We start from the raw sequence: 72,089 nt of genomic DNA on the forward strand, positions 1-72,089 counted from the left end.
GCACTGTTACCATGATCGGCACCCGCCTGGACCTCCATAAGAGATGCGCCCCGACCTCAGTAAGAGCTACGCCGCAAACCCCGACCCATGACCCGTGCCTTCAGGCCTCTGCCTGCCCTGACCAGGAACTGCGGGAGCTCTGCAACCCCACGTCCTCCCTCCTGTACCCTCCCTGCCTCCACACCGGTGTGCTCGTCTGGGCAGGAACTCTGGTAGCCCGGTACCCTCTGGAGCCCTCTCTCCCTCTGCGTGGAGTCCTTCTGCTGGCCAGAGACTGCTGGAGACTTGGGCTCTCTGTGCCAAAGTCACTGGGGGCCAGGCACCCCCAGAACCATTTTACACCACCCCCATCCTGTTGCTTGATCTGGGTGTGTCACACTCTGGAGCTGCTCCCACAACCAGAACTCCCTGGCTGGGGCAGCACTAGAGGAGCTATACAGGGTCACTCCCTACAAAGATCCAACAACAATAGAGTGATCCCGCTGGGGTCTAATCATGGAGAGACACCTCCCCAACTCTAAGGATGGCCAGAGGGAACGGTGAAAAACAATCATGAGGAGAAATCAAGAGAAAAACTCTGGCAATATGAATAATCAGAGTAGATCAACTCCCCCAAGGATCAATGGGGCAGACACAGCACAAGACACCATGCACAAACAAATAGCTGAGATTTCAGAAATCGAATTCAGAATCTGGATAGCAAATAAAATTGAATTAGAATTCCAAGCAGTAAACCATAAGATACCTCAAGAATTTAACGAATTCAAAGACCAAATGACCAAAGATTTTGACATATTGAGACAAGAAGTCACAGCCCTCAAAGATCTGAGAAACACAGTAGAATCCCTCAGTAACAGAATGGAGCAAGCAGAAGAAAGGATTTCTGACATTGAAGACAAAGCTTTTGAATGCTACCAAACTCTCAAAGAGGACGAGAAGTGGAGGGCAAAAACAGATCAATCTCTCAGAGAGCTCTGGAATAATTGGAAGAAAACTAATATTTGTCTTATAGGCATCCCCAAAACCGAGGAAGTGGCTTCAAAAGGCACAGAGTCTCTTCTCCATGAGATTATGAGGGAGAACTTTCGAGACATGCCAAGAGATTCTGAAATTCAGATAGCAGACAGTTCCAGTACTCCAGCATGACTCAACCCAAATAAGATATCCCCCAGACACATCATAATCAATTTCACTGAAGTTACTATGAAGGAGAAAATTCTGAAGGCAGCCAGATGAAAGAAAACCATCACCTACAAGGGCAAGAATATTAAATAACTGCAGATCTCTCTGCTGAAACCTTTCAAGCTAGAAGAGGATGGTCATCAACTTTTAATCTCCTAAAACAAAATAACTTTCAATCCAGGATCCTGTACCCAGCTAAACTGAGTTGCATTTATGATGGAGAAAGCAAATACTTCACTGACATTCACATGTTGAAGAAATTACCATAACTAAACCAACTCTCCAGGATATTCTCAGACCTATCCTCCATAAAGACCAACATAATCCTCCACCACAAAAGCAAACCCACCCAGAAAATTTTGATCAAATTCCAACTTTCACAGTCACAAAAGGATTAAAAATGTCCACTGGACTCTTGAAAGGCTTATGAATATTCTCAATTAATGTGAATGGTTTAAACTGTCCTCTAAAGAGGCGCAGGTTGGATAACTGGATAAAAAAACTCAAGCCAGATATCTGCTGAATACAAGAATCGCATCTTGCATTAAAAGACAAATATAGTGAGCTGGGTACATTTTTCAAAATTAAGAAACTGACATCAGTGTGTTACAATTCACTAAACCCTAGAGTTTATTTGTAGTCCACAAGTTTTTCCACTAATGTACTTCTTCTGTTCCAGGATCCATCCTGGACACCACACTGCATTTAGTTGCCATTTCTCCCAGTCTTCACTCTTGCCTTTTGATGATCCTTTTCTTTTCATTTTGACTGAGATGGTAGCTTCACAAGGGTGTTTTAAGAAGCTTCCTTAAACCTATAGGAACCAACTTTCTAATTTTATCTATATCTCCCCCCCCCAAAAAAAAAAAAAAAAAAGAAAAAGAAAACTGAAAAATTGAAAAAATTCACCAAAAACTTTTCTGGTTGCCATTTTTATCTACATAAAACTAATCATCATCCGTTTAACAAATTTATTTTCCATGATTGTGTCATTTATTCTGGCATAACTTAATACATAGCTGGATCTATTTCATGGGTCAATATAGGAAGTCATTGGCTATAGGGAGGATCAGACTAGGAGAAGCAAGGTCTTAGAAACTAGATTTTCAGCTTGAAAAAGACCAGAAGAGTGGATCAAGCCGAACTTAAATGTATGAGGGGATGCCCTCCAGGGAAATTTGGAGAATTTTTCTGTTATGAAGAAATCCTTCACAAAAGCTTGAGGACGTGTTGGCTTTTGTTATGTTTTGTTTTGAAGAGGATGTGATCCCAAGAGCACTTCTGTTTCCTCCCCTGTCCAGATGCCATCTCTTAAGTCAAGACTATGAGGAACCATATGGTTGGTCTGCACATTCTTCTTAGTTCAGAATGGTTTGAAACAGATGTTTCCACATAACCATTTGGGGACAGAATGGGTTTCCATGCTAAGAAACTCACACACACCCTCATGTGTATTTGTAAATTTCTTTCCAATACATCACTTCCTGTTGTAGCAATCTTCTCAAATGCATGAAGTCCTAGCCTCAGTGGCCGCACACAAGTGTAAATTTAAGAAGATGGAGAAAGATTTAAAAAAATAAAATAAAATAAAAGACAAATATAGATTCAAGGTGAAGGGATGGTCATCTATACTCCAGGCAAATGGAAAGCAGAAAAAAGTAGGCATGGCAATCCTATTTGCAGATGCAATAGGCTTTAAATCAACCAAAATAAGTAAGGATAAGGATGGACACTTCATATTTGTTAAAGGTAATACCCAATATGATGAGATTTCATTATTAATATTTATGCACCCAAACGAACACACCTCAATTTATAAGAGAAAATCTAAAAGACATGAGCAACTTGATTTCCTCCAGTTCCATATTAGTTGGAGATTTTAACACCACTTTAGCAGTGCTGGATAGCTCCTCCAAAAAGAAGATAAGCAATGAAATTTTAGATTTAAACTTAACCACTCTACATCTGGACTTAACAGACATCTACAGAACATTTCATCCCAACAAAACTGAATACACATTCTTCTAATCAGCCCACGGAACATACTCCAAAATAGACCACATCCTAGGCCACAAATCTAACCTCAGCAAATTTAAACAAATAGAAATTACTCCTTTCATCCCTCAGTCCACCATGGAATAAAATTTGAACTCAATAACAACAGGAATCTGCATACCCATACAAAAACATGGAAGCTAAACAACCTTATGCTGAAAGATAGATGGGTTATAGACTAGATTAAGAAGGAAATCACCAAATTTTTGGAACAAAACAACAATCAAGACACAAATTACCAGAACCTCTGGGTTAGTGCAAAGGCAGTCCTAAGAGGGAAATTATAGCACTGCAAGCCTTCCTCAAGAAAACGGAAAGAGAGGAAGTTAATAACTTAATTGGACATTGCAAGCAACTGGAGAAGGAAGAACACTCCAACCCCAAACCTAGCAGAAGAAAAGAAATAACCAAAATCAGAGCAGAATTAAATGAAATTGAAAACAAAAGAATTATACAACAGATCAATAAATCCAAAAGTTGGTTTTATGAAAAGATCAATAAAATAGATAAAACTTTGGCCAACCTAACCAGGAAAAAAAAGAGTAAAATCTCTAATTTCATCAATCAGATATGGTAACAATGAAATGACAAAAGCCCCCTCAGAAATTCAAAAAATCCTTAATGAATACTACAAGAAACTCTACTCTCAGAAATATGAAAATCTGAAAGAAATCGACCAATACCTGGAAGTATGCCACCTACAAAGACTTAGTCAGAACGAAGTGGAAATGTTGAACAGGCCTATATCAAGTTCTGAAATAGCATCAACTATACAAAATCTCCCTAAAAAGAAAAGCCCAGGACCAGATGGCTTTACATCAGAATTCTACCAAACCTTTAAATAAGAACTAGTACCTATATTACTAAACCTCTTCCAAAATATAGAAAAAGAAGGAATATTACCCAACACATTCTACGAAGCGAACATCAACTTGTTCCCCAACCTGGGGAAAGACCCAACAAAAAAAGAAAATTATAGACCAGTATCACTAATGAATATTGATGCCAAAATACTCAATAAGATCCTAACAAACAGAATCCAACAACACATCAAAAAAATTATACACCACGACCAAGTGTGATTTATCCCAGGGTCTCAAGGCTGGTTAAATATATGTAAATCTATAAATGTAATTCATCACATAAACAAAGTAAAAAATAACAACCATATGATTCTTTCAATTGATGCAGAAAAAGCTTTTGATAATATCCAGCATCCCTTCATGATCAGAACACTTAAGAAAATTGGTATAGAAGGGACATTTCTTGAACGAATAGAGGCTATCTATGGCAAACCCACAGCCAATATCGTACTAAATGGAGTTATGTTGAAATCATTTGCACTTAGATCAGAAACCAGGCATGGTTGCCCATTGTCTCCATTGCTCTTTATCATTGTAATGGAAGTTTTAGCCATTGCAATTAGGGAAGAAAAGGTGATCAAGGGTGTCCACATAGGGTCAGAAGAGATCAAACTTTCACTCTTCGCAGATGATATGATCATATATCTGGAAAACACTAGGGATTCAACTACAAAACTTTTAGAAGTGATCAAGGAATACAGCAATGTCTCAGGCTACAAAATCAACACCCAAAAATTTGTAGTATATATATATCAACAATAACCAACTGAAAAAACAGTCAATGACTCTATTCCTTTCACAGAAGTGCCAAAGGAGATGAAATATTTGGAAGTATACCTAACAAAGGATGTGAAAGATCTCTACAAAGAGAACTATGAAAGTTTAAGAAAAGTGGGCGGTGCCTGTGGCTCAGTGAGCAGGGCACCGGCCCCATATACTGAGGGTGGAGGGTTCAAACCCAGCCCTGGCCAAACTGCAACAAAAAAATAGCCGGGCATTGTGGCAGGCACCTGTAGTCCCAGCTACTCGGGAGGCTGAGTCAGGAGAATCGCCTAAGCCCAGGAGTGGGAGGTTGCTGTGAGCTGTGTGATGCCACGGCACTCTACCGAGGGCAATGAAGTGAAACTCTCTCTCTACAAAAAAAAAAAAAAAGAAACTTTAAGAAAGGAAATGGCTGAAGATGTTAACAAATGGAAAAACATACCATGCTCATGGCTGGGAAGAATCAACATTGTTAAATTGTCTATACTACCCAAAGCAATATATAATTTTAATGCAATTCCTAATAAAGCTCCATTGTCATACTTTAAAGATCTTGAAAAAATAATACTTCGTTTTATATGGAATCAGGAAAAACCTCGAATAGCCAAAACATTATTCAGCAATAAAAACAAAGCAGGAGGAATCACGCTACCAGACCTGAGACAGTACTATAAATCGATGGTGATCAAAACAGCATGGTACTGGCACAAAAACAGAGAAGTAGATGTCTGGAAAAGAATAGAGAACCAAGAGATGAATCCCGTGACTTACCGTTATTTGATCTTTGACAAACCAATTAAAAACATTAAGTGGGGAAAAGACTCCCTATTTAACAAATGATGCTGGGTGAACTGGCTGGCGATCTGTAGAAGATTGAAACTGGACCCACACCTTTCACCATTAACTAAGACAGACTCTCACTGGATAAAATATTTAAACTTAAGATATTAAGTTAAGATATAAACTTAAGATAGTAAGTGCAGGGAAAACTCTTGAAGGAATTGGCCTGGGTGAATATTTTATGAGGAGGACTCCCCAGACAATTGAAACAGTCTCAAAAATATACTACTGGGACCTGATCAAACTAAAAAGCTTCTGCACAGCCAAGAACATAGTAAGTAGAGCAAGCAGATAACCCTCAGAATGGGAGAAAATATTTGCAGGTTATACCTCTGAAAAAGGTCTAATAACAAGAATCCACAGAGAACTCAGACGTATTAGCAAGAAAAGAACAAGTGGTGGCCAAGGGACTTGAAGAGAAAATTCATCTCAGGGTGGGCAAGGGACTTGAAGAGAAAATTTTCTAAAGAAGACAGATGTGTGATCTACAAACACAGGAAAAAAAGGTCATCATCCTTAATCATCAGAGAAATGCAAATCAAAACTATTTTGAGATATCACCTAACCCCAGTAAGAGTAGCCCACATAACAAAATTCCCCAAACCAGAGATGTTGGCATGGATGTGGAAAAAAGGTCACACTTCTACACTGCTGGTGGGAATGCACACTAATATACTCCCTCTGGAAGGATGTTTGGAGAATACTTAGAGACCTAAAAATAGACCTGCCATTCAATCCTATAATTCCTTTACTAGGTTTATACCCAGAAGACCAAAAATCACAATATAACAAAGACATCTGTACCAGAATGTTTATTGCAGCCCAATTTATAATTGCTAAGTCATGGAAGAAGCCCAAGTGCCCTTCGACCCACGAATGGACTAACAAATTGTGGTACATGTATACCATGGAATATTATGCAGCCTTAAAGAAAGATGGAGACTTTACCTCTTTCATGTTTACATGATGGAGCTGGAGCATATTCTTCTTAGCAAAGTATCTCAGAAATGGAAGAAAAAGTATCCAATGTACTCAGCCCTACTATGAAGCTAATTTATAGCTTTCACATGAAGGCTATAACCCAACTATAGCACAAGACTATGGGGAAAGAGCCAAGGAAGCGGAAGGGAGGGGGGAGGTTAGGGTGGAGGGAGAGTAATGGGTGGGGCCACACCTATGGTGCATCTTAGAATGGGTACAGGTGAAACTTACTAAAGGCAGAATACAAATGTCTACATACAATAACTAAGAAAATGCCACGAAGGATATGTTGAACAGTTTGATGCGAATATTTCAGATTGTATATGAAACCAGCATATTGTACCCCTTGATTGCACTAATGTACATGGCTATGATTTAACAGTAAAAATAAATAAATAAATAAAAGGACCATACATAATGATGATGGATACACACATACATAGAAAAGTGAATCACGTACTAAAGGATATTATCAGGGATTGTTTGTAGGTAGACAACTGGAAATTGGGAACAAAATAGACCTGAATTTTATCCAAATATTAGATTCCTTTTCCTAAAAACACACAAAAAGTATATTGCAAAAAATGAAAGAGGTGTATTTAAGCTCTTGCTGCTGCTATGAAAGACCGTGACTGGCCTTCTCCTTGTCCTCTGACAACAGATCCTCAGAGCTCCAGGAGAGCAGGAGGAGAACCTCAAGGCCTAAAGGTACAACTGCAGTTGTAGAAAATGGAATGGGGTTTGAGCTTCAATGTCTTTTTTCTTTAGTTTATTTTTGTAGAGACAGGGTCTCACTATTCAGCCCAGACTGGTCTTGAACTCCTGGTCTCAAGCAATACTCCCCCCATGGCCTCTCACAGAGCTAAGTGTGAGCCAGCATGCCTGGCCTCAATTTCTATTTACAATAATGATACGCAGAAACCACGACTGATGCCCGCATGAACCTGGACGATGTCACTCCGAGAGTGCCCACTGTCACAGCCCATCTCACCTGCAGACACCATAAGATACTGTTAGTTTCGGAAATAGACCCCGATAGCATCAACACAACATACAACTCTCTGCCTGAGAAAAATTACATTGAGAGAAGGAGAAAATACTTTGAAGAAAAAGTCAGATTGGAGATAGGATTGGTCAAGTTTTCAGGGTCTGAAAATATCCCCCTAACTCAGTTTGTTTTTACTGTCATGACAAAATAGCAGACCTCGTACTTCATAAACAATAGAAATTGACTTCTTGTCAGTTCTTGTTGCAGGGAACTCTGACAGCAAGGCCCCAGTGTGTACGGTGTCTAGTCTGGGCCTGATCTTCTCTTCCAAGAGAGCGCCTTGTTACTGCATCCTCTGGACGGCATGAATGAATGCTGTGTGCTCACATGACAGAATGGACAGAAGGCAAAAGGGCCTCTGCTAGTGCCCTCTCGGCCTTTGTAAACACTAGTCTGTGTTTAGAGGAAAGCCCTCATGACTTAATCACATCCCAAAGGCCTCACCCTTAATACTGTCACAAATGGATTAAGTTCAAAGTGAATTCTAGAAGGGCACATTCAAATCATAGCACCTCTCAAAAGATAGCTTCTTTAAACATGCAAAGCACACAACCTCTCAGAAAGAGGAGATTTTCTAAACAGAATTTTTGAAGAGTTTTCTTTCATCTCTGCTTCTTTCTCTCCTGTTGGCCACTGGATTCGGGCTCTAAGTTCAGGTGTCTGACAGCCTCGATCAGTGCAAATGAAGAATTGAAATCTGACCTTGTTTACATTGTGGGGGCTGTCTACTAAAGACTGCGTGTTTTATTCTTTTTTTTTTTAATTAGTTAAGCAGGTGCTAAAAAACCAAGGTATAAACACAAACTCACAGCTGAATTTCTGCACTAAAATGTGTTTTCTTCTATAGGCTAATGACTTAAACTCTCAATAATGAGATAACAGTCCTCAGGTGGTTCATTTTCCAGCGAAGGCACTGCTCAGTAGGGCTTCTTTTTTTTTTTTTTTTTTTTTTTTTGTAGAGACAGAGTCTCATTTTATGGCCCTCGGTAGAGTGCCGTGGCCTCACACAGCTCACAGCAACCTCCAACTCCTGGGCTTAAGTGATTCTCTTGCCTCAGCCTCCCGAGTAGCTGGGACTACAGGCGCTCGCCACAACGCCCGGCTATTTTTTGGTTGCAGTTTGGCCGGGCCGGGTTTGAACCCGCCACCCTCGGTATATGGGGCCGGCGCCTTACCGACTGAGCCACAGGCGCCGCCCACAGTAGGGCTTCTTTACCAGATCAGGTTGCTGTATTGAACCATATCCTTTGTGCTGATCCACATGTTCCTAGAATTGGTTTTCACTTAAGCAAGGCTGTATCTGTGTTAAAGTCTAGAAACAGATCTTGCTCTTGCCACGTGCTGGCTATTGGAGGACCCTCCCTGCTTCAGATTTACCAACAGCATGAATCAAGAAAAGTTAGTCAAACTTCAGGCTCAGGTCTGGATAGGGGGCAAGGGTACAGCTTACAGAAAGAAGAAGGTGGTACATAGAGCAGCTACAGTTGATGACAAAAAGCTTCAGAGTTCTCGTTAAAAACTGGCTGTGAACAATATAGCTGGTATGGAAGGGGTATGATCACGTTGTGAACATGATTAAAGCTGATGGGACAGCTATTCATTTCAACAATCCCAAAGTCCAAGCTTCCCTCTCTGCTAACACCTTGGTAATTATCGGTCATGGAGAAGCTAAACCAATCACAGAAATCTTCCCAAAATATTAAGTCAGCTTGGTGCTGACAGCTTAACAAGCCTTCAGAAGTTAGCTGCGCGGTTCCCACTGCAAGTCTTGGATAGCAAAGCAGCAAACCTGGGAGACATTGATGGGGAGGATGATGATATTCCAGATTTTGTAGAAAACTTTGATGAGGCATCAAAGTATGAAGCTAACTAAAAATTTTTCCAGTTTTTGGAAGCTCTCATGGACTAGATTTAACAAATCAGCTATGTGATTCCAAAGTTTTACAGACATGGAGAACATCACCTGTCACTAGTTCAGTAATATAAATATTTTGTATATTACTAACGTTGTTTGGGCGGTGGCCACATACACCCAGGTTGGCGGGTTCAAAACCAGCCTGAGCCTGCTAAAACAACAATGACAACTGCAACAACAACAGCAAAAAATATAGCCGGGTGTTGTACCTGTAGTCCCAGCTACTTGGGAGGCTGAGGCAAGAGAATCACTTAAGCCCAAGAGTTTGAGGTTGCGGTGAACTGTGATGCCATGGTACTCTACCGAGGGCAACACAGTGAGACTCTGTCTCAAAAAACAAAACAAACAAAAAATAATGCTGTTTGTTAAGCATTTTTTTGGTCATTTGATTTTGCATTTTGCACTTCCTCCCAGGATCTGTTCTTTTTGTCAAAACATGAAGTATTAGTTCAGTTTGAGGGTGTGTTTGGTTTTGATTCTTGGTTTTTTTTGTTTTTTTCTTTGTTGGAGTATTTTTGGTGTATATATGTATACAGTGAAGAGCAAATTGGATAATAGTTCTATTTATCTTTCTCTCTTCCCCAGTAGAAATAAAACAAATCTTTACCAAAAAAATTATTAGAAATAGAAAAAAAGAATCTTTGCCAAATTCTTCAGTGATTATGATATCTGCATATAATTTTATTTATTCATTTATTTTAGGACAGAGTCTCACTTTGTCACCCTCAGTTGAGTGCTGTGGTGTCTAGCTCACAGCAACCTCAGACTCTTGGGCTCAAGTGATTCCCCTGCCTCAACTTCCCGAGTAGCTGGAACTACAGGCAGCTGCCACAAGAAAAAAAAAAAAAAATATATATATATATTTATATATTTAAAAATATATATATTTATATATTTAAATATATAAATGTATATTTATATTTATATATGCATTTTTATAAATATATATAATATTTTTTTTTAATTTTAGAAATGGGGTCTTGCTCTTGTTCAGGCTGGTCTTGAACTCATGAGCTGAAGCAATGAACTCGCCTTTGCTTCCCAAAGTGCTAGGATTACATGTGTGAGCCACAGTGCCCTGCCCCCATATCTGCATATATTTTAAAGCCAAACCTTATAAAAAGCTTTTTGATTAAACCAGGAATAAAGTAATTTACTTAAAAATAAACACGTGTACTTCCCATTGGTACCGGGGCCCTTGGAGCCAATTCTGGTAGCAGAAGTGACTCATATTTTGCTATTCAAGAGCAGGACAGCTTAGGAGGTCCAGAGGCCAAAGCAAGAGCATAGCCATCTCTTAGGACTTCTCTGGACCTTCCTTGGCAGAGGTGAGGTTTGTGGGATGACAAGTCAACCTCTAGCTTTGCTAAAGGAAACCAAGCTTTGTGTTGAATAATAGCTGTTAGTCACCATTTTATTCATCAATATTCTAAAAATTATGGGGAAGTCTGCATCATCAAAAAAAAATTGTCTGTCAACACAAAGATAGGGACAGCGGTTTTCTTTTGAGAAAAGTACAGCTTGACATTTTCTTCCTCTAGATTTCAATGTCAGTTTAAAGATATTTGATACAAACATCCGTAAATGCTGTCATTAAATAGCTACATTTCCCAGAAAACTGGCTGTGAACAACTTTCCCTAATTAACTTTTTAACAACTTTCCCTAATTAAATAACTTTCCCTAATTTCTAACAGGCCTAATACAAATTTAGCCTGATGTGTCTGAGTCTTGGAAATAGAACATTTAGCAAGTTCTGTGTATTAATTTACTACCCAGGGTGCCAAAAGCTACATACTGTCAGTACTATTTGGCAGTCCCCTGGTGCCAGGGCTGACACTCAGCAGATGTGGACGTACTGGCTAGTGTCCATCTTAACTGGTTAGTGCCTACCTGAGTTTCACCAGGGGTACTGTGCTGTGCATAACCCCCTGGCCCAGAGATCACCATTGCCCCAGATCTGTGGGTCTTGACATACTTTGTGCCTCAGCACTGACTTCTGGCTTCAAGCCCTTTCTAGTCTACTGCTTCTTCAGCTTTCTTCTCCTCATTCTTAGGCAATCTGATCCTCATCTTCACCCGTGAGCTCATCCTCTCTCTAGTAGAGCCAATCAGACCTTAGGCAGAAAGTATTTGAACCTTTCCACTCACCACCCTAGATGCAGGGCTAAGTCCCTAGCAGGAACACATGATATGACAACCCGAAGATCACTCCAGCTTGGTCTTAGATTCAGCTGTCTTTTGTTCCATTTTCCCAAGTACATGTGTTGTTTCTGTTCAGACCAGAGTCTCCTTAAGGACTGGGGCCTGCTTTGTACTAGCAGCTTATCATCAGAGAACAGACAGCTCCCTCTGACCCTGACTGATGCCCAAGTGTAGTGCCCAGCTGACAATGTTCCCTATCACTGTCTGGTTGCCTGGATATCCAACTATAACCTGAATTCACCCATCACTGTGCACTCCTGTCAAATACAGGCCCAGAGTCCTACAAACCTGATCCCAGGCCAACTGCTTATATAAACTAGGAGCGCCTGTTACACCCTTTGGCTACTTCCCTGGAGCCTAATTTTCTCTCTGTGCTGGCAGCCAGGTCTGAGCCTTCAGTTCACCTCAGCACCTTGAGCAAACTTTACAGGTCCCGCCCTCTCCCAGCCTTCTCCATTGGATCCCACACAGCCAGGTCTGAGCCTTCAGTTCACCTCAGCACCTTGAGCAAACTTTACAGGTCCCGCCCTCTCCCAGCCTTCTCCATTGGATCCCACACAGCCAGGTCAAGTCTCGTTCTTCTCTGCAGTGCTTAAACAAGGCAGTTTCAGCAGGACTAAGTCAACAAGACTGCAGCTTCAGTCTTCTACATTTGTCTGTCTGTTAACAAGCATCTTAGGTTGTTTCCCCATGAGCCAACTTCAAGATGAGGATTTGAGTCCCAGAAGTTTTGTTTGGAATTGACCTAAGGAAATGTTATTGAACGGATTACTCCATGAGCACACAGGGTTCAGTGCTACCAAGGGAACTACAGATGACAGCTAGAATTCATCTTAGAGTCATCCCACACAAGGAAGGCGAGGAAGCTTAGGGGCTTTCCCTCCCATTCCCATGGTCATTGGCTGAGAGCTGCACTTGCACTTCAGGGTGAAGCTGTCCAGTGGAAATTTGTGGGTGTTTGCAGTAGGGTGCCCTAGTATTTACTGGGATGGTGAGTACCCAGAGATTATAGCAGTGTCTTTCAACTTTTTTTTATCTCCCAGCACAGTTAAATTAAGTTGATCAAAAAAAAAAAAAAAAGAGTTAAAAAAAAAGAATATAGTTACTTTGCTATAAAAATCTTTCAAAAATAATTTAATTATGATTTTAAAAATCTCCTTGGCACACCTACGATCCTCTCCTGGCACACAAATGTGTCATGGCACACGGGTTGAAAATCACTGGGTTATATAGCACAGCACAGGGAACATCTGCTATAATCAGTAAAAATCAGTGAAAACAATGCTCAAACTTGTTGCTGTAGCGATTCTGAAAAGCTGCTGGAGGAAGTTTTACACAGTATCACCATGATTCTGTAGGATTCTTCTCAAGTTTCTTAGGATTGTCTCGTGAGTTGTGCATTAAAGCCTCATAAAAGACTGCTTGGCAGCTCCTCCCCATCCCATATCCATGAACATCCAGAATTCTCAGAGGTCTTTCCTGGGTCTTCTGCTGTCTTTTGAATCTGAGAATATAGTCCATCATTCACTGTTTAGCGAGCTTTCTCCCATCAGAAAGGGCATTCCCTAAGCCCAAGTATAAAATACTCTTCTACCTTCAAGGAACATGTAGTCTTAGTGGACAATTATAATATGCATTACTATTTCTTTCAGGTGGGATGTGGGGTGAAAACTAAAGGGATGGAGTTGCTCAAGAGACTTTCCAGCTGGAAAATCTACAGGAGCAGAAATCAAGATAATTTGAGAGAACATCAGCACTAGGCATGGTGGCTCATGCCTGTAATCCTAGCACTCTGGGAGGCCCAGGCGGGTGGATTGCCTGACCTCACAGGTTCCAGACCAGCCTGAGCCAGAGCAAGACCCCGCCTCTAAAAATAGCCAGGAGTTGTGGCAGGTGCCTGCAGTCCCAGCTACCCAGGAGACTAAGGCAAGAGAATTGATGGAGCCCAAGAGTTAGAGGTTGCTGTGAGCTATGATGCTATGGCACTCTCCTCAGGGTGAAATAAATAAATAAATAAATAAATAAATACTACATCAAGCTATAATTCCAGTTCTTTGAGAAGCTGAGGCTGTAAGATCACCTGAAGCCAGGAGTTCAACACCAGACTGGGTAACACAGCAAGACCCTATATTAAAAAACAAGCAAACAAACAAACAACAACAACAACAACAACAAAAAAAAACAGCTAGAAACACAGATTGAGCAATCTCTGTGCAGTTACTGAGAGCACGACCTTTAACATTGTGCTACAATTAGTGGTCAGGTCCCAGTTCTGTTGTCCACTCCTTAAGAAATGGGATGATTTCTGTATTCGTTACCTATATGACAAACTACCCCAAAACTTAATAGTTTAAAATAAGGTACATGTATTTTCTTATATTTTGTGAGTTAGAAATCTGGGCTCAGCTTTACTGGGTCCTTTTTATAAGTGTTTTATATGGCTGTAATCAAGATGTTAGCCAAAGCTCAGGTCTCATAAGAAGACCAGACTGGGGAAGAATCTGCTTCCAAGCTCATGCAGTTGTTGGTAGGATTCAGTTCTTCATGAAATGTTGGACTGAAGGGCTCGGTCCAAGATCACTATTGTCTAGAAGACATCCTCAGTTTCTTGCCAGCTGGGCTTCTCCAACATGGCCTTTGGCTTCACCAAGAAGGCAATAGAGACAGAAGTCACCATCTTTTCTAACCTAATCATGGAAATGACATCTTATCTTCTGTGCCATATTTTAGTTATTTATTTATTTATTTATTTATTTATTTTGAGACAGAGTCTCACTCTGTCACCCTGCGTAGAGTGCTGTGGTGTCACAGGTAATAGCAACCTCAAATTCTTGGGCTTAAGTGATTCTCTTGCCTCAGCCTCCCAACTAGCTGGGACTACAGGCACCTGCCACAACGCCCAACTACTTTTTGTTGTTGAAGTTGTCATTGTTGGTTAGCTGGCCAGGGCTGGGTTCAAACCTGCCACTCTTGGTGTATGTGGATGGCTCTGTAACCACTGTGCTATGGGCACTGAGCCCTTCTGTGCCATATTTTATTGGTTAGGCGTAAGTCACTTGGTCTAGTCCATACTCAAGAGGAAGAGGTTACTTACATAAGGACATGCACACAAGGAAAGGGGATTATTGGGGGGCATTTTATAGACCACAATGTCCACATACCACTCAGGGATGGGAGGTGATAAATAGTGTTTTTTTTTTTTTTGAATGTTTATTATTCCCAAGACAATAGGACACGTTGAAAGAATTGCTCTACAGAAAAATAAACATCAGATTTCAGAAGGGGTAGCCCATGAAATAGGAGAGTTTGGCATTATGAAGTCTACTCTCTTTAGTGGACAAATCCACCTAAGAACCCAGTCATCTAGCTATTCTATAAGCTCCTTGAGGGTAAGACTATATCCTTTATCTTGACATCAGCATTTTGGGCACCGTTCCCTGACACAAGAAAGAAACGTGGAGAACATTAATGATTGAGGAATGGTCTAATGAATGCTAACATCTGTCTCTCTCTTAAGATATCCTCTTGCCCATGAGGTACACATTTAACAAAATATTATAAAGTTTAAAAAGTGGTTACGTAAAGGGGAAATTTATTATTGCGGGAATACTAAATAAATATTTGATTAAACAAATGTCAATAGGCTTTCCTCATGTTGGCTCTGGGTGTATTCACTTTTTGAATAATACTTTTCAAAATGCTAATATGAAAAAAAAAACTATAATGTGGACCATTATAAAAGCTGTATTCAGGAAAATCTGCACCTGTCATGATAGAGTGAGCTTTGTGAACCTGGGCATTGGGCAATTAGAATTCAGCATCTAGGTTTATCTAGTGAGGACAATTAGCAAGGAACATAGGAACTGTATGTACTCTGGGAAGTAGCGTCCCACAGGGACTCAGAGTTGGAGGCCAGCAGAACAGTGGATCCATATGAAGATCTGTGCAAAACCTCCTCTATACAAGGATACCTATAAATTTTTGTAAGCCCTTAGAATTCTGGGACTGCAGAAAATGCTACGAAAGCTATGTTAACTAGTGTGATGAAAATGTGTCAAACGATCTGTGAACCAAGTGTATGGTGCCCCATGATCACACTAATGTACACAGCTATGATTTAATAAAAAAAAAAAAGAAAATGTCCATTGTTTTGTCATTTATTTCAAATGAAATGCTGGTTAGAAAACAAAGTTCATTTATTAAAAGAAATTAATACTTGTTTCCAGAACTGATATACATTCTCTCATTCATTCTTTAATTCATTCATTTGCTCCTCTTTCTCCCCTTCCTCTCTCCGTCTCCCCCTCTCTTTTTCTTCTCTCCCTCTTTCCTTTCCTTTCCATCTTTTTTTCAATATACATATATCCTCTCTCACTAGGAAATGTCATAAAAAATATACAGCTCTTTTCTAAGCTGTTCTCTTATTTTTAGGCCAAATCAATATTCACAATGATAGCCTACTTCTGAAACCTGATTAAGCTTCAGTTGGAGTAAAGAGATATTTTCATATTGCTTTTCTTATTTAAATATGACACTTCTTGTTGAAGATTGAGGCCTTTAGTTGAACTTCTAATTTCTCTAACCATTATACATATTTATTAAATGATGCTAAGCCTACCACTTTGCATTCTCCTGCATCATATGGTTACACAAAGTCAAACTGACGTGCTGTGGTCATCTTAGGGGCCAGCCTAGGATACCCTTCTGCAGGCACAGTCCCTGTGAGAGTAAGGGCAGAAGTTCTTTTCTTTCATAAATTTTTCTATCATTTTCTCTATCTCAGGGAGAAGTTATTTCCTGACTCTATACATGTAAGATATTTATGGAAAGTTACAAACATTACTGGCTAATTCAGCCTTCTTATTCTGTTTTGGGTGATTTAAACCATGAATATTAATACTAGGATTCCTTGGATGTTGAGAGATGAGTAAGAATCAGATTGTGTACTTCATAAGTACAACAGGGGGGTTCCCAAGAACTACAAATTCTGTAAAACAAATCCTTTAAATAAATAATGGAAAATGATGGTTTATTATAAGCCCTTTGAAAAGTTGAAAAATGATGCAAAAGGAAAGAACTCATCTGTTCTTAGTCAGTTTTTGACCTTTGACTATCTAAACAGAAGAAACACAGGAGCTGGAAGCTAGGAAACTGAGCAGCACCTCTGCTGTCACGTGAGCAGAGTGAGGCCCACCTCCCACCCCTGTGAAGGTCTATGGAGATGTACTAGAGGACCTTTACACAGAAGATTCCACTCCATAATTATTCATGAAGAAGGCCGCTGCTAAGACGTTGGCAATCTCAGTAACTTTTAATTTTTTTAACCTGTAAAATGAGGACCAGTTGTTTTCTAAGCTTTCCTGCTCTAAAATGCTGATACCAGGTCCCACCAAATTAAACTATCTCAGACTTTACATGACAGTTCCTGCCCTTCCAGTGCCCTCATACCATAGCCCCTTCTTATGGGGCTTGAAAATTCTATCATATGTCCTCTTGACACTAACACACTCAGTATCACTGTGCAAGTTCCTGCCAAAAGCATCTTATTTCTATAAAGGACAATGAAAGCCTCAGCACCAACATCAGATGCCCCTGTTACTAACAGCACTGAAGTTACCTGGGAGGAAGTGGCCCTAGGAAAAGGTGGAAATGTCTCCTCTAACTCTTTTCATTAGCAGGTATCTCTTCAAGAGGTTAATTTGCCACCTTGACCTTCTAGCTGCTCTCAAGGAAAGCTTATCTTTCACTTCTTTCAGGTGAAAGAAAACTTACTTCCGAGAAACCCTATTTATAGCAAATTCCAACATAGCCTTCAAGTGCCAGCCCAGTGTCACGTACTCTATGAAAGTTATTCTGACCCCCAACCCTGTTAAGAAATTGGGCACTCTTTCCCCAACCATTTCATCTTGTACACAGGCTCTGTATTATAATCTTCTCCCAGCAAGTGTAAGGTCTTCCCTAGAAGGGCTGTGGTCTTTTGCCTTTGTATCTCCAGGGCCCTAGTGCCCAGTGTATAATAGGGGTGGAAAATATATTTGCACAGTAGATGAGTTGATCAATTCTACCCTTCTCTGATCATTTTTTTATTATACAGTCTAGGCTATTTATGTCGAACGACCCAAATATATGCAGTAAATGAACTACTGAGATGAAATGCAACTTTTCTTAGTCAAGGAAAATTTTATGTGCAAGGAAAATTGGCTATTTCAAGAAATTTTATATGAATCTTTTTGTCAAGGAAGACATGAATTCAAATATTCATGGTGATTTTAAGGAGCAGACTGTGGGAGGGAGTTCAGAGTTGTTTTCTTTTGCCTAGACTGAAAATTGCCCAAAGAACCTAAGAATTGGCTCATTTCTCTCTCCCCAGCCCACACCCTAAATTAAAACCTGAATGAAAACTGATAGCAGTAAAAAGCACACTCTAAGGAAGTGTGTATCCACTAAAAAGAAATGAGTATAAAAGACAATTATTAATTTGTAAGGCATAAAGAAAAAAATGAAAAATTACTTTTAATTCTCCCACCATATTTTGCTAAATTTTTTTCATTTATGTGTATAGTGTATATACATATATGTACACACACAAGGTGGCCATAAAGTTCATGTGCAATTTAAAATAGTGTGAAATACATATGTATGTACAGAAACTGTAGTAATGTTACATGTGATATTTTGTAATCCTTCTTTTATTAAACTTAACACATCATGGGTATCTTTACTGGCTGTACTATAATTTATTTGATCAGTTCTCTATTAATCATTTACATAGCTTCCAAGGTTTCAATGTCATTAAGAACACTGTGATGGACATTTTTGTGTACTTTCATTAGGGGAAAAAAAAAAACATGTTAAGAAACTAACTAGGCCAGGTGTGGTGGCTCATATCTGTAATCCTAACACTCTGGGAGGTTGAGGTGGGAGGATTGCTTGAACTTGTGAGTTCAAGACCAGCCTGAGCCAAGTGTGACATTCATTTCTACTGAAAATAGGAGAATTAGCCAGGCATGATGGCACGTGGAAGGTGGAGGCTGGAGGAGAAGAATCACTTGAGCCCAAATGTTTAAGGTTGCTGTGAGCTATGATGACTCCCCTGTACTCTAGCTGGGGTGACAGAGCAAAATTCAACTCTGTCTAAAAAAAAAAAATGAAGAGAGAAAAGAAAAGAAACTGAACACATTTTGCCAGATTACCTTCTGCAGAGGACCATCTTATCGCACTGCCACCATCACTAGGTGACAGTCTGTTGCTCCCCACATTACCAACAGCAGCTATTAGCAATTTGCCGATTGATTAGGCAAGAATTATATTCATTGCTTTTTAATTATTTTGATTACTTGCTTGGGAAACATTGATCAAATTCTGCCAGAAACTTTAACCTCAGCCATGGAAGCAGCTAAGATTCAGTCCCATGTTGGGAAAGTAACAAGCAATGTGAATCCGATAATGGCTTAGGTGACATTTTGCTTATATTATATATTATTTGCTTATATTATAATATATAATACTTTTTTTTTGAGACAGAGTCTCAGTCTGTTGCCTCTGCATGGAGTGCTGTGGCATCATCATAGTTCACAGCAACCTCAAAATAGTCTGTTTTTGAAGTTTGTATAGCTAAGTTATTGGCTGTTTGGTTTTAATTTTCCCTTCTGGTCCCACATATCTGAGATAAACCTGAGAAATGGGAAGGATCACAAAGGACTGTCCTCACTTACCTCTCTTGCACATACCCTCCCTCAGCATGTAACACTTCAAACACTTCAGTCCACCATTGTGACTGGTCGCTCTTCTTTGCACCCTCAAATTTCCTGCTTAAAGTCCTTCTTGTTCTCACTCACTCATCCAGCAGTAACCTTCTCATTTTTCCCTTCCATTGAGTTTTGACTTTACACTAATTTGCTCTTATCTGTTCTTCTTAGAAATGTGCCTTCTTAGCAAAGAAGGACTCAGCCTGCATCTCACTTTATTCATTAGAAACCCTCGGAGGCAGGCTACAGGCAGGTTAGTATTGTCATTTGTGGGCATGCTAAGAGGGGTGATGGGTCTCTGGCTGTTTTAATAAGTAGGATGTGACTTAGGAGATAACTGTAATTTAGAATTCCTGACTAAAGTATTCCACAGATAGAGCAGACCAGCTTGTTAGGTACTGAAACAAAATGAAACTTTTGAACCCTTATTGTACACCAGGCACTATGTTAATTGTTTTCCATAAACTGAAAGATTTAATGTTCTAATTATACTTTTAGAAATGGAGGACCAAAGCTTCACAGAACCAAGTGAGTGATGAGAAGAGAATTCAAATCTGAGTCTGTCTGATGGGAAAGCTCATGATTTTCATTACACCATATCCTCAAGAGTGCTGATATATTTATGGAGAAGAAATCCTAAGAACGAGAAAATCAAAATACACATTCGGCCATCTCCCTAGATTTTAGTCTAGCTCTGCTGGCTCCTGCTCCCTCATTGCCACCCCCCAACACCCACACCTTCCTTACTTAAAGGGCCAACCACTGAAGTTAGGGCAAATTTCCCTGGGCTTATAAGAGTATTACTAACTTAGTGAAATATATCTAGCCAGGCAGCCATTGTGTTTGCCCCATGTACATAAAACAAGCCAATTTTCAATCAAGCCTATAAAGTTAGGTCAGTAACAGTTGAAATCACTGAGTTTGTCCAGAAACAATGGCTTTGAGAGTAGGAGGCAGTACAGGGGTTTTCCAAAGAGCCCCCACAATTCCATCCTAAGGATTCTAAAAGGAACAGCTGACTGTGCATTAGGTTACTTTAAAAGTGTAATGACCCTAGAAATTAACTTACGTTATTGGTTATGAGAGATTTAATCCTGAGACTTTCACTTGGGAATTATTTGGGGTAAGGATAAGCCAAAATTGCTCTGGCTTAACAAATCCTGGTGAAAAGTGTCACCCTACTAGCAGTTGAATGACAATTGAACTAAAGCATTTTGCTTTCTATATCTTTTTCAAGAAAGTGTTAACAGGTTAGACACTCCCTTTGCCCTGATCCTTATTGTTTAAAAACATTACTCTTCGTGCTCTGGTTCTGCTCTGAGGTAACAGAAATTGGGGACACCTGGTAAATCCGTGACACGTATTAGACACTTAATAGGATATACACCTCCATGGGTTGTGAACTTCAAAAGACCCTGCTCTACTGTAGATGTTTCCATTAGTAGCCAATCCAAGTTTATTCCCCCAGGCCCATCTTTGCTAGCAGACCTCCCCTCTTATTGGGGGAAGAACACTTGCTGGTTCTTTTTCAGTCTGGGGTAATGAACCAGGACAACATGGGAGAACTTACAATTTCCTCCCCCTCTTTTCATTCCACCTTAGCTCATGTCTAACACAAGAAGGTCTATTTTTTATTTGTGGAAAAAAAAAACATATTCTTGCCTACCCACCAACTGGCAGGCACTTTCACTCTTGTATATCTGTCTCTTAATATAAACATTGCCCCTCCTAATCAATTTTTACCCGTTCCAATAAAAACAGGTGGCAAGCCCCCAAAAAGCTCCATTCTAATCTCACTCCTTGTCACCCTGGAATAGCCCCAGGGAATGGGACAGGACTCAGAGTTGAAGGACCTTCTCTACATTTCTTCCACATATTATCACGAGACCTACAAGAAAGCCTAAAGGAAATATCCCAAAACCTTATAAAACTACAAGATCAAATAGATTCCTTAGCAGCCATAAGCTTCCAAAACAGATGTGTTAGACCTTCTTACTGCAGAAAAAGGAGGCTTGTGTTTGTTTCTAGATGAAGAGTGCTGCTTCTATGTCAACCAGTCTGGACTCATCAGAGATGCAGCCAAGAAATTAGCAGAATGACAACTTCCGAAGACAAAGAGAAAACAGCTGGCAATCTCAGTTTGACTCACAAGGATGGCTCCCTTGGGTCCTACCTCTAATCACCCCTTTAATTCTTTTATTACTTTGTGTCTCCCTAGGTCTGCTCCTTAAATGGACTATGACCCAGCTAATTTGGAACACCATTTGAAGTGAACTCAACAACATGTCACCCAGGTCCTTCTTCTCTAGGAGGCTCGTTCAAGACAACACTGAAATCTTTCTAACTCCAGTAAGTCCCCACTTACCCCTAAAGAGTCTATGGCCCACTCCATCAGGAAGTGGTTTTGAGAGATTACAGATTATCCTTAAAATAAAAGTGGGGAGTTGCGGGAAGAAATCCTCACAACCCTCACAGCAGCACAGCTATTTGGGAGATAGGTAGAAAAAGAAAGCAGGCCAGAAATCAAAATCCATGATCACAGCAGCCCCCTTCCCACACTCCTGAAATTCCTCATGACCCTGAAAGGACGATAGCCATCCTAGGAAGACAGCTACTGATAAAAAGCCGGTAAGAAACCAAATGGCATGGTCACAGTAACCCCTTTCCCTTGAATGCTTCAAAGCCAGTGTTCCTGGGAAGCATCAGAATCTCAGACCCTTGTCCTGGCTGGCACTAGAGAAAGGCCTACATATAAGATTAACACCTTCCAAAGAAGACTTCCTTTGTCTTTTGTGACCCCCTCTGACACTCAACTACATTAATAAAAAACCCTTGAAACTGGGTGAGGGGCTGACTTCTAGTCAGACTCTGTTCTGCTCCTTTAAAATAAAGTCAATCCTTAATCACTGGACAGGCCTCCTCTCCTTCTTGCAGACCCTGGCCCAGACTCTATCCCTAAACCTCTCACACTCTGCCTAATCTCAACTGTCTTCACTTGCCAGATAAGGTGTCTCCGTTGACTCCCTCCTTCCCAGTTTAGATCCTGACACTGTGGAGGGACAATCTATCCTAGCAGTGCACGTCATCACCCAGTTGTTTCCTAATATTGGAAGAAACTCTAAAAACTTGTAAAGGAGCCTCAGACTTCACAAGTGGAATTCCAAACCTGGCCTTCAATGGTGTTTGATAACCAGATGGAGACAGAGACCAGGGGAAAGAGGAGGCAGGACACAACAGGCCCTGGGAGCAGAAAAAATACTATAAAAATAAAAAATAATAGATCTTCTAATATTTAGCTACATAGATTAAAGAACAATTTTCAAGGTTCACTCTCTATTTTAAGTGAAAGTACATGACACATCCTGGATTAATGAGAAAGAAGTCAAATATTGATCTAAAATAGAAGCATTTTTAATGTAGGGATTGGTAATGTTTAATTTGATATACAGAGATTAGAACAAGAAGTGTGTTTAACAGTAGAGGTGATAAATTTCCTTTGTACCTAATGAACACTTAATTTTAAGTAAGTTTTTTTACTTTCAGTTTGTCATATTATTCTATGCTAAATAGGAAATTAGGAAAATAGAGATAAATATAAAAGAGTCCCTCATAATCTTGTTAACGTAATAAGAACAGAGATTCACACTTGTAATTGTTTTTGGCCTTCCAGTCTTTTCCTTAGTGTCTAAATTTAGTATCATTAGGATGATAGTTAATGCTATTTTTGGTGTATTTGTTTTGCTTAACCCTGATGGTTTCCAATTCTGATTGTGGACCAAATGCTTTTTCTATATGGGGAAAAAAAATTAGGAAATATTTTTGTTAGCCATATAATATTTCAGTGTTGAAATTATCAGTAATAAGACTTCCCCAGCTTGGCACTTGGAGCTCAGTGGTTAGGGCGCCAGCCACATAAACAGAGGCTGGTGGGTGCGAACTAGCCTAGGCCTACTAAACAACAATGATAACTACAAAAAAAAGCCAAATACCCCGGCGTTGTGCCTGTAGTCCCAGCTACTTGGGAGGCTGCGGCAAGAGAATCACTTAAGCCCAAGAGTTTGAGGTTGCTGTGAACTGTGACGTCACGGCACTCTACCAAGGGGTGACATAATGAGACTGTTTCAAAAAAAAATAAAAAGACCTCCCTATATTGAGCTTTTAGGTTTTTGCTGCAGTAAATATCACAGAAGCAACATGTTTTTATGTAAATCTTTATTCTCATTTCGTAGTATAAGAAAAATTTCTAAAAGTATAATTACTAGGTTTAAAAGATGCACACTTTTTTAGTCTCTCCATACATCAAGGTAATTTGCTTACCTAAAAGGGTAATTGAATTTTTATCTAATGTATAATAAGCACCATTTCTCTATACACTCAATAGAATGAAGTATTATCTTAAAAAAAAAAAAAAACTTTGCTAATTTGATAGCTGCCATTTTTTTTTTTGAGACAGAGTTTCACTGTGTCGCCCTTGGTAGGGTGCCGTGACATCACAGCTCACAGCAACCTCCAACTCTTGGGCTTAAGCAATTCTCTTGCCTCAGCCTCTCAAGTAGCGCCCGCCACAACGCCTGGCTATTTTTTGTTGCAGTTGTCATTGTTTAGCGGCCTGGGCTGGGTTCAAACCTGCCAGCCTTGGTGTATGGGACTGGCATTGCAACAACTGTGCTACAGGCACCAAGCCAGCTGCCAGTTATTTTAAATTGTGTTCTTACTTACTAGTAAATTTAACTATTTGAATTCTGTGAAATTTTTGTTCGTGGTATTTACTCATTTTTTTCATTGATATTTATATGTCTACTATCTTTTCAGGCTGTTAGCTTTTTGTCACCAAATACATAGAGGATCTGAGAGTACTAGGAGTAGAGTTACTGATGAAAATGGATAAGCTTATGGAGAAAAGGACATAGGAGTGAGAACTGAGCCCAGAAACCCAACTATAGAAGTGGATAAAAAGTCAGTCAACAGAGAACGTTAAAGAGAGGACTGATTACTTTCTTTACTCTAAAAATTAATCCTTCGCCTTTATTATGAAATCTTTGTTTTCTCTCAGGATTTAGTAAATAATTTATTAATGTTACTCAAAAATTGTTCTGTGGTTTTTTTGTTTAATATCTTCTCAGCTAAGGTGAAAAAATAGCTGTCATCTAAATTTTAGTTTCAGTTAAGTTTTATGCTGATATTGTTCTTATGTATTACTCAGGAGTTACAGCCATGATTTCATGTTTATCTCAGTCTAGGAATATAGATATAATCTTGTGTTTAATTCAGATTGATCCTGAAGCAATTTGGAAAAAATTAGACTGTCTCCTTGAATGTAAATGTTGCATTCTTTGTTTAAAAAAAATTATCATATAGGGCGGCGCCTGTGGCTCAGTGAGTAGGGCGCCAGCCCCATATGCCGAGGGTGGATGGTTCGGACCCAGCCCCGGCCAAATTGCAACAGAAAAATAGCCGGGCGTTGTGGCGGGCGCCTGTAGTCCCAGCTGCTCGGCAGGCTGAGGCAAGAGAATCGTGTGAGCCCAAGAGTTAGAGGTTGCTGTGAGCCGTGTGACACCCTGGCACTCTACCCGAGGGCGGTACAGTGAGACTCTTTCTCTAAAAAAAAAAAAATTATCATATATAAAAACATTCTTTAGAATTATAACAGTTACATACCCACCAGCTGCATAAGAAAGAAAAAAACGAACATGATTGAAGCCCCCTCTAATTGCATCCTCCCCAGTTATTCTGAAACTAATATTTATCACTCCCATCTTTTTTCTTATGCTTCTTATTCTACATCTAGGTCTTGTCTAGTTAATTAAAGCAAATGTTCCAGGTAAACATACTTCATCAACTGAAACATTGTTTGGACCTAGGGAAAAGTTAAATATATAATTTTGTGTTGTATTACTCCTTTTACTTTCTTTGGTTTGCCTTCTTTGAATTGCCCAACTCTTTGCAGGTTCCATGCTTGTTTTAATTCAGGGTTCTCTCATTTGTCTGTGGTTAGCAGAACTCAAAAGTGGGAAGAATCTAAAGTGATAGTTGATTGCTTGAGTGGGCAGGGTAGGAGCAAAAGGGCAAAGAAAAATGAAGGCAACAGAGGGAGTAATCAGATTCTTTCCAAAGCAATTGAACATACGTCATAAGTAGTTTTCTGCAACTACTTTTACAGCTGGAGTTTCTGAACTAATTTAATGCAGGATTGAAAAGGAGGATACAGTTGACTCATTTGTATAGCGTATATGACTCATTGGATAGAATGAAAACATTTTTATTTAGGTCCTCATAAAGAAGTGGGGAGGCCGGGCGTGGTGGCTCACGCAGTAATTGCAGCAGTCTGAGAGTCCAAGGTGGGTGGATTACTTGAGCTCAGGAGTTCAAGACCAGCCTGAGGAAAAGCAGTCTCTACTAAAAATAGAAAAACTGAGGCAAGAGGATCACTTGACCCCAAGAGTTGGAGGTTGCTGTGAGCTATGATGCCATGGCCCAGGGGGTGACAACTTGAGACTCTATCTCAAAAAAAAAATAATAATAATAAGTGGGGAACCTGTGGCGTTAAGGTGATATGTGGCTTTCTGGGTCCTCAAGTGTAGCCTTTTGACTGAATTCAAATATTGTAGAACAAATCCTTTTATTAAAAGGGGTGTAGTAGAGAAAGATGAAGCTTTTCTTGCCTCTTTTGATGTTTAAAAAAGAATCTTGTAATCAGAAAGCCACAACAGGTTTCCTATCCCTGCAGGGTGGCCAGAATGACAGTGCCATTGGCAGCCAGGGTGTGGTAGAAAGGGTGCACAGTTCAGCACATCTGGATTGTGGTCCTGGTTCTCCCTTTGACTCTTGTGTGTGACCTAAGGCATGTGAATAACCTTGCCTTTGTGTCTTTATTTTTTATGTGTCTCTGGAAATAGGGGCAGGGTGTAGAGTAGTAGACTATAGCTCTTGAGACCTTTTACTTCTATAAGTTAATCTTATTGCTTTAAATTATGAATCTTAGAGTATTTCCTTATGAAACATTTCTTAAGGCTGTGATTTACTGAACTGCATTAAAATGTTAAATTTTAGGGAAGACATATGAGGAGTTTGCATAAGGCAGCTGTGCAAAATGGAGCAGGAGGAGCTTTATTTGTGGTAAGTAATTACTTAGATTTCTTCAAAAAGAAAAGACTTGGAAATTTGGGTAAATCTATTGTAATAAGCCAAAATATCTTTTTTTTTCTTTTTAATTTTCTGTCTTTAACTAGTCAAGTGAAGCAGTGGGAGTGGAGAAAGAACAAAGGAATCTGTAATGGATTGTGATTAAGCCAAAATATCTCAAACACCAATATCTTTGGTATATCATGGCCATTGGGATATTTACATATTGCTAATTGAATTTACATTTAACAAGATACGTTGTTCCACCTAAAGCTCTCACATTTAAATTGGCACCAGGGAAACTGTAGGAATAAGAACCTACTTTGTTCTTTGGTGAAATTAGTGTGAGCCTTTAACCTGATTCTAACAACTCTTTGGGTTCTTAAAATTCAGTCATGTTGGGTGGATTGCTTGAGCTCAGGAGTTTTGGACCAGCCTGAGCAAGAGCAAGATCCCATCTCTAAAAGTAGTGCAGTGTTACAGCAGGCCCCTCTAGTCTCAGCTACTCGGGAGGCTGAGGCAAGAGGATTGCTTGACCCCAAGAGTTTGAAGTTGCTGTGAGCTATGATGTCACAGCACTCTACCAAGGGCAACAAAGTGAGACTCTGTTCCCCGTCCACACCCCCCAAAATATCAATCATGTGGGTTGACTGAAGGTTCTGAGGCTGTAGCTTGGGGAATCCCAAAATGATAGTGGTTTGAAATTTATGGATTTTAGTAATGTAGTGAATATATTAGGAGCTGCCCTTTATATTTTTGGTTGTCAAGGTTTTATTACAGGGAGAAGTCTATGAATTTACCAGCTCACTTGTACAATTCAGAAGGGAAAATATAATGTATTCCTGTTTCTTACATGGTGAAGTTTTTAGCGATTAATCTAGTGTTGTTTAAATGCAATGTAATGGGCTTGTATGATGATTTAAGAGTTAATGTTATAATAAATAGCTTTTTGCTATGTATTATCATCTTTGTCTAAAAACATACCAGATAGGCCACATATTTAAGATCATTGTCCAAGTTTGTTTTCTTTCCTTTTTTAAATTTACATCCTTTAAAAAGTAGAACTCCCAAGAGTTGACATATCAAGAGATTCAGTTCTGTGTTTACCACACGTACATATCTTTAATGGATATAAGTGTTAATCTCAGCGTGACTCATTTGATTTCTTGTTAGAAGAAACAGAGCTTCTTGCTATTGATTACTTTCTGTTTATGGAAAATATATGGAGAAGAAATGGCCCTTTTGTACCTTCCCTAAGTAATGAGCCTTAATGTTTTTTGACACAGATTTGGTCATTGACAAGCTGATACCTTTTCTTTTGGAAAAAATGTACGTACGTTCACACTCAAAATTTTGTGTCTTAATTTCTTTTCTTTCTTTCTTTTTTTTTTGAGACGGAGTCTCACTATGTTGCCCCTGGTAGAGTGCTATGGCATCACAGCTCACAGCAACCTCAAACATGGGCTTAAGCAATTCTCTTGCTTCAGCCTCCCAAGTAGGGAGGCACCTGCCACAACACCTGGATATTATTTTTTGGTGTAGTTGTCATTGGTGTTTAGCAGGCCTGGGCTGGGTTTGAACCTGTCAGCCCCAGAGTATGTGGCCTGCACCCTAGCCACAGAGCTATGGGAGCCAAACCTTGTGTCTTAATTTCATAAGGCTTCTCATAGTTGGCATTGTTTTGGTAATTACATTAGAAGATCCTCTTATCTATTGAAATTAGATAATACCAAAAAAAAAAAGAATTATAGCAAAAGCACACATGGTAGTTTGGGAAGACTGCAATAAAAAAAAAAAAGAAATTAGATAATACTTTCTTTGTTGTTTGTTTTAGTGATCCTAAAGCTACTTCCCTTAACCTTTAAAAAAATGCCTCCTAAAACTTTTCTAAAATTTTGAGTTCTGTTAACTTTGGTAATCATTCTCATTCATGTTTTTAGTCATTCTTTTTGATGGAAGGATAGATAGATATACTATATCATGTTGTAATTAAAATGGAGAGACTAAACAATCAAGTAATAGTATAGTGATATATAGTGTTATTCACACGTTGATAGAATTTGGATAATTTTGAAAAATCTTTTTTCTTTGTATAGCACAGAGATACTCCTGAGAATAACCCAGATACTCCATTTGATTTCGCACCAGATACTCCATTTGATTTCGCACTATAAGGTATGACTAAGTTAACATCATATTATTAATTTACAGAATATTTAGTAGCTTTCATATGTATAAAGTGGGTGATTTCCTTTTTTATACAGAGGATAGAGGCAATTGTAGAAAACTACCCAGAAGGGCATAAAGCAGCTGCTGTGCTTCCAATCCTGGATTTAGCTCAAAGGCAGCATGGGTCGTTGCCCATCTCTGCAATGAATAAGGTACTGGTTCATTTTTACCTTAGTTGGAAAAGAGGAGAGATTGTGTATGATAACTTCCTTATGTAGAGATTACCCTGATAATCTCCAGTGTCAGAACCCAGGAGTTTGGAGCCCTTTAGTCATTTATATGTTTCCTTGAGTTATATTTGTTTTTTGTTGGTTCCTTTAAGCTTTCTATCTTTGCAGAAAATAGAAGAAGTATTATGGTGAAAGAAGGTTTTTTGAGGGGGCTGGACCGGATGCAGTGGCTCATGCCTGTGCTCTGGGAGCTGAGCTCAAGGGTTTGAGACCAGCCTGAGCAAGAATAAGACACCTTGTCTACTAAAAACTAGAAAAACTAGCCAGGCATGGTGGTGGGCCCATGTAATCCCAACTACTCAAGGAGGCTGAGGCAGGAGGATCGCTTGAACCCATGAGTTTGAGGTTGCTGACACCATGGCACTCTAACGTGGGTGACAGAGTAAGACTTTGTTTCCCCCACCCCCACCCCCAAAAAAGGTTTGAAACAGTTACAATAAAGATAAAAGATCCCAGATGTGTATAATTTAGCATCAAGATTTCTGAAAATTAGCATAACATTTAAACATTAGAATTACAGGAAAAAAAGATCCGGGTATAGCTAGTATGAGTCTTTTTAGTATTGTACATCTTTGATTATAGGCTTTAACAAAAATTTATATAATAAGTAGTATTTTTGCTACCTTGGAACCTGCAAAAATGATATGAGCGACCCATTTTGGCTAACAATATGAAGATAGTCTCTTTGTACATATTTTAAGATTTGTTTATTTTTCTAATAGCTTTCAGCAGTAATCCAAATTTCAAGTTTATTTATATCCTAATAATATAATTACATTTGTGTGGCAATATAGTATATCATTTACAAAGTACTATACAAAAACCACATACTGGCTCAGTGCTCATAGCTCAGTGGTTAGGGCGCCAGCCACACACACTGAGGCAGGTGGGTTCCAACCCATCCAGCCTGCTAAACAATAATGACAACTGCGGGCGGCGCCTGTGGCTCAGTGAGTAGGGCGCCAGCCCCATATACTGAGGGTGGTGGGTTCAAACCCAGCCCCGGCCAAACCACAACCAAAAAAAAAAAATAGCCGAGCGTTGTGGCGGGCGCCTGTAGTCCCAGCTGCTTGGGAGGCTGAGGCAAGAGAATCACATAAGCCCAAGAGCTAGAGATTGCTGTGAGCCGTGTGACGCCACGGCACTCTACCGAGGGCAGTAAAGTGAGACTCTGTCTCTACAAAAAAATAAATAAATAAATAAAAAATGACAACTGCAACAAAAAATAGCCTATCATTGTGACAGGTGCCTTTAGTCCCAGCTAGTTGGGAGGCTGAGGCAAGAGAATCGTTTAAACCCAAGAGTTTGAGGTTGCTGTGAGCTGTGATGCCACAGCACTCTACCGAGGGTAACAAAGTGAGACTTTTTCTCAAAAAAGAAACAAAAACAAACAAACAAAACACATACTATACTTACTTGGAAGGGGAGATACCATGATCACAAAGGTGGTTTTCTCAGAGCAAGGCTCATCCATTGTACTTCGGATGTGCTGACCCCTGCGATTTCCCCAAATGTGGGAAACTCGACTGCATAATTTGTGGTAGTGGGGGACTGCATTTGCACTTTCCCCTTAATAAAAAAAAAAAGAAAGAAAATCCCACATACTATTTGATTCTTATGAGAATTATACAACTAAGCCATATTTTATTATGGAAAATATCTTTGATTTTTCTCTGGACTGACTTCTTCCCTGGCAATGTTTTCAACAAGGTAGATGTCCAATTATTATGTAATAATTTCTCAGTGATAGAGCTAGGACTGAATTCATTTCCAAATCAGTGCAGTTTCGGAGATGCTGCTATACGTCATTGTTATCACTCTGTAGACGTCACTGGATTAAAACTGTTAGGCTCGACCATCATCTTCCTTGAAGAATATGAATGCCCTTGGTTTATCTAATAGAATCCCTAACGCAAATTCTAGATTTAGTTTATTGACCTCTTATTTGCTTTGCGTGCACAGTACACTAACACTGTGAGGACCCTTAGTATTTTCTTCACTGTGAAAAACGTTATAAAGCAAGTTTAGTGAGGTACTGTCCTGAGTGAACATAGTCAGGTGGTTATTTTTTCAATAAATCACATTTCTTTGGGAGTTACATTATTTTAAGCTAAATAGCCTACTTTTCTAAATAATGATTTAGGTATGTGTTTCTAATTATGGTTTGGGGGATTTTTGTAAAAATTCATGTTTTTTAATAATGGCAGGCCTGTCAGAAGTCTTATTGAGTCTTATTGACAAGCTTAGGAGAGGAAAATAAGTAAGAAACTAAATGTCAGAACATTTAAGTAATAAGCTGTGTATGGTGGCTTGTGCCTATAGTCCCAGCTACTTGGGAGGCTGATCTGGGTGAATGGCTTGATCCCAGGAGTTTAAGACCATCCTGGACAACATTATGAGACTCTGTTTCTAAAAATGCAAATAAATATTGTTCTAGTCTTTTTAGAGTTGGATGTGTACGGAGGAAGAGGCAGGAAACAGTGTACAGAGAATAGAATCAAGATGCTTTTCACTTTACATTTGGGACTTTTAGTGTTGTTTCCCCTCCCCCTCCCCAATCCAAGAAGCACCCAACTAACACCCAACCTTACCACAAAAAAATCCATCCTTAAGCTCACTAATTATCTCTCTGTCACTAAGACATAGGGAGGTGTGTGGGAGAATTCCAGGGGAGAGCTTTTTCAAATTGACAAATCAGGGCCCCCGTCCAGGTTTGTTAAACTACTTAAGTAGTAGGGCTCTAGCATGTATATTTTGGTAGAGAGCTCCCCAGATTCACATACATTCCTGGTTTAGAATCACTGGATTAAATAGCACAGCTAGTTTGTGTGTCACAGTCAAGCCATGATTTGATGTCTTTTGAGAATACATTTCCTTGAGAATTCCTGATAAAGTTCTACATTTTTTTCCATCTGAATTTCATTTAATGACCTCTTCTTTTATGTTAGAACGTGGGCATACTACATATAATATGTATAATTTTAAGAGTGTCAGATAGGAAGTCTTAATGGTATTAGGTCACCTAGAAAGTTATAGCTATGATTATAGTCATGATCAACTGTATAAGGAGCAGCCCTAGCAAACATCTAGAAAGCCTTGTTTTCCCTAACAGAACTGCTGACTAAGAGAGGCATGCTGAGATAGTGGCCCTCTTAGTCCCAAACCCTGGGACATCAGAACAGGTATTTTCTATTCATGCCTTGATGCAAAGGGTTGGGAAGTACTTGTCTATTATATCCAGCTATTGAAAGAGTATTGTGATATGAAATGAAAGTTGTGTTTTGGATTATTCTGGAGAAGTGTGTGTGTGAGATGTATGCAGAGACATCTATATGTAAACAAATATGGGTTAATAGCTTTGATTCTCAAGCTTTTCTCTTTTGCAGTACCATTTGCACGTACTGTACCCCACAAGTAACATCAAGGCTTTTTTGAAAAATTGTGTAGGGTTTTAAAAATCTAATTGTTTACTTTATTGGGATTTGACCACTAAATTTTTGCCATTTAGACTATTAAAATTACAAAATATGAGTTGGTCAAAGTAGAGATTCTTAATAGTGAAAGACTTAAAGATTAAGGGAAAAAGAACATCCTTTCTCAGAGATGAGGAGTAGGTAGAAGGAGCAGGCAGTGCTATGACTCCACTAATTTCTGTACTCTGTGTGATTTAAGTGTAAGATGTCTGCAAAAATCAACGTGTTTATATCTTGTAATTATCAATACAAGAATGTTTTCCACTTTTGAAGAACTTTTCTATTTTTACCAAATTGAGGCAATGTTGAAATTGTACTTTTTACAACATACCTATAAAGCTCAATTAATATTTTAAAATGTCCTAATATTTTAGGTTGTGGAAGTTTTACAAGTACCTCCAATGAGAGTATACGAAGTAGCAACTTTTTATACAATGTATAATCGAAAGCCAGTTGGAAAGTATCACATTCAGGTCTGCACTACTACCCCTTGCAGGCTTTTTTTTTTTTTTTTTTTAATTTTTTTTGTAGAGACAGAGTGTCACTGTACCGCCCTCGGGTAGAGTGCCATGGCGTCACATGGCTCACAGCAACCTCTAACTCTTGGGCTTACGCGATTCTCTTGCCTCAGCCTGCCGAGCAGCTGGGACTACAGGCGCCTGCCACAACGCCCAGCTATTTTTTTGTTGCAGTTTGGCCGGGGCTGGGTTTGAACCCGCCACCCTCGGCATATGGGGCCAGAGCCCTACTCACTGAGCCACAGGCGCCGCCCTAGGCTTGGAAACTCTTGACAGCATTCTGGAAGCAATTCAGAAAAAGCTTGGTATGGTATACATTATATTGTGACTTTGATAAAAAGTAAAATTGTCTTTATTGATTTGACATATTTCTATCTTCTTGGGGTTTCCAACTTCCACCAGCTTCTTGGATCTGTTATTTCCTGGTAGAAGGCTGTCTGTTACTGTCCACCTTTATTTCTTCCAATTTTGTGTTCTACCTTAGTTCTTAGCCTCCAAGCTGAGTTATCTGTTATCTTTTCTTTGTAAATCATTAAGTTTGTTTGAAAAGCTTCGAGGAGTGTTAAAATTTTGATTGTTTAGAAAATTGTTTCACTTACTGTGTGATAGCATGTGACATGTAAAAATGACTATTATTATGCATATATTCTTCTAAAGCAGCCATGGAACAAATAAGAATGTAGTAAAAATGCTTCAGGAAGGGGCATTTGAAATAGGTGTTAATATATAATAGTAGCATTTAAAAAGTAAATGGGGATTTTTCCATACGAAATGCCATTGCTGCATTTATACCTACATATGTCAAATGCAAGAAAAGGACTTAATTTTGTTATGAAGTATACAGTACTTGCGTGTTGTAATAATAGTTGGACAGTATTGAAGTATTCGAACACAAAGTTGAAGTCAGCTCAAAATCCTACTCCTGAGCTCTAATGTATAAATTCTGATAACAGTTGGGTGTATTACAGATTTTATATCATATTGATTATTAAATACATAAATACATTAAATGTCCATGTTTGCTTTTTATACTTTATTTTGATTATCTTTCTATAGCACAATATATGTCTGCTTCATTTTTCTATTATAAATTAAGTTACTCTGCAATTACTTTCATGTACATACATCTTTGCATACTTGTCCTATTAAATACTGAGGTTATTTACAAGAAGTAGAATTGATGGGTTAGACTTTATCATATTTTTCCAAATTGTGTTCCTTAAACATATGAGAGTACCCATTTTTTTCATAACCTTAATAATCTTTGACATTAGGTATTTTCTGAGTTTTTGCTAATCATATAGTGTGACTGATTTTAGTTTAATTTTCGCAATCAAAATGAAAATATAGTCTGATGCACTGCTATATAAGAATAAACACTAGAGATGGGTTTGTTGAAGTTTGATTGTCTTTTAAAGGAAGACATTTGCTTAAATCCTTGCATGGGCTATGCCTCATGCCTGTAATTCCAGCAGTCTGGAGGCTGAGATGGTTGGATTGCTTGAGCTCAGGAGTTTGAGACCAGCCTGACCAAAAGTGAGACCCTTTCTCTAAAAACAGCTGTGGCAGGCACCCAGGAGGCTGAGGCAAGAGACCACTTGAGCCCATGAGTTTGAGGTTTTCTGTGAACTACAATGTGAACTACAATGCCATGCACTCAACCAAGGGTGACTAAATGAAACTGTCTCAAAAAACAAACAAAAAAACAGCGCCATGGCTCACACCTGTAATCCCAGCACTCTGGGAGGCCAAGGCAGGCAGACTGCCTGAGCTCAGGAGTTCAAGACCAGCCTGAACAAAAGTGAGACTCCTGTCTCTAAAAAATAGCCAGGTGTTGTGGCAGGCGCCTGTAGTTCCAGCTACTCAAGAGGTTGAGGCAAGAGAATTGCTTGAGCCCAGGAGTCTGAGGTTGCTGTGATCTGTGATGCCATGGCACTCTACTGAGGGTGATAAAGTGAGACTCTGTCACAAAAAAAAAAAAGGAAAAGCAATACTTGCGTGTTCTAATTACATAATTTTTTTTCTTTTTTAAAGAAATGTAATACTCTTAAATACTTACTGCATACCTCTGTAATGTATTATGGGTTTTCTTTTTCTTAAACTGAATTTCTATCAAAGTATAACCTGGTCCTAATGGAGATTATTTACGTTTTTAGGAATAAAGGTTGGGGAGACTACACCTGACAAACTTTTCACTCTTATAGAGGTGGAATATCTAGGGGCCTGTGTAAATGCACCCATGGTTCAAATAAATGACAACTATTATGTGAGTATTTCATTCAATGTAAGTTTAAGTTGTATGTCATATTTAAAATACCTTAAATACTGATTTCATGTCCTATAGTTGTTGATTTCTGAATTGGCTCATTTAGAAGAAGCTGTTGGTATAAATACCCAGGTTTTTAAAAAATTATCTTTAAATGTGTTTTCCTTTAGAGGATGACAAAAGTTTTAAACTTCTAAATTATGGAAAATTTAGTAATTTACATGTTAGTATATGAAATAAGCTTGGCATGGCAACTATGAAGACTTAACAGATAAGACTTAACATTTTACCACATTTTACTTCCGATATTACAATTATCCTTGTCATCATTTATAGAAATAAGCTATATATATGGTGAAGCACTCTGATCCTAAATCTTTCATCCCCCATTATCATAAATTTAATGTGTATTCATCTCATACATGCTTTAAATTTTTTTTTCATGTATGTATGCAGCCAGACTAATAGCACTTGTTTTAAAAATTTTATAGAGATGGTATCATACCTCTCAGTACTACTTTAGCTGAATTTCATTAGTTTTGCTTTTTTGTTTTTAACTGAGTACTTGTCTGTTAAGTTTTGTATTTTTGGTCTCTTCTTTGACCTTTAAATTTTTTAGAAATGTTATTATTATTCAGATACATGGAATTTTCTTGTTATCTTTTTAAAAAATCACTTGCCACTCTAGTTATATCATGGTCTCATTCAGATCTTGTTAGGTCATATTTTTTTAGAAATTTGTTTATGGAAGGTCTTTGAGGACAGAGTGAAGTAGATTCTTCAAGAGGGATCTGTGGCTGGGCACAGTGGCTCATACTTATAATTCCAGCACTTGGGGGAGGCCTAGGCAGAAAGGTCACTTGAGGCCAGGGATTAGAGACTAGTCTGGGCAATAGTCAGACCCCCATTTCTACAAAAATTTCAAAAAATTAGCCAAGTACAGTGGTGGCCCAGCTAGAGCCTGGACATTGGACATTGCAGAGAGCTGTGATGATTCCATTGCACTCTATCCCAGGTAACAGAATGAGACCCTGTATAGGGGGAAAAGAAAAAAAGGGATCCTCTCTTGCTCCTAGAAGTCCCTCCTGGCCTAGGAAAAGCCCCTCCCTCACTCACTATGTCCCCTATGTCTCCTCTTCTCCTCTAGTCCGAAAGTTCCAGGCTAGCAGTTTTCTTTCAGGGATAGTTTAATTTCTAATTTGCTCCTTTTTTTTGAGACAGAGTCTTGCTCTGCCCTCCCTGCTAAAGTTCCATGGCCTCAGCCTAGCTCACAGCAGCCTTAAATTCCTGGGCTCAAGTAGTCCTCAGTAGTCTCCTGCTGCAGCCTCCTGAATATCTGGGACTATAGGTACATGCCACCATGCCCAACTCATTTTTCTATTTTTTAGTAGAGACAGGGACTTGCTCTTGCTCAGGCTGGTCTTGAGCTCCTGAGCTCCAGGGCTGCCTCAGCCTCCTAGTGCTATGATTACAGGCATGAGCCCTGTGCTGCACCGCCTGTTTTCTCTTATATTAAGGATATAGCATTTGGGGATCTTAACTTTGTATGGTTTCGACTGTCTCTTGTTAGAGTCTCTTGGGCTGGTTGGGGGCTTTGTGCCTTGCTCGTCTAGGCTTTGAAATCCTGAAGCCAAGTTTTACTTGGTGTTTCATTTGTCCAAAACGTGTTTTCACTGAATTTTTGGATTCTGGATTTAAATAGGAATTAGTCGAGACTTTGTTAAGTAGCATTAGAAATCTAAATGCAACAGCCTATCGATGGATTTTTTTATTTTTTAAATTTTTTTATTATTTATTTATTTTTCTTTTAAATCATAGCTGTGTACATTAGTGCAATCGCCTGTTCCCATATATAGATGGATTTGTCTGAAGTGATAGAGATCGTTTCAGTTAGTAGTAAGAGCTTTGATAAGATTATGGAGAGATACTAGGAGTCTACTTACAAGTTACTAATTATTCTTGGTACCCCATCATTTTTCAAGGATATAGCATTTATTGACCATATACCTTGCATTGTTCTAACTTCTATATTTTCTCATTTAATCCTCAAAAACACACTGAAGTAGGTCTACAGATAAACAAATTTGGGGAGGCTGAATAATTTGTCCAAGAGTGCTAGTAAGTAGTGGGGCCAGGACTTAAATGCAGATGTATTTCACTGCAAAGCACTACTCTGTATTGCCTCTTCAGCTACAGCTCTTGTTGCAGTTTATATTTAGCCCTATATGCTATGTACAGGAATTATTCAGTTGTTGCTACCTTGGTAACTATCTTGTGAGCTGATAGGCAGACAGACAATAAAATAACTGGTTTTAGGGATTTACAGACTCAAGCAGTATGAAATAATTTGAACATGACTGTTGTAATTTGTTTTTTCCTAGGAGGATCTGACGCCTAAGGATATTGATGATATTATTGATGAGCTTAAGGCTGGCAAAATTCCAAAACCTGGGCCAAGGTATGCTTTTGTTCATATACATATAATAAGTTTTAATGGCTTAACTTAAACTAATCTTTCACATAAACTTAATTTTTAAAATTTTATAGCCTAAGTTCATAGGAATTGGCAAGAGCTTTGGATGGTATCTAGAATAAGATTTTTTTTCCCCCTAAAACCCTATTGAGTATCTGAGTATTTACAGAATAGGAAAATTTACTACAAAGATAAATCTATTCCATTGTTTAAAAATTCATGCTGGTAGAAGATTGGCTGAAAGACTAATTACTCCTAAAACCCTCTAATTTCCTCCTAAAAATTTAATTCTGCCCTTTGTATCAACACAATCTTTTTTGTTTGTTTGAGACAGGGTCTCACGGAGGTTGGAGTGTAATAGTGCAATAATAGCTCTCTGTAGTCTCAAACTCCTAGGTTCAAGCGATCTTCCTGCTTCAACCGCCCAAGCAGCTGGGACTATAGGCATGCACCATAGTGCCCGACTAATTTTTATATTTTTTATAGAGAGAGGCTGGTCTTGAACTCTTGGCCTCAAGTGATCTTCCTTCCTTGGCATCCTAAAGTGCTGGGATTACAGATGTGAGCCACCACACTTGGCCAATACAAGATAGTTTTAATATGTCTTCCAAATGATAGCTGTTCAGTTATTTGAAATAGCCATTTTATCTTTTTCACATATCTTTTTCTTAGATTGAATATTCACAGTTCTTTCCATTTTTTCCTTATGTAATACAACTTTAGTCTCTGTCCTCTGTGGGTTTTCTAGTTGGCTCTAGTGACTTTAATGTGGTACTTAAACCTATTATAGTATTTGAGATATGTACTTAGTAGCAGAGAGGACTATGGGTCTGCCTCCTTTGTTCCAGACATTATATTTGTAATAATGCAGCCTAGTTACATCAACCCTTATTTCAGATATATTACACAGTTGGTTGCATTTAATAGTCATCTAGAATGCCTAGATCTTTTTATATTGATCCATTGCTTATCCAGGTTGCTCCTATCCTAGAGCCGTGTCATACTAATCAACTTTTCTTTCAATTATGAACTGAACTTTTACTGCTATTTCATATCTAAGTGTTCAATTACTCAAAATTCTTTCTTAATAATACCCAGTGTTTGCATGCTTTTTTATGGTTGTAATCCCTCTATAATTATTTTTTCTACTTAATGTCTTATAAACTTTTTCTTCTTTTAACATGTTGGTAGGTTTTAATGGCTGTGTATTATTCTGATATTTCAAAAGAACTATTATGTGCTCTTTATTCTCTTGTTTTTAAATACTTCTTCCTACATTTTATCAAAAATAACAATTCTTGAAGTTGAATTACTAAGTATAAGTGGTTCTATAGTTTCCTCTCTAGAAGTACTGACTCATCCTTCCGGCAGACTAATAACCTTCCTTAAAGAGACAATGAGATCAATTCAAGATAACTGAGTTTTGTAAATACTAACTTAGCTGGTCTTTGTTAACTGTTGCTTTCTTTTCTAAGAAGCAGATATGGTGGGACCTTCATTGACTATAGTGATCACTTCCTTAAATTGACCTAATTTTCTTTTTTCTTTTCTATTTTCTTTCTTTCTTTTTAATTTTTTTTTTTATTTTGAGGCAGAGTCTTACTCTGTGACTGGGCAGAATGCTGTGGCATCATAGCTCACAGCAACCTCACACTCTTGGTCTCAAGTAATCCTCTCACCTCGGCCTCCTGAGTCGCTAAGGACTACGGATGTTCACCATAACACCTGGCTAGATTTTTCTATTTTTAGCAGACACAGGGTCTCGCTTTTGCTCAGGCTGGTTTTGAACTCTTGAGCTCAAGTAATCCACCTGCTTCGGCTTCTCAGAGTGCTGAGGTTACAGGGTTGACCCACCACGCCCAGGCTGACCTCATTTGACACCCACCACCTGTGTGCATCAGTGCAGTTGGCCCAGTTCCTTGTGTTTACCACGTCTGTGTGTTGACCGGTTTGTTACAGTCCCTAGCATGGTCAACTTATAGAGGTTCTCTGCGTATACCACTTTCAACACCCTGTGCCTATAGATTTACTTAAAGAGTTTTGGCATTCTCTTCCTAGTTCCTCACTTTTCGGGGTACACTTGTTTGTTTTTAAGGAGATAAAAAATTTCCATTGTGAAAAATCATTCTCCTTTATAATAAAGAGGCAACTGAAGTAAAATCTTTTGTTGGTTAACATTACAGTATCTTTCTTAGCTAATGGTCCTATCCCTTAGCCATCTTGCTTCAAATATAGATATCCTGACCCAGAAAAGACCCTATCTTATAGTGTTTTCCACAAGCTTTAACTCCTTTTTAGGATTTAGATGTTTTTAAATAAGTTTATGCTGTTCTTATGTTTGTGCTCAAACCGGTAACTTCTTTCAACTTCTCAAGTGAAGATTTCCTCATGTAATCTATTTGGTTTCTTTAGATGGCTCCCTTTTTCTGATTAGATGTTGATGTTTATAATTCTATAGTCATAATTTTGTCGTTTAGAATCTTGTACTTTAATTCACAACATGAATCGAATATTAGTCTCCTGTCACACAAATAGACAGATAGTTGCTTTGTCTACAGTTATTTCACATTTTTTTTTTTTAGAGACAGACTCTTACTTTGTCCCCCTGAGTAGAGTGCAGTGGTGTCATAGCTCACAGCAACCTCCAGCTGGTGGGCTTAGGCGATTCTCTTACCTCAGCCTCCCGAGTACCTGAGACTACAGGCGCCCACCACGACCCTCGGCTATTTTTGTTGTTGTTGTTGCAGTTTGGCAGGGGCTGGGTTTGAACCCACCACCCTCTGTATATGGGGCCGGCGCACTACTCACTGAGCCACAGACACTGCCCTATTTCACCTTTTTTGAGTGTCTTCTGACATCTCCTTGTCATCTTCACTTTGAGTAGGCTGAGGAGGAAGAAGAAGAAATGTTGGTCTTGCTGTCTCAGAGGTGGCAGAAGCTAAACACAATCAGAATATAAGTGAACACATGCAATACACACACCTGTGTTTTTCAAGAGTCCACTATATGCATTCTTAATTTTGACATTAGAAAATATTTGTATGCTATGATTGTTCTTATTTTTGGTTAATTTAAAGAAAAATAAATATTTTTATTTTATATATAAATTAAAAAATAAAAACTTGGTTAAAGAAAAATAACTTCTAAACCTGGCTTAAATTACTAATTAATAGAAGTTCTTTTTGTTATAGAAGAATTAGTTTATAACTACTTTTAAATACAATTTGAATTCTTCATATTTAGTTTTATAAAGATCTTAAATTTTGCACAGTTCTGCAGGGTTCAGGCAATATCTGAGAAGTAAAAAACATATAGTTAGGCTATAGTACCAGTGTGGTTATTGAGAGATGACTCTAGACGATAGTCACTTTTGTGTTTTTTTAACACCAAAAGTAGGGGTAATGGTAGGGGCAACTATACTATATCTCAGCAATAATAAACAGATAAGCACTAAACCTCCATAAAATACTTTACCTTTAAGCCATAAAAGTTTACAGGAAGGCCAAGTTTTCTAGAGTGCAGATGAATTAAAATGATACATATATATACAGTGTTGCTATATGCTAAAAAAATTTACTTTTTGAATTTTAATGAAGACAAGGTAAAATATTAGATGGCATTTTAAACATGAGATTATCATGGAAATTCATTTTTTGTTCATTAAGTGAAAAACCCTCATGTAAATTATGGCTGTCAGGTGAATACAGAGGGCTAAGTCACTGCCTCTTGTGTGTTCTGAGACATATTTACAGATGGGGCTAGGGGAGAATTACATTTGTAACAGGTTAAACAAAATTACAGGCTTAACTGACAGATTTTATAGTCTTTATAATTTTTAAATTTGCATTGTGTGAGTGGCAGGGAAAGGAGAAGGTTTGCAGCCATTGTGGACCACTAGAACCCCTTTTTTCCTGAAGTATGCCATAGGCTGGGTGTGGTACACATGCTTATAGTTCCAGCTACTGGAGAGGCTGAGGCAGAAGGATCCCTAGAGCCGAGAGCCTAGGAGTTCAAGGCTATAGTAATCTATCATTTTGCCACTGTACTGCAGCCTGGGTGGCAGAACCAGACCCTGTCTCTAAAACAATAATAAAGTATGTCATGGGATTTTAATTTCATGCAACAAATTTTAGGAAACTCTGGGCCAGATCATTCTTAAAATTACTACCATATGTAAAATGCCATAATCCTGTGAAAACTCATTTAGTATATATGATTAATGTTATTTATTGTTCCCCAAACTTTAGTTATTATAGTCTTCCTAAATTGGTAAAGAAGGTTTTAATATTAAGGAGCTTATTAATTTAAAAAGATCCATATTCATTCAAACTGATGAGAAGCTTTAAGATACTAAATGCTCAGCTTTTAAGAGACTTCGAAAAGGAAACATTTAAGTCACATTCCATTTTGATAATTGATCAAGAGAAAAGTTGTAGACAGAGCAGTTTGAAGGAAGAGGTAGCTGAAAGGTCCTCCAAAATAAATTAATTTCATTAGCAGTTAAAGAAAAGCAGTTGTACCCAGTTAATACAAAAGTACAGTTTGGGTGTAGTGGTTTATGCATGTCATCCTAGCCCGCTGGGAGGCTAAGGCAGGTAGATTGCCTGACCTCAGGAATTAGAGACCAGTCTGAGCAACAGCAAGACCCTGTCTCTACTAAAAATAGAAAAATTACCCAGGTGTTGTGGCAGGCACTTGTAGTTCCACCTACTCTGGAGGCTGAGGCAAGAGGATTGCTTGAGCCCAAGAGTTTGAGGTTGCTGTGAGCTATGATGCCACAGCTCTCTACAAGGTGACAAAAGTGAGACTCCATCTTGGAAAAAAAAAATACAAAGTCAAATACTGTCTTTTTTTTTCTTAGCTAAGTATCATTTTGCCACTTACCCTACAACATTAACTCTGACAGATAGTACATAATGACTGCTATTTGATCTGTTTCTATAGTGAACAAAAAGACCTATGTAGCATTGTTCATTACAATATATTACAGTTATTTGTATTACTGTGATAACTTGCAAGATCTTACAGATGACTATCTGGTGTCATTTTCCTGTCACCTTCAACAGAAAGTGATTTCCTGGGGCTCTAATTAATAGACTTATAGGATTGATAATAAAATGTGAAGGGCAAAGCCAGAGGGGGTTGAAAACATATAAATAACAAATTCTTTAGCTAAAATCTAAAGAAGGAACAAAGTAAGTTAGCAGAGCCAGGGAATAGTGGGGGAAGGGTTAAGTGATATGGATTAGGTGCTGAGCTAGGCTCTAGCAACAGAGGTCAGCCAGGGCAGAGGTGAGCAATTACCCCAGAAAATGTGTGTAGGGATGAAAAAAAGCCAGCCAGGTTCTTCTACCTCTGCTCTGCCTCTCTTCACAAATTCTTCCATCAGAGCCTGTTCTTATTTTCTTCTATTTATGTTTGTGGTGGCCTCCCTGGTCTGAAATCATTTTTCAAAAAATTGCTACTACTTGTATAGCCTTAAAAAAACATAAATAGATTATTATTTCACTACTTCTAAGGGATATTCTCCCAAATCTTATTTGTTAAGGAATCCAGTTTCTGTTATTTCCAGAGTATAAATGTACATGTTTCTTCTATTCACTGTGATAGTGGATCTCAATCTAAATAAACTTCAAGTATAGAAAGAAAAAATGTAATGCTGTGGTTTATTAAAACAGGTTTTTAAAAAATGTTCTCTCAGGTTGGGTTTTATTTTCACCTTAGTTTTTTACTCTGATCTTTGGCAGATGCTGAATTCTCCAAACCTTGCTTTCTGTAGCTTAAAAATAAAGCCAGTATCACTTGTCTCATGGCATTGTTTTTTTTTTTTTTTTTTTAAGAGACAGAGTTTTACTTTGTTGCCCTGGGTAGAGTGCTGTGGTGTCACAGCTCACAGCAACCTCCAGCTCTTGGGCTTAGGCAATTCTCCTGCCTCAGCCTTCCAAGTAGCTGGGACCACTGGTGCCCACCACAACTCTGGCTATTTTTTTGTTGCAGTTTGGCCAGGGCCTAGTTTGAACCCACCACCCTTGGTATATGGGGCCGGCACACTACTCACTGAGCTACAGGCACTGCCCGGCATTGTTGTAAAAATTAAATGAGCTAATGTATGTACTTTGCTCAATAAATGGGAACTAATATTAGTGCTACTTTTATATTTCATACTTACGAGTTTTGACATGTCTTCATATTTAACTTTAGGAATAGAAAATTTTGCAGCAGTTAATATGTTTGAATTAAATAAAACATGCTAGTTCTTGAAGGACAAATAGTTACTTAACTGGACTGTTATGAAATAATAATTATAATTTTTTTAAGTAAAAATGTACAAATGTTAATCATTAACTTAATATTCCTTGCTTTTATTTTAGGAGTGGGCGCTTCTCCTGTGAGCCAGCTGGAGGTCTTACCTCTTTGACTGAACCATCCAAAGGACCTGGCTTTGTTGTGCAAGCAGACCTTTAACTTTCATTTACCTGTAAATATGTCTCTAGAGAAATAAAATATGAACTTCCTATCTATATAAACTTTTTATATTATTTGTTAATTCTATGCTGTGCACATCTTGTGGTAACCTGGACCCAACTTGTAGCTATCCTTATGTCAAAACGACAGAGCACCATTTTAAAGTCTTCTGCTATTTATAGCTAACTATGAAGACATTATTATACAATCTAGTTAACAGTTATTCCAATGTCATCCATTTTCAACTGCCTTTTATGAATAATATTGGATTACTGTGAAATAAAAATTCCATCAAATTTCAGATGTATTTTGCTTTCACATCTTTAGCCACAGCCACATTCTAAGTTAACATGCCCTTTATATACACTTATGTCAGTAATCTTTTTAAATATTTTTATATTTACAGCATGTAATACTTATTGTATTTCCAACTGTGAAGTGACACCTCAAGCACACTGAAGGTATAAGAAGGCTAAGGTAGTTGTCTGTAGAATCACTATCATTCTGTGGCTCAGTCGGTAAGGCACCGGCCCCATATACCGAGGGTGGCGGGTTCAAACCTGGCCCCGGCCAAACTGCAACCAAAAAATAGCCGGGCACTGTGGCGGGCGCCTGTAGTCCCAGCTACTCGGGAGGCTGAGGCAAGAGAATCACTTAAGCCCAGGAGTTGGAGGTTGCTGTGAGCTGTGTGAGGCCACGGTACTCTACCGAGGGCCATAAAGTGAGACTCTGTCTCTACAAAAAAAAGAAAAGAAAAAAAAGAAAGGTACAAAACATTTTTGACATTATCCTTGGCTATTCTGACACTGCAAGTATATAAAAAATAATTGAGTGAGGAAATTGGAAGTATAATCATGAGTTGGAAAGATCAGTGTATATGTAAAACATTGTATAGAATAGATATTACAATATAGAGGAAATGATACAACCTTTATGTATTACTAGTTCAAGAAACTAGCTTTAGCTTATTTTAGTTTTGCAAATGAGAAAAAATAGTTTTAATGCATGAACAACTTTAATCAAATTGTTTAAAAATTTCTGAGTCCAGTTTGGGGCCTTGCTCTTGAGACAGTCATTATGATGCCTAAAAAAAATGATCTTTTTTTTTGCAGTTTTTGGCCAGGGCTGGGTTTTAACCCGCCATCTCTGGCATATGGGGCAGGCACCCTACTCCTCTGACCCACAGGCACCACCCATGATGATTATTTTTAAGTATGTGTTTAAGAACCTACCTTTAGGGATTTTTTACTTGAGATAAGGTAGCATTATAGCAATTTTCCAAGTGGCAGTAAGGGTAGCACAATGAAAATTCTTTCCATCATATAGCTCTCTTAGCTTTTTTCTAGGCATTTTTTTCACTACGTAAGTACCCAAATTAAAATGTAACACTATTCCACTTCTAGGTATGCTGTTGACATTTTGTGAACATAATGTTTTATATTTGGGATAAATCAAGAACCTAGAAAAGGAAAAACTCTTGATCTTTAATGTAGGTTTATGCTCTATATAGTAATTTGTTGGGCCTTGACCTTCCCTGAGTAGTCTTAATGTCACCTCATCTGCTGTATCACATCTGAACCCTTCAGTTTATTAGTGACATAAAGGATAGTCACTAATAAAAATTTGTAACTGCAGGTATTAAGTCACAAACAGATGCTACAGGAGTTTTTAGAGGCCACAGATGACATGGAGATAAGGATTTCCCGCCGAGTATGTAACTCCTTGGGTGTTTAACTAGGTTAAGGTATGTACAAACAATTGTAGATTAATCTCTATGTAAATAAAACTCACCTACTAGCAGAAGTCAGGGCAGGTATTGCAATGCTAAGCTGGTATTAGTAGGTTTTCCTTATGCAGCTTTCAGTGTACCTGGACAGTTCCCTCTTAAACGCTCAGTATACCACATCTGGAAAATCACACTGAAATTTCTCTTTCAAAAAGGCCATCAGAAGATGTTACTGAGAGGTGTGCTGCAATGTACAGGTGCACGTGACTGCAAGTTCAGGGCAGGTACCCGGCCCCACCTGGCGCCTGAGAAGATTTGTTCCAGGCACCCGTGCAGGCTGCTTCTGGAGGCAGGCGCACTGCGGAGGGGAGGAGCACGCTGCCACCCTGCCTCGCCAGACACTGAGAAGAGGCGGTGTCAGCCGGGTGGGGCGGGGAGACTGAGCAGTGCCAAGGGAGGAGTTCTGGTTCACACCCCCCCTGCCACCCCCCACTTGGTACTTCCTCCTCCCCAGTCCTACTGCTCAAGATGCTTCTCCTTAGAGCAGCTGGAGGGGTGGGTGGTGGTGGGGTGCGGGGAGGTCCTGCAGCTGGTCCCGTGCCGGGAGACTCACGTGTCTGCAGGAGTCACGTGCCGCGGGACAGCCAATAGCCGGGCAGCGCTGTCCTGGGAGCGAGGAGGCTGTGTTGAGGGGCAGACCGAGACTGAGATGTTTTTAAGCCAGGCCACTTCCGTGTTAGTGGCGGTTGCAGCAGCGAGGAAGATGACGACAGCAACGGGTTAGCTGAGGCCTCCTTCAGGGGGTGAACCCTTCTCAGTTGGCCGTGCCTTGGGTCCCTGCCGCCAAGGGGAGCGTGGTGACCAGAGAGGAGGAAGGCGGGGCGCGGTTTCCAGCCTGTCCCCGGAGCCGGTACCAGAGGAGACCCCCACAGTTCTGCGCTGCTCCCCAGAGCAAGGTAGGGGACGCGCCTTAGCCATGCCGCCGGCCCTGGACGCGCCAGTCAGGCCAGCCTCCTGGGAGGCGCCGCCAGCCTGACAGTGACGGGCCTTTAGTGGCCCCCGACGCTTCCCGGCATCCGAGGAGCCACGGCTCAGGTGGGAGCCACCAGCTGGGCGGGGGCGCGGGGCAGGGCACGAGCGCCCCTTGCCGCCGCTCCTGGGCCTGGGCTGCTGCCGCCTCCCGGAACATGGCGCAGCGGGAGGAACGTGTGCGTGCGTGCGTGCGTGCGTGGCCCGAGAGTTCGCCGATGGCGTGCTGTGGTCTGACCCGGGAGGCCTGGGGCGGGGGCGCGCTCCCACTGCCAGTCTAGGTGCAGGCGAGGACACCGGAGACTCAGCTGCAGCTGCTTGGGTAGGGAGTGTCAGAGGGGTCCAGGGAGAGGCTTATGAAAGCAAGAAGAGATTGTTTCTTTAGTAGTCTCACCTCAAAAGGAGAACGGCCGTGCTGCCTTAAATGCCAGTGTGAGCTAACATTGCTGCCTTGGGTAATCAGCTCTGGCGTGGTTTTTCTCGTGCCCCTGCAAGTGATGATCGGAGACCCTCAGAGCGCGTCAGGGTCTTAGATCTCATTTTGAGGAGTGATGTGACCCATCCTTGAGGATCCCAAAGTGTTGAATTTGTACAAAGAGTTTACAGAAGCCCAGCAGCTGACAGCTGTTTTAATAATAACAGTAGGAAACTGTTTAGGATGGGAAGTTAACAATATTGCACTAGTCGAAATCGTAGGAAACAGTTAAAGCAGTGTAGTCACCAGGTTTGTAATTTCCACTGAGCAATGGAGGCTTAACTGCTAACTGGAGTGAAACGTTTTGTAGATCCAGTGATATGTAACTCTTTGGGATTATCTCTAATATTGAAGTTGGAACGAACATGTTTTCTCAGTCTGTATTCCTTTTTTATTTTAAATTATGAAGGAAGGCTAATGAGTGAAACAGGTCTTTTAAGGTAAATTAACTGCTTATTTAAAACCTACTCAAGTAGGCCGTTAAAAATCTTGGGCACCGATCTGTTTCAGTTTCTCAAATCATACAAAGGTTTTCCTGGAGATTAGCTGAGAACTAGGAAAGCATGTACTCTATTGGTGCCAAATGACATAAAGGCAAAATGAGATAGTGTCGACTGTCTAAAATGAAATCCTTATATTAACTTTGTTGAGAAAAATCTTTAATTTGGGTTAAAAGCAAAAACATTTAAAGATTATAAATGTTTCCTGGGAGATTAGAGACAGGGTAGGAAAGGTTTTACCTCCTAAGGATCTTGTATAGTTGATGCAAGCACTGACAAAATTTCTAAAGCTCTACCGGCAGCTTGACTTAGGTCAGGCTTAACCATTTCAAGTTACATGTTCTATTTTAGAGACAGGCAAGATGTTAAGACGAAGGAAAACCAGAATGTTGAGTGTATTCATGGAATGAAAATTAAACTACAGGATACCTTTAATATTCTCTATCCCATATAGTTTTTATAGTAGTTGTTAAGAATTAGTTTTTGTTGGTTAAAAAACTAGTTTTGACTAGTTTAATGAACTAAGCAAAGCTGGGAAAGGAGAAATATCTGGTGTATTCCATACACGCGCTATTCCATGAAGAATATTTGAGCACAAGTAAAGAGAGCAAAAATCTTTAAATGGGGAAAGAACTTGGTAGCTAAAAATATATTATGCAGTCTCTGGTATTGGTTCTTTATTATCTGAGGAAAAAAGCCTCAGTTTCTTTGGAGCCGTGTCCAACTTGAACGAATTTGAAAGGAAGATGTTTTTATTAAGTTGTTGATGTTACCCATTTTTCTGTAGAAATAGGCCAGAAACGTAACATTCTTCTGAGGTAGATTGGAGAACTGGTAGTTGAGATATTTGGAAAACCCTTTGTTGGAACACATTGTGAAGAATAATTGTAAAAATATTTGTTTTCTTGGTATTAGTTGACCCATAAATTTTCTTTAAACTGTTATGTTTTAAGAGCACTTTTTCAAACTAAAAAGAATGGTTAGTGAGATTAGTCATTTCCATTATAGTCCCTATGAGGTTTAGACTGTTTTCTGTGTATAAACTTAATGATATTGAGGTAACATCTGTCAGGCATGAAGAATTTATTTGATAATTAATTACAGTAGGTTGCTTAGGAGAGCTACTAACATATTGTCTGACTTTGAATTTGTTGCTAACAGTAACACGCAAAGTAGCCCGTGTGCTGTAATGGGTGCAATCTTGTAGATTTCTCCTTAGGCTGAAAGGGGCCTCTTGTTTGCTAATCCATTTCCCTCATTTTACAGATGAGAAAATAAAGGCCTGATAAGGTGAAATCACTTACAGCTAGTATATAGCTAAAGCAGTCTGTAGTTTAGCGTAGCGATTTCTTTTTGGGAAGATGCTTATTTGTCCCTTTCCTTAGAAGTAGCTTTATGGAGTTGTGGAAGGAACCCTGAAATATCAGTATAAGTGAGAAGGCCAGGTTTTAAATTCTTGATTTGTCACTTCCTAACAGTAGTTTTTGACATAACACTTAACTTTCAGAACCTTGCTGCCTTTATCGACAAAAGTAATTTTCCTACATAATTTATAGTGTTGTTGGTTGGAACAAATGAGAAATCACACTGTAAACTGTAAACTTTTATGTAGATTAAAAAGTAGTGATATTTTAAAAATTCAATTCTTATAACAAGGTGTATAGATTCCTAAGTTTTTGCTTAGCCCTAGCTTTATTGTTTTCAGCATCTGCTATTTTAGCAGATAACTCCCTATAGATACATTTTCTGATCCCTACTTAGTTCTAATTTGAGTAAAGCTGCTTATGAACATTTTAAATTTGCAGTTAGAGTCTGACTTCCCATGGAGAATATGAAATTTCTTCATCTAGCATTTGAAAACATTCTAGTATATACTTATGCATAATCTTCTTCTTTAACAGACAGTGGCTTTTTTGAAAGTAATAGTGAAAGTACCTTGGTAGCAATGTTAATTTGTCTCTTGCTAGTTTCCAGATATGGCAATAGCAGGAGGTAATTTCCTTTATAAAGTTAGCTTTGAATAGTTCATATTTAGGTCATCTGGTAGATCTAAAATATATAGAAATGTAAAATAGGGGTTGTGTTTGCTTTTGCTGTTTTAAAATCTTTTATGGCTTTAAATTGATAATACTAGAAACCAATATATCAATATTGTAGTATTGTATAGATTGTCAGAGTTTATCGTTAAAAACAAAGGTCATGATAATCATAGATACTTTCTGAGTACTTAGAATATGCAGTACTCTGTTTTAAATGAACTATTTTAGATAATTTTTTTTAATCCTGTAAAATGAATCGAATTATTCTAACATGGCAAAGGAGACATAGGCTTTGAACATAGGAGACATAGGCTTATGTATGTGTAGATATCAACATATTCATACAGCTAAATAAATAACAGATGTCATTTCTCTTCTTAACCACTGCTGTGTTAAGGTAAACAGCGGGTTTTAAAGAGTTTTAAGGCAGTGTTTCTTAAATTTCAGACTTCATGAAAATATTTGCAGGCCAGCTATTCTATTTCATATGGGTGGTCAAAGAAAGAAAAAGGAAAAGACCTTACGAGAGTCATGGAAGATAAACCAGCAAGCCTTTTTATGAGATGCTTATATATTTGTTGTGTTATTGTTGTTTTTATATCATTAAAAGCAAATTATTCTCAGCAGCTAAAGAGCTATAGTTGTTAATATTATAAGAGGCTATGCTAACATAACTTCACTTTGATGTTCATGTCGTTGTTCTAAAGAGACATACTTAGGGCGGTGCCTGTGGCTCAAAGGAGTAGGGCGCCGGCCCCATATGTCGTAGGTGGTGGGTTCAAACCCAGCCTTGCCAAAAACTGCAAATAAATAAATAAATAAATAATAAAGATACATACTTAAATTATAGGGGCTAAAGAAAAAAGATAACTAACCAAAGTGATTTAGGACTTGACAAAGGAATAGATCCCAGCAATAGAAAGTTTGAGTTTGTTCAGGTTAGAAAATAGCATCCAAGACCAGCTTTTCTGATTAGTGACACCCTCTAAAATTCTAAGAAATTTGAATTCAAACTGAAATTCTTAGAAAATTTAGTTTAAACATGGAAATGCTTCCCAATTGAGGCACATAAAGGAGGTAAATGATGAAGCTGCAAACTTACAGGGTAGAAGTCACTTTTTTGTCTTTGGCTTGTAAAAATTCTAAAACTTGTGTTTTCTTTGGCCAATTCTTTAACATCTATTTATTGCATTAAAATTGTTTCACATTATGTAGTAGTTTACCTTTCTGGTTATTGCTTTGTATTTAGTCCATAATTAAGGAAAATATGACAAATATTAGTACACAACTATATTTCTGTTCTGTTTACCTCTTCTGTAACCACGTAAGGTAGAAGTAAACATTAAAAACCTTCTTCATACAGCCTTACTAATTAGTAGAATGGGGAATGATGGTAAAGACAGTGACATGAGGAAGTTAAAATTTCACAGAGTATTTTCTAGAATTAATAATAGAACTTTGATTTGAATTCCAGTGTTCTATACTTACATCTTGCAACCTTTAATTTAGAATAAATCCTTTCTATCAGAATTTAATTTTCATTACTTGGAAGTGACTTGGTGATCAAGGAAGAGAACTTTAGTTGAGCTTCTGTACACTAGGTACTGTTAGATACTTTAATGCATATCATTTTAATACATGATAAGAGCGTGTTACATATCTAGTTAAGAAAATACTTTAAAAATTGTCATCAGAATATTTCCAATGCTAGACCTTATTCAAGAACTAATTTTAAATTTATATATTATATAAACATTAAGTTGATTATGTTCAGAAATTTTTTCTCAAGATCAACCCAGTAGTTCAGCCTTCAGAAATTATCCTTGTCTTCCAGTATTTATGAAAACATCTCAAGAAGGTAGCCGGGCATTGTGGCATGCACCTGTAGTACCAGCTACTTTGGGGGCTGAGGCAAGAGAATTGCTTAAACCCAAGAGTTTGAGGTTGCTGTGAGCTGTGACGCAATGGTACTCTACTGTAGGTGACATAGTGAGACTCTGTCTCAAAAAAAAACAAAACCCTGAAAACCTCAAGAATGAAGAAGAGTGTTCTTTAAACTGCAGTTGAACAGGAGCAAAAAAATACCTCTTTATCATGTTTCTATTATATTTGTCCTCATGTTATTGAAAGTAAACAAGAATTATTGACAGCAAATTGTCTTACTCATCATTCTTCCTTTCTTTTGTTATTGTTTTCTCCCCCATGACTCCTCCTACTCCTCCTCTTTCAGGTCTTAATGTTTTAGTGCTTCACAAACCCCCAGTCGAAATAGATCTGTGCTTACATAGATACTTATAAACTTACATGTTTGTGTTAATTAAATTTAAATTTTGCCGTTTTTATTTCACATTTTAGGGCTTTTACTTTTAATCATCATATGAAGGTATTTGACTGTAGCTTTAGGGATTTGAGTCATTTGCTAATATATGGGGAAATAATTATTTGCATTTTCTCTTCTATGAATTGATACTTCATATCCTTTGGTCTTTTTTTCTCTTTATTCCTTCTTACTCAAAATATCTAAAAGTAGCAATCAAGAATTTGAACAAATAATATTTTATGGTTTTTACATTGCAAAATTAATTATGCTGTTGTTACAATAAAAAAACATAAGTTAAAAAAACATAAATTTAATGCTCCAGCTTCTTTTTGCATAATCCTTAGTGATTATTAATCTTTGCATGTTGCAAATATTTTTTCTTGCCTTTTTCTATTGAATGACAACTTTTATGGCACCATTGCTCCTTCACAAACCCTCAAAGGATTTGACTCTCTCCATGTTCTACCTTACTGGGGTGATCGTTCTTTTAAATTCTTTCATAATTCCATTCACACTTACACTCCAAGAGTTTCCCCTGCCTATTGCTTTTGTTGTATACTTAGATATTAGCGAGGAGGCAGCAGAAAACACTGAAAATCCTTTGAGCATAGAAGGAAACATGTAGTCTCACACTTTGAGTTAGTCATTATGAAGTCCTAATAGATGGTAGAGGCATAATTACAAATACTCTGTAGTGGCTAATAGTTTTTCCACATAAATTTTCATTGGCTCCTTGCAGTTATCTTTGTAAAGTTTACCTTATTCCTGTTTTGCAGATGAGATTCCAGTTAAATCATTTAAAGTTACACATACCTAGTGAGTGGTGTTTACTTGGGTCCTTTCCAAACTAAATCTTCAAAGGTGATTAAGAGAAGAAAGGATTAAATCATGAGCAAATTTAAAACTTTTAGGGAACAATACATAAATTATTATGATTATGAGTTTTTATACAAACTGAGATATCTTGAATTATCCAGTCTGAAAATGTGATGGTGGCTAGGGCGCGAGCCACATACATCGGAGCTGGTGGGTTCAGACCTGGCCTGGGCCTGCCAAACAACAATGACAACTACAAAAACAAAATAGCCGGCGTTGTGGCGGGCACTTGTAGTCCCAGCTACTTGGAAGGCTAAGGCAAGAGAATCGCTTAAGGCCACAAGTTAGAGGTTACTGGAGCTGTGACACCAGGGCACTCTACCGAGGGAGACCTAAGAAGACTGTCTCAAAAAAAAAAAAAAAAAAAAAAAAGTGATGGGTTTTTTGAATTCGAAAGTAATTAGAATATTTTGTCTTTTAATTTCTGAATATTCCAGTTTTGCCGTAATGCACAAGTATTATGTATATAATAAAGTTTTAAACACCTCATAATTAGCCATTGTTAAAGGAATGTTCTGCGCCTAGCACTGCATTTTGTTTTGTTGAGGCAGGTATGTCAGAAGGTATCAACAAAGACAATACTATAGTTTGTCTTATTAAGGTTTTACACTCAGGGTACAAAATATATATGTATAAGAGGGTGGTAATAGTATTTTTTAATGATCAAATTGCTTTTTAGTTGATATAGAAGGGAACAACATGATAAGCCCTGTGAAGACGTGGATCATGTCTGTCTTTTTCTCTATTCCATCACATTGTGGATGGTCAGCACATATTTATTAAATGAGAATGAGAATCATCTCAATGCCAATGACAGGAGAATGGTCTGTCATAGAGGATGAACTGGGAGAAGAGAAGGGTAGCAGTTAAGAAGGGCTAGAATTACTAGGATGAGGGACTTACGATGTAAATGAATTTTGAAGGTGGGAACTGATGTTTTACAAATTTTCTTAGAAACTAATTCTGGAAGTTATATGGACTTTAAATTGTGAGATCATTGGTTCTTTGATTTGAGGTTTTAGTGTCCAATTCTTTTTTTTTTTGAGTCAGAGTCTTACTTTGTTGCCCTTGGTAGAGTACTCTGGCATCACAGCTCACAGCAACCTCCAGCTCTTGAGCTTGGGCGATTCTCTTGCCTCAGCCTCCCGAGTAGCTGGAACTACAGATGCCTACCACAACACCCAGCTATTTTTTTTGTTGTTGCAGTTTGGCCAGGGCTGGGTTTGAACCTCCACCCTTCGTGTATGGGGCCAGTGCCCTACTCACTAAGCCATGGGTGCTGTCCTAGTTCCCAATTCTAAGCACATATCTGAAGAAGACTTTCTCTTGAATGCAGCTTAAAATCTGTTAGGAATTATTTTATTTATTAATTTTTTTTTTGAGTCTCAGGCTGTCTCCCTGGGTAGAGTGCTGTGGCATCACAGCTCACAGCAACCTGAGACTCTTGGGCTTAAGCGATTCTCTGGCCTCAGCCTCCCACGTAACTGGGACTACAGGAACCTGCCACAATGCCTGTCTATTTTTTATTTTTTTTTTTGTGCAGTTGTCATTGTTGTTTAGGAAGCCCAGGCTGGGTTCGAACCCACCAGCCTCGGTGTATGTGGCTAGCAACCTACCAACTGAGCTATGGGAGCTACTGAAGAGGTAATTTCTTACAACAAAGATCCACGATTAGGAGAAGTTCTGTGAATATTTTGAAGTAATACTGCAGATTTTAGGGGGTAAATATATATTCAGGGCAAAGGGCCTACACGTTTTGTGCTCAAAAAAATAGGTCTTTCCAAAAAAAGGATAAGAATCACTCACTGACTCGGAAATTTAAGTTCAGTTTTTGATGTAGAATTCTTGAAATCTTAAAATAGTCCTAAATTTCTTGTAACAGAAACAGTCATTTTCCTTTATATATCTTATGTAAGGGAAATACATAGATAGATTAAGCTGTTTTATATTTGCCTCTTCAGTGAGATTTGCTTTTCTTTCCCCTAATTAAAAACATTTTTGTGCTTATAAATCAGGAAATATTTTAAATATAAAACTAAATATACTTTTAACTCTTTTAAGTTGGTGTTAGAGATTTCAGAATACTGACCTTTTCATGCTGCTCTGTTCTGGTCCCTCACCTCTTAACCATATTTCTGCTTTGGCAGGAAAACAGTCTATAATTCTAAATTGCTCTGGCAGACAAGCTATCAGTAGCACATACTGCTTCAAACCTCTATAGAATGGAATGCCTTGGAATATACAGTTGTCATTAAATCTTATATGTATAGTAGGACGTAGATTTACATTGGGGAATGGAGATAGAAAAAGTGAGGCAGCAGATCAAAAAAGTTCTGAAGACCTGGTAGGAAGTCATGGTAGTGACTCTAATTGTAGGACCTAATTGAAGCAGTGTTATAACTTACACCACAACATTGTTGGGTCAGGGTGGAAATGGTGTGGTATACAAGTTAGAAATAGCTTAATACTTTCTTTAGCATTGCTTTCTTGTAGGGTACTGAATTCAGCTGATTTAAAGAGTTTAGGTAGAGTTTTTAGCTCATAGAGTTATCATAGAGGCAGTGACTGTCATAAACTATGCTGGTTTTCTTTAAAAAAATTATGATCTGTCCCAGTATCATTTATTTTATGTATCACTGTTAAAATTACTCCCATTATCTAAGCAATTAAATATACTTTCATTTAAGGCTAAATCGTATGTTACTTATTTTTAAAGAAACCAGTCCAAGTGAAAAACGTCCTATTTCTTTTTTTTCCTTTATTATTATTTTTTTTATTGTTAAATCACAGCTGTGTACATTAGTGCAATAAAGGGGTACAATGTACTGGTTTCATATACAATCTGAGATACTCTCATCAAACTGTTCAATGTAACCTTCATGGCATTTTCTTGTTTACTGTATGTAGACATTTGTATTCTGCCTTTAGTAAGTTTCACCTGTACCCATTCTAAGATGCACCGTAGGTGTGGCCCCACCCATTACCTTCCCTCCACCTTAACCTCCCCCCTCCCTTTCTCTTCCTTGGCCCTTTCCTCATAGTCTTGTGCTATAGTTGGGTTATAGCCTTCAAGTGAAAGCTGTAATTTAGCTTCATATTAGGGCTGAGTACATTGGATACTTTCTCTTCCATTTCTAAGATAGTTTGCTAAGAAGAATATGTTCCAGCTCCATCCATGTAAACATGAAAGAGGTAAAGTCTCCATCTTTCTTTAAGGCTGCATAATATTCCATGGTATACATGTACCACAATTTGCTAGTCCATTCGTGGGTCGATGGGCACTTGGGCTTCTTCCAGGACTTAGCAATTATAAATTGGGCTGCAATAAACATTCTGGTACAGATGTCTTTGTTATATTGTGATTTTTGGTCTTCTGGGTATAAACCTAGTAAGGGAATTATAGGATCAAATGGCAGGTCTATTTTTAGGTCTCTAAGTATTCTCCAAACATCCTTCCAGAAGGAATGTATTAGTGGGCATTCCCATCAGCAGTGTAGAAGTGTGCCCTTTTCTCCACATCCACGCCAACATCTCTGGTTTTGGGATTTTGTTTTGTGGGCTACTCTTACTGGGGTTAGGTGATATCTCAAAATAGTTTTGATTTGCATTTCTCTGATGATTAAGGATGATGACCTTTTTTCCATCTGTTTGTAGATTGTGCATCTGTCTTCTTTAGAGAAGTTTCTCTTCAAGTCCCTTGCCCACCCTGAGATGGGACCATGTGTTCTTTTCTTGCTAATACATTTGAATTCTCTGGGGATTCTGGTTATTAGACCTTTATCGGAGGTATAACCTACAAATATTTTCTCCCATTTTGAGGGCTGTCTGCTTGCTTTACTTACAATATTCTTGGCTGTGCCGAAGCTTTTTAGTTTGATCAGGTCCCAGTAATGTATTTTTTATACTGCTTTAATTGCCTGTGGAGTCCTCCTCATAAAATATTCACCCAGGCTGATTCCTTCAAGAGTTTTCCCTGCACTTTCTTCAAGTATTTTTATAGTTCCATGTCTTAAGTTTAAATCTTTTATACAGTGAGAGTCTATCTTAGTTAATGGTGAAAGGTGTGGGTCCAATTTCAGTCTTCTACAGGTTGCCAGCCAGTTTACCAAGCACCATTTGTTAAATAGGGAATCATTTCCAACCTGAATGTTTTTAATTGGCTTGTCAAAGATCAAATAATGGTAAGTAGCTGGATTTATCTCTTGGTTCTCTGTTCTGTTCCAGACAGCTACTTCTCTGTTTTTGTGCCAATATCATGCTGTTTTGATCACTATCGATTTATAGTGCAGTCTTAGGTCTGGTAGTGTGATCCTCCTGCTGTGTTTTTATTGCTGAGTAATGTTTTTGTTATTTGAGGTTTTTTCTGATTCCATATAAAACAAAGTATTATTTTTTCAAGATCTTTAAAATATAACAATGGAGCTTTAATAGGAATTGCATTAAAATTATATATTGCTTTGGGTAGTATAGACATTTTAACAATGTTGATTCTTTCCAGCCATGAGCATAGTATGTTTTTCCATCTGTTAACATCTTCAGCTATTTCTTTTCTTAAAGTGTCGTAGTTCTCTCTTTTTTTTTTTTGTTTATGTAGAACTTTATTTCAGTGATCTGACTTAAGGGATTGGAGAACATACAAGGTTAGGGTGGGCTTTTGTTCCCCTTGGCCAAGTCCTGGAAGACTCTGCCCACTGAGGATTCCACTGCCTTTAAGACAAAAATAGGGAGAGGAACAGTCTGAAGCACAAAGAAATCCTCTCAGTTTCCTTTGGAAAATTAGTATATCCCACTATTTGTTATTTTGAGCATAGTTCTCTTTATAGAGATCTTTCACGTCCTTTGTTAGGTATACTCCCAAATGTTTAATCTTCTTTGGCACTACTGTGAAAGGAATAGAGTCCTTGACTGTTTTTTTCGGCTTGGTTATTGTTGGTATCTATAAAGGCTACAGATTTATGGGTATTGATACTGTAGCCTGAGACATTGCTGTATTCCTTGATCACTTCTAAAAGTTTTGTAGTAGAATCCCTAGTGTTTTCCAGATATACGATCATATCATCTGGAAAGAGTGAAAGTTTGATCTCTTCTGACCCTATGCGGATACCCTTGATTGCCTTTTGTTCCCTAATTGCAATGGCTAAAACTTCCATTACAATGTTAAAGAGCAATGGAGACAATGGGCAACCTTGCCTGGTTCCTGATCTAAGTGGAAATGATTTCAATTTAACTCCATTTAGTATGATATTGGCTGTGGGTTGGCTGTAGATGGCCCTATTAGTTTAAGAAATGTACCTTCTATACCTGTCCCTTCTATAATTTTCTTAAGTGTTCTGATCATGAAGGGATGCTGGATATTATCAAAAGCTTTTTTTGCGTCAATTGAGAGAATCGTATGGTCTATATTTTTTAGTTTGTTTATGTGCTGAATTACCTTTATAGATTTACGTATGTTGAACCAGCCTTGAAACCCTGGGATAAATCCCACTTGGTCATGGTGTATAATTTTTTTGATGTGTTGTTGGATTCTGTTTGTTAGGATCTTACTGAGTATTTTTGCGTCAATATTCATTAGTGATATTGGTCTGTAATTTTCTTTTCTTGTTGGGTCTTTCCCTGGTTTGGGGATCAAGGTGATGTTTGCTTCGTAGAATGTGTTGGGTAATATTCCTTCTTTTTCTGTATTTTGGAAGAGGTTTAGTAATTTAGGTACTAGTTCTTTAAAGGTTTGGTAGAATTCTTACATAAAGCCATCTGGTCCTGGGCTTTTCTTTTTAGGGAGATTTTGTATAGTTGATGCTATTTCAGAACTTGATATAGGCCTTTTCAACATTTCCACTTCATTCTGGCTAAGTCTTGGTAGGTGGCATACTTCCAGGTATTGGTCAATTTCTTTCAGATTTTCCTATTTCTGAGAGTAGAGTTTCCTGTAGTATTTGTTAAGGATTTTTTGAATTTCTGAGGGGTCTGTTGTTATTTCATTGTTACCGTTTATGATTGGTGAAATTAGAGGTTTTTCTTTTTTTTTCCTGGTTAGGTTGGCGAATGGTTTATCTATTTTATTGATCTTTTCAAAACACCAACTTTTAGATTTATTGATGTGTTGTCTAATTCTTTTGTTTTCAATTTCATTTAATTCTGCTCTGATTTTGGTTATTTCTTTTCTTCTGCTGGGTTTGGGGTTGGAGTGTTCTTCCTTCTCCAGTTGCTTGAGATTTCCCATTAAGTTATTAACTTCCTCTCTTTCCATTTTCTTGAGGAAATAAATAAAGAAAAGTTTTTTTGTTGAAGAAACAGGTCTCTATTGAATATCTTAAATTCTGGATGTGGTCAATTGCATCTCTATGCTGTATTTTCTTCTTCTTCTTTTGTTTGAGACAGGATCTTGCTCTGTTGCCCCGGCTGAAATGCAATGGCACAATCATAACTCACTGTAGCCTCAAACTTCTGGGCTTGAGCAGTCCTCCTTCCTCAGCCTCCTCAGTAGCTTAGACTGCAGGTACATGCCACTGTACCCAGCCTCACATCTTCTGGTTAGATCTAAAATCTTGATCTAATTCAGGTTCAATATTTTAGCAAGAATATCTCATAGGTGGTACTGAAAGCACATAATGTCTGCTTGTATCAAGATTAATCAGTGGGTTCAGCCAGGTGCAGTGGTTCACACCTGTAATCCTAGCACTCTGGGAGCCTGAGGTGGGTGGATCACCTGGGTTCAAGACCAACCTGAACAAAAGTGAGACCCCATCTCTAAAAATACCTGGACATTGTGGTGAGCACCTGTAGTCCCAGCTACTCGGGAGGCTGAGGCAAGAGAATCACTTGAGCACAAGTGTTTGAGGTTGCTGTGAGCTATTATGTCACAGCGCTTTAGTGAGGGTTATAAAGTGAGGCTCTATATCAAAAAGAAAAAATCAGTGAGTTCAGTTATGATTACCCTATTAATTATAGTGTTCACCATTAGCTTTCAATCAACTGGTTTAAGCAGTCATTAATATCCACAGGGCTTATTTCATTAAGGATTGCAAAATAGTGATATTTTAATTCTATCATTTCTTCTTCATTTTATTAGTTGAGAATTTATGGTAATCAAGATTACCGTATAATCTGTTAATTACCCTGTTGAACCAAGATATGGTTCCTTCAGGACAAATGGCTGGGTGCCATATTGTTCCTCTCTATTGACCAGTTTTTAGAAGAATGCATTGCTTACCTAGCATGACTCAAAGGAGGCCTATGAAATTTGTACAAATCAATCAGCTTTAATATATTTGGTATGTTTTAACCTTTTACAGCCATTATTCTTTTTGATACCCAAATTATACCACCTTTGAATGGGGGCGGTTGTCTCCTAAGTCCTTTTGATACAATCCCAGTCATGTTTAATAGCTTCCTTACTTTCTGGTATGACAAGATCTCTAGGCTCATTTCTTATACATTTCCAGCCTCAAACTTGAAGTTAGCCATATTGCCATGAACTCTCAGTCCTTTTAGGGAAAAAAGTTTAAAATACTTATTCTTTGTACCTACTTCCTGAGAATATTAGTAAAATCTTGTATTGCACAGAAAGAAAAAACCGAGTCATATGAGTATTAAGCGCAAGCAAACCCACAAACTTATCAAGTATCCTTTGAGGCACCAATATTCTAAATACTTAAAGAATAATAGGTTTGAAGGTACATGGAAAAAAGTAAAAAGCAAAAGGTATTATGTATCAAAAGAGAGGGTTCACATCCCGGAAGAAATAAATAAGTGAAAAACCAAGGATAGATATTAGATAGAAATTTGACAAATGTTAAATTAATGCCAAGAACTAGAAGACATTATACCAAGCATGAAACAAGATCATGTATAAGCACACCAAGTATTATATTTAGAAGTTTAACTCATTGTATTTTTTTTTGTTTTTTAGACAGAGTCTCAAGCCGTCACCCCTGGGTAGAATGCCCGTGGCATCACAGTTCACAGCAATCTCCAGCCCCTGGGCTCAGGCAATTCTCCTGCTTCCGCCTCCCAAGTAGCTGGGAAAACAGGCGCCTGCCCCAATGCCCAGCTATTTTTTGGTTGTAGTTGTCATTGTTGTTTGGCAGGCCTAGGTTGGATTCAAACCCACCAGCTCTGGTGTGTGTGGCTGGTACCCTAGCCTCTGGGCTACAGGCACCAATCCTAAATCACTGTATCTTCAGATATCAGTTGTTTTGAAACCAGATCTTAGCTAGGAATATTTAATTTTCATATTGTTGCTATTCTACACAAAATAGGGTTTTTATTTACAAAATTACCTCCAATAAGCTCTGAAGTTCTTGTTCCCTTTTATTTAAGTACAATGCCCAATGTTCAGAAAAAAACAAATTGTGCTTATATTCAGAGACTCACATCTCTGATCAGTCTCTTTAGATATTTTTTCCAGGTAGCTACTTAGTTTATCATATTGTTTCACAGACTCTTCAACCAATTTTGTACCTTCCTGGTTAAAATGTCTGAGTTTCTGTGAAAAGCCATCTGAATCAGCACAAAATTTTTTATTTTGAAAAGTTGTTTGGTTGATTATATCATTAGATTTCCTACAAAAAGAGAATGACATTGTTGAAATGGGAAACAAAGACTCAAAGGATATATAATTTCTCAGGATCACACAGCTCTAAGTGGCAGTTTTGAACACAGGTTATCTGGCTCCAGAGCCCAATGTCTTATGAATCTTCTACATTGATGAATGATGCTTTGGCCAGTGTCTTTTCACAGCAGAATGACATCACATCTGCTGCTAAATGACCTTTGAAAAGATCATCTTTCCTCATGAAAACTTTCCCAGTCCTCCTCCAGATTTGATGTTTTGTTTTGTATCTTTTACAGCATTTAATTATACAGTTATTAAAATGATATTTGTCTACTTGTATTCCTCCTACTAAACTATGTCATTTTGGGGTATCTCCTACAGCCTCTGGTGTACCCCTAAATTGCCCAATCAGTCCATGATTCTGTTATGAAGCAGCTTCCCTTGCCTAGCACATAAATAAATCATAAACATTATGTTAATTTAAAAAGTCATCTATAATGCTTTCTTATAATTAAAAGTATACCTAGGTATGACAAATTATAATATAACCCATTTCGAACAGTGTGACATAAACTTGATATAAAACTAATGCCAGTTAGAATATACACACAAAATTCATTGAATTCCTATCAGCAAGTTTCTCTTAGCCTTCAAAGCCATCTCACGGGACCACAGAGTTAAACCTCAGTGAATGAAATTTACCCTCTATTACCCCTAGATGGTAAACCATATAAATAAAGCAAGTAAGCAAACATGTTCAAAACCAAACCTACAAAGTGGAAGTGACTGGAAAAGGAAAAGAAATTTAACCGGTAAGCTTAGAGTCTGTCAACATAAATCATTTCTCACAAGGAACTAACAACTTTGTGTGAAGATGAGATTTAATCAAATGTGGTTACCAACCATGACAATCAATGCTAAAGGCAGTTATGTTCAGTGTACACAAACCTCTACCTAGACTCATGAGTGATTTTGAGACAGTTCCTAGACCAAACTAACAAACACTGATGTGGACAATTAATGTCAGGAAGACAGAAGAAAAGACTCACATTGCCCTTAAGAAAGTATTCCATAACTCCCTTCCCACTTCAATTCTCCAATGAGCCTACATACCAGGAATAAAAAAGTAAGAAGTACTTTCTAGATTCAGAATCTAAAGAGTTCACAATACAATATCCTATACTGAATAGGACCAACAACAGGGCTGAAAAACAGTTGAGACCATTTAGGTAGTGATATTTAAGTGATGGCAAGAATTCTAAAGCAGTGCAGCTTGAATAGAAATATAACGTGAGCCACATAAAAAATTTCAAATTTTCCAGCAGACATTAAAAAATAAAATGGGTAAGACAATTCCATTAACAATGTATTAGGTGTATGTAGCACAGATAAAAGTTAAGATATATGGAAAAAATAACAGACATGGAAATATTATGACATCATTTCATTGCACAGCAAATTATGTGATAGTGGATTCAAATTTCACTACAGCCTTTGTAAGTTGACTACCCAAGGGACTGTAACAAACTGGTCAATATAAGGAACTAGACCTACACTACTGATATGTACATGTGTTAATGTCCAGTCTATGAAAATCAGGTCAACATAAGAAGGTGATCAAGTATTTTAAAATGTATATTGTAGGCTGAGTGCTTAGAACTCTGGGAGGCTAAGACAAGAGCATCATGTAAGCCAGGATTTTGAGACCAGCATGAACAATGGCAAGATCTCACCTCTATAGAAAATAGAAAAAAAAATTAGCTGGGCATGATGGCACACACCTATAGTCCCAGCTGCTCAGGAGGCTAAGGCAGGAGGATCATTTGAGCCCAGGAGTTTGAGGTTGCTGTGAGCTATGATGATGCCATTCCACTCTAGACCATGCAAAAGAGTAAGACCCTGTCTCAAAAAAAAAAAAAAACAAACATACTGTAAATCCTAGTAAGAAAGGTAATGAAGTATGGCTCAGTACCCGTAGCTCAGTGGTTAGGCACTGGCCACATACACCAAGGCTGGCATGTTCAAACCCAGCCCAGGCCTGCTAAACAACAATGATGACTATAACAAACAAATACCCAGGGTCTGTGGTTGGCTACTTGAGAGGCTGAAACAAGAGAATAACTTAAGCCCAAGACTGAGGTTGCTGTGAGCTATGGTGCCCCAGCACTCTACCAAGGATGACATAGTGAGACTCTGTCTCAAAAAAAAAAGGTAAGAAAGTATACACAAGTTAATGAAAGAGATAAAACTGTTAAATTTAAATTAGGAAAGAAAGACTCGGTGCCTGTAGCTCAGCAGCTAGGGCGCCAGCCAAATATACCCGGTCTGGTGGACTAGAACCCAACCTGGGCCTGCCAAACAACAATGACAACTACAACTACAAAAAAATAGCCAGGCGAGGTTCCGTGCCTGTAGCACAGTGGTTATGGTGCCAGCCACATGTACTGAGACTGGTGGTGTGAGCCCAGCCCGGGTCAGCTTAACGACATTGACAACTGCAACAAGATAATAGGTGGACTCTGTGGTGAGCGCCTGTAGTCCCAGATAATTGGGATGCTGAGGCAAGACAGTCACTTGAGCACAAGAATTTGAGGTTGCTGTGAGCTGTAATGCCACAGCACTCTACGACAGTGACATAGTGAGACTCTGTCTAAAGACAAAATAAAAATAAAATAAATAAATATAGGGAAAGAAAAAAGAACAACAACAAAAAAAAAAACAACAAGCAAATGATGCAACAAATAGAAACTAGCAAAATGGCAGCTTTTAATATAACTATATCAGTAGTCATTTTAAATATGGTCTAAACAAATAAGTTGAAAGTTATAGACTATTAAATCTGATGAAAAAGCAAAACCCAACTATATGCTGTCTATCAAAAATATTCACTTGAAATAGAAAAAGTTAGGCCGAAAGTGGAGATGGAACATATATCATGTTAATAGCAAACAAAGGAAATCTGGAATACCTGTCATTTAATTTCAGACAAAGGAGACATCAGAATATGAACAATGTCAGAAATAAAAAGAAATTTGTGTGTGTGTGTGTGGAGACAGTCTTACTTTGTTGTCCTTGGTAGAGTGCCATGGCATCATATCTCACATCAACCTCAAATTCTTGGGCTTAAGTGATCCTCTTGCCTCAGCCTCCCAAGTAGCTGAGACTACAGGTGCCAGCCACAATGCATGGCTGGTTATAGAGATGGGGTCTCACTTTTTCTCAGGCTGGTCTTTAACCAATGAGCTCAGGCAATCCACCCACCTCAGCCTCCCATGGTGCTGGGATTATAGGCATGAGCCACCACACCTGGCTGAATAAAAAGGAATTTTATACAATAAAATTCTAAGAGACATAACTATCCTAAATGTATATACACCAAATAACAGAGTATCAAGATACATGAGGCAAAAAGTGATGATGTGTACCCAGAAAATGGACCCCTAAAGGCCCCTAACCATCTCAGCCTGAGTCCCTGCACATCTCATACCCTGCCTTAGGTTAATTCTGAGAATAGGTTTCAGAACAAGGAAGTCCCCTGAGTTCCCAAAAACTCCTAGCCACAGATAAAACAATGGTAGAACTTACCCTAGCAATAGCTAAACAATGGTGGAGAGCTTACTCAAGCAAAATTTCCCAAGCCAAGTTTGTCCTCATGCCAATGGCCACGATGTAACCCCCTGAGCCAACCAGCCCCCCTGACTGTAACCCTGCCCTGAACTACCCCTGAGGTAACTAACTTCTATGTTCTGCTTTTGTTTTTGCTTGCTTGCATGGCAAAAAAAAAAAATGGTATAAAAGACAGCCTGCTTTTCTCTTCAGCTTCGTTTGCCCTTTGGGCAGCGACCTGCCTGCACAGGTCCAAAAAATCACCATGGTCCCCTGCACAGGTGTAATAAATCACCATCTGATTTATACCTGAAGTGGAGTTCGACTTTTTCTTCCAGGGGCAAATGAGTACAACAATGGAACTGACAAGAAAAATTGAAATATCTACAATTATAATTGGAGATTACTACACCAGACAAACCCCAAACAAGATAAACTAAAAAAAATCAGTAGACACAATATACTCATATTTCTGAACACTAATGAAAAAAAGTCTTAAAGGCAGCTGCAGAGAAATTGCCTATGGGAGGGAAATACTTGAATGACAATGAATTTCTCATCTTGTAGAGGCCAGAAGGAAATGGAAAAATATCTTTCAAATACCCTCCCCAAAAGAAATGTTAACCCTGAATTCCATATCCAGTGAAAACATCTTTCTGGGATGAAAGGGAAATCAAGACATTCTCAGACAAAGGAAAACAGAATTCATGGCCAGCATACCTACCCTGGAAGACTGAAAAATTCCTCTACAATGAAGGAAACTTGCACTTCAGGAAGAAAACAATCAAAGGGCCAAAAATGAAAGTAAATATAATAGAGTATCTTCTTGTGAGTTAAGACTCTCCATAAGCAAAATACTGAACCTTTGACAAACATCATGCTAAACAAAAAACTTTAAATGGATCTAAATGTCAAACAAAATTATAAAACTCTTCAAAGAAAACATAGGTCCGATCAGAAAATATGGTTGAGTATGTGGAACTGGGAAACAATAAAGCTGTAAAGAAGTATTAAACTCTAGTATAGAAATCAGCAAACGTTCTCTTTAGAAAGTCAGATAGCTTATGGTGCAATGACTTAACTCCACCATTGTAATGCAAAGGCAGCCAAAGACACCCAAAGGCAACATGTAAATAACTAGGCATGGCTGTTCCAATACAGTTATTAATAACAGGCATCCAGCCTTCCAGCCATAGTTTACCAAACTCTGCTCTAGTTGGTAAGTATACTTTTTATCAGTGATACAGGTTAGAAATTATTATATTACTTTAATGTGTATTCCAAGATGGAGGAAGAAAATAGGTTCTGGATAGTAGCCAGAGGCTATCTGAACAGGGGATACAAATGAAATGGAAAGGTATTTATGTGCATGTATACATACATGTACAAACACACAATAAAATATTAACAAAGGAGAAGTGTGATTGAAATGTGGTTCAACCTTCGACTACAGGTTGAAAGTATACACAGTAGTTCATTATAATATTTTAAAGCTTTTTCTTCTGAAATAACTTAAGAACTTATAGAAAAGCTTAAAAGAATTCAAAAATACCTTACTGCTCTATATTTTTTTGGACACCATTAAGTGGTTCTTGGATGTTTTCACACTTTTCCTCCAAAGCACAGAATCTCTGTCCAGAGATTTTTTTTTTTTTAAGGACAATCATATAATCAGATTTACTACATATAAAAATGAACATAAATATGTTACAGGCTGCAAAGTAAGGGGGCATTGCCACAGTTGGGTATATAAATGAACATAAATATCTAATCTACAACACATAAGAAAATAAAAAAAAATCGAAACAAATGAGAAGAATAAATTAGCAAATAAAAACTTTAAAACAGCTATTATAATCTTATTCAAGAATGTAAAGGATAACACAAGCATAGTGAGTAAACAAATAGAAAATGTTTTTTTCTTTTCTTTCTTTCTCTCTCTCTCTCTTTTTTTTTTTTTTTGAATGAGAAAACTATTTATTGCAGAAAAACATAGTTGCTCAAGAGAGGAGAGAATGTTCTCCTTGTCACAACAGGGAACTCTATTTACCGAGGCCTCTGGGAACAGTTTTATATTATCTCTCTGTGAACTTGCTTTTTGGTTTCTTTTTTGTTGGTTGTTGTTGGGGATTAATTGAGGGTACAATAAGCCAGGTTACACTGATTGCATTTGTTAGGTAAAGTCCCTCTTGCAATCATGTCTTGCCCCCGAAAGGTGTGGCACACACCAAGGCCCCACCACTTCCCTCCTTCCCTCCCTCTGCTCTTCCTTTCCACACCCCTCCATCCTTCCTTCTCTCTCTATTCTCCCCTTCTCCCACCGGCATGACCTTAATTGTCATTAATTATCCTCATATCAAAACTGAGTACATAAGATTCATGCTTCTCCATTCTTGTGATGCTTTACTAAGAATAATGTCTTCCACTTCCATCCAGGTTAATATGAAGGATGGAAAGATGTAAAGTCTCCATTTTTTTAATGGCTGAAAAGTATTCCATGGTATACATATACCACAGCTTGTTAATCCATTCCTGGGTTGGTGGGCATTTAGGCTGTTTCTACATTTTGGCGATTGTAAATTGACCTGCTATAAACAGTCTTGTACAAATGTCCTTATGATAAAAGGATTTTTTTTTCCTTCTGGGTAGATGCTCAGTAATGAGATTGCAGGATCAAATGGGAGGTCTAGCTTGAGTGCTTTGAGGTTTCTCCATAATTCCTTACAAAAAGGTTGTACTAGTTTACAGTCTTACCAGCAGTGTAAAAGTATTGCCTCCTCTCCACATCCCTGCCAAGCAACTGCAGTTTTGGATTTTGCGATGTGGGCCATTCTCGCTGGGGTTAGATGGTATCTCAGGGTGGTTTTGATTTGCATTTCTCTAATAGATAGGGATGATGAACATTTTTTCATGTGTTTGTTAGCCATTCGTCTGTCTACTTTAGAGAAGGTTCTATTCATGTCTCTTGCCCATTGATATATGGCATTGTTGGCTTTTTTAATGTGGATTAATTTGAGTTCTCTATAGATCCTAGTTAACAAGCTTTTGTCTGTTTCAAAATATGCAAATATCCTTTCCCATTGTGTAGGTTGTCTCTTTGCTTTGGTTGTTGTCTCCTTAGCTGTACAGAAGCTTTTCATTTTAATGAAGTCTCATTTGTTTATTATTGCTGTTGTTGCTATTGCCATGGCAACCTTCTTCATCAAGTCTTTCCCCAGGCCTATATCTTCCAGTGTTTTTCCTACTATTTCTTTGAGGATTTTTATTGTTTCATGCCTTAAATTTAAGTCCTTTATCCATCTTGAATCAATTTTTTTGAGTAGAGAAAGGTGTGGCTCCAGTTTCAGTCTTTTACATGTGGATATCCAGTTCTCCCAACACTATTGAATAGGGAGTGTTTCCCCCAAGGTATGTTCTTGTTTGGTTTATCAAAGATTAGGTGGTTGTAAGATGTTAGTTTCATTTCTTGGTTTTCTATTCGATTCCAAGTGTCTACATCTCTATTTTTGTGCCAATACTATGCTGTCTTGACCTCTATGGCTTTGTACTACAGCCTAAAATGTGGTATGGTGATGCCCCCAGCTTTATTTTTATTACTAAGAACGTCCTTAGCTATATGGGATTTTTTCTGGTTCCATAAAAAATGCAGAATCATTTTTTCTAAATCTTGAAAGTACGATGTTGGTATTTTAATAGGAACGGCACTGAATAGGTAGATTGCTTTGGGAAGTATAGACATTTTAACAATGTTGATTCTTCCCATCCATGACCATGGTGTGTTCTTCCATTTATTAATATCCTCTGCTATTTCCATTCTGAGGATTTCTTTTTTTTTATTAAATCATAGCTATGTAAATTGATATGATCATGGGGCATCATTCACTAGCTTTACAGACCGTTTACCAAGTTTCACATATACCCTTGTAAGATGCACCGCTGGTGTAATCCCACCAATCCCCTTCCCTCTACCCACCTCCCCCCTCCCTCCCCTCCCTTTCCCCCTTCCCCCTATTCTTAGGTTGTAACTGGGTTATAGCTTTCATGTGCAAACCCTAAATTAGTTTCATAGTAGGGTTGAGTACATTGGGTACTTTTTCTTCCATTCTTGAGATACTTTACTAAGAAGAACATGTTCCAGCTCCATCCATGTAAACATGAAAGAGGTAAAGTCTCCATCTTTCTTTAAGGCTGCATAATATTCCATGGTGTACATATACCACAATTTATTAATCCATTCATGGATCGATGGGCACTTGGGCTTCTTCCATGACGTAGCAATTATGATTTGAGCTGCAATAAACATTCTGGTACAAATATCTTCGTTATGATGTGCTTTTTGGTCTTCTGGGTATATGCCCAGTAGAGGGATTACAGGATTGAATGGCAGATCTATTTTTAGATCTCTAAGTGTTCTCCATATCTCTTTCCAAAAGGAATTGTATTAATTTGCATTCCCACCAGCAGTGCAAAAGTGTTCCCTTTTCTCCACATCCGCGCCAACATCTCTGGTCTTGGGATTTTGTGATATAGGCTAGTCTCACTGGAGTTAGATGGTATCTCAAAGTAGTTTTGATTTGCATTTCTCTGATGATTAAAGATGATGAGCATTTTTTCATATGTCAGAAGGCCACGTGCCTGTCTTCTTCAGAGAAGTATCTCTTCAAATCCCTTGCCCAGCCTGTGATGGGATCCCTTGTTCTATTCTTGCTAAAGCGTTTGAGTTCTCTGTGGATTCTGGTTATTAAACCTTTGTCAGAGACATAACCTGCAAATATCTTCTCCCATTCTGAGGGCTGTTTGCTTGCTTTACTTACTGTGTTCTTGGCTGTACAGAAGCTTTTTAGTTTGATCAAGTCCCAGTAGTGTATTTTTGAAGCTGCTTCAATTGCCGGGGGGGTCCTCCTCATAAAATACTCGCCCAGACCTATATCTTCAAGGGTTTTCCCTGCACTCTCCTCTAGTATCTTTATAGTTTCATGTCTTAAGTTTAAATCTTTGATCCAGTGAGAGTCTATCTTAGTTAATGGTGAAACGTGTGGGTCCAGTTTCAGTCTTCTACAGGTTGCCAGCCAGTTCACCCAGCACCATTTGTTAAATAGGGAATCTTTTCCCCACTGAATGTTTTTAATTGGCTCGTCAAAGATTAAATAACGCTAAGTAGTTGGATTCATCTCTTGGTTCTCTATTCTGTTCCAGACATCTACTTCTCTGTTTTTGTGCCAATACAATGCTGTTTTGATCACTATTGATTTGTAGTATAGTCTGAGGTCTGGTGCATAATTCCTCCTGCTTTGTTTTTATTTCTGAGTAATGTCTTGGCTATTCGAGGTTTTTTCTGATTCCATATAAAACGAAGTATTGTTTTTTCAAGATCTTTAAAGTATGACAGTGGAGCCTTAATAGGGATTGCACTGAAATTATATATTGCTTTGGGTAGTATGGACATTTTAACAATATTGATTCTTCCCAGCCATGAGCATGGTATGTTTTTCCATTTGTTAACATTTTCAGCTATTTCTTTTCTTAGAGTTTCATAGTTCTCTTTATAGAGATCTTTCACGTCCTTTGTTAGATAAATTCCCAAATATTTCATCTTCTTTGGCACTACTGTGAATGGGATAGAGTCCTTAACTGTTTTTTCAACTTGACTGTTGTTGTTATATATAAAGGCTACCGATTTATGAATGTTGATCTTGTAACCTGAGACGCTGCTGTATTCCTTGATCACTTCTAAAAGTTTTGTAGTAGAGTCCCTAGTGTTTTCCAGATATACTGTCATATCATCTGTGAAGAGCGAAAGTTTGATCTCTTCTGACCCTATATGGATACCCTTGATCGCCTTTTCTTCCTAATTGCAGTGGCTAAAACTTCCATTACAAGGTTAAAAAGCAATGGAGACAATGGGCAGCCTTGTCTGGTTCCTGATCTCAGTGGAAATGATTCCAATTTAAATCCATTCAATATGATATTGGCTGTGGGTTTGCTGTAGATGGCCTCTATCAGTTTAAGAAATGTCCCTTCTATACCGATTTTCTTAAGTGTTCTGATCATGAAGGGATGCTGGATATTATCAAAAGCTTTTTCTGCATCGATTGAGAGAATCATGTGGTTTTTGTTTTTTAATTTGTTTATGTGCTGGATTACATTTATAGATTTACGTATATTGAACCAGCCTTGAGATCCTGGGATAAAACCGAGTTGGTCATGATATATAATTTGTTTGATGTGTTGCTGGATTCTGTTTGTTAGGATCTTGTTGAATATTTTTGCATCTATATTCATTAGTGATATCGGTCTATAATTTTCTTTTCTTGTTGGGTCTTTTCCTGGTTTGGGGATCAGGGTGATGTTTGCTTCATAGAACGTGTTGGGTAGTCTTTTTTTTTTTCTACCTTTTGGAACAGGTTGAGTAATATAGGTACTAATTCCTCTTTAATGGTTTGGTAGAGGGCGGCGCCTGTGGCTCAATGAGTAGGGCTCCGGCCCCATATGCCGAGGGTGGCGGGTTCAAACCCAGCCCCGGCCAAACTGCAACCAGTTTGACGTTGCAGTTGGGCATTGTGATGGGCGCCTGTAGTCCCAGCTACTCGG

The 72,089-nt window shown here is 38.4% G+C and overlaps 1 long non-coding RNA gene, 1 other non-coding gene and 1 pseudogene across 4 annotated transcripts; all 3 read left to right on the top strand.

Moving 5' to 3' along the window:
- Positions 1-9,086: 9,086 nt before the first annotated feature.
- LOC128579543 (transcription factor BTF3 homolog 4-like) lies at positions 9,087-9,604 on the top strand (annotated as a pseudogene).
- Positions 9,605-26,602: 16,998 nt separating this feature from the next.
- LOC128579544 (uncharacterized) lies at positions 26,603-44,429 on the top strand. 3 transcript variants are annotated; one of them, XR_008378187.1, is made up of 4 exons: positions 26,603-26,713; positions 35,326-35,435; positions 37,817-37,893; positions 44,280-44,429. It is a non-coding gene; the product is annotated as an uncharacterized LOC128579544 (long non-coding RNA). The 3 variants fall into 3 exon arrangements; XR_008378188.1 differs by lacking the exon at positions 26,603-26,713 and adding an exon at positions 28,962-29,100; XR_008378186.1 differs by lacking the exon at positions 26,603-26,713 and adding an exon at positions 33,425-33,474.
- LOC128579547 (U1 spliceosomal RNA) lies at positions 30,587-30,750 on the top strand. The gene has a single exon (XR_008378190.1). It is a non-coding gene; the product is annotated as a U1 spliceosomal RNA (small nuclear RNA).
- Positions 44,430-72,089: the final 27,660 nt, after the last annotated feature.

The sequence above is a fragment of the Nycticebus coucang genome, unplaced genomic scaffold (genome assembly GCF_027406575.1).
Source record: "Nycticebus coucang isolate mNycCou1 unplaced genomic scaffold, mNycCou1.pri scaffold_75, whole genome shotgun sequence".
Taxonomy (NCBI): domain Eukaryota; kingdom Metazoa; phylum Chordata; class Mammalia; order Primates; family Lorisidae; genus Nycticebus; species Nycticebus coucang.